Source organism: Pinus tabuliformis, chromosome 7 (genome assembly GCF_031772625.1).
Source record: "Pinus tabuliformis cultivar Carrire ecotype Pingquan chromosome 7, CPIR1, whole genome shotgun sequence".
Lineage (NCBI taxonomy): Eukaryota > Viridiplantae > Streptophyta > Pinopsida > Pinales > Pinaceae > Pinus > Pinus tabuliformis.
In genome coordinates, this window is record NC_142293.1 from 101,753,584 (window position 1) to 101,825,672 (window position 72,089).

Here is a 72,089-nt window from a genome sequence, read left to right on the forward strand (position 1 = left end):
ACTGGTTGGCCGGTTGGTGTTTGGTTGATTCCGGGAATCAACCAGCCACCAACCACAGAATCAACCAGCCACCAGCCGGGTGGCCAGCTGGTGCCTCGTTGATTCCCGGAATCAAACAGCCACCCGTCCGGCTGGTCGCTGATTGATTCCCGGAATCAACGAGCCACCAGCTGGCCGCTGCTGGTGGCTCGTTGATTCCCGGAATCAACCAGCCACCAGTCGGGCGGCCAGCTGGTGCCTCGTTGATTCCCGGAATCAAACAGCCACCCGCCCGGCTGGTCGCTGGTTGATTCTCGGAATCAACCAACCACCAACGAGCACCCAGCTGGCCGCTTGGCTGGTGGCTAGTTGATTCCGGGAATCAACGAACCACCAGCCACCGGTCGGGCGAGCGGCTGGTGGCTCGTTGATTCCCGGAATCAACCAGCCACCAGCCGGGCGGCCAGTTGGTGGCTCGTTGATTCCTGGAATCAACAAGCCACCAGCCGCCCGCCCGGCTGGTGGCTGGGTGATTCCCGGAATCAACCAGCCACCGGCCAGCGGGCGGCTGGTGGCTGGGTGATTCCCAGAATCAACCAGCCACCAGTCGGGCGGGCGGCTGGTGGACCAGCCGGCCGGCCAGCTGGTGGCTGGTTGATTTTCGCAATTAACCAGCCACCAGCCACCCTCCCGGCTGGTGGCTCCACCTGACTGGTGGCTAGTTGATTCCCGGAATCAACTAGGCAACAGCCGGGCAGCCAGTTGGTTGATTCCCGGAATCAACCAGCTACCAACCGGGCTGCTGATTGATTCCACCGCCCGGCTGGTGGCTGGATGATTCCGGGAATCAACCAAGCACCGGGCGGGCGGGCGGCTGGTGGCTGGTTGATTCCGGGAACCGGTGGTTGATTCCCAGAATCATCCAGCCACAGGCCGGGCGGCCACCTGGTGGGTGGTTGATTCCCGAAATCAACCAGCCACCAGCCCGGCTGGTGGCTCTGCCCGGCTGGTGGCTGGTTGCTTCCGGGAATCAACCAGCCACTAGCTGGCTGCCCGGCTAGTGGCAGGTTGATTCCGGGAATCAACCAGCCACCAGCCGGGCGGGCGGATGGTGCTTGTTTGACTGCCGGAATCAACCAGCCACCAGCATCCCACCTGGCTGGTGGCTGGTCGATTTCGTGAATCAACCAACCACCAACCGGGTGGCCAGCCTGTGGCTGGTTGATTGCCGGAATCAACCAGCCACCAGCCGCCTGCCCGGTTGATGGCTGGGTGATTCCGGGAATCAACCAGCCACCAGTTGGCCGCCCGGTGGCTGGTTGATTGCCGGAATCAAGCAGGCACCAGCCACCCTCCCGGCTGGTGGCTCTGCCTGGCTGGTGGTTGGTTGATTCCCGGAATCAGCCAGCAACAACCGGGCGGCTGATTGATTCCCCTGCCCGGCTGGTGGCTCTACCAGTCTGGTGGCTGGTTGATTCTCGGAATCAACCGGCCACGCCGTTGATCGCTGGTTGATTCCGGGAATCAACCAGCCACCAGCTGGCCGCCCGGCTTGTGGCTGGTTGATTCTAGGAATCAACCAGCCACTAGCTGCCCGGCTGGGGGCTCGTTGATTCTCGAAATCACCCAACCACCAGCGGGCGGAGCCACCAACCAGGCGGGCGACTGGTCGCTGGTTGATTCCCGGAATCACCCAGCCACCAGTCGGTTGCCCGGCTGGTGGCTGGGTGATTCCGGAAATCAACCATCCACCAGTCGACCGCCAGGCTGGTGGCTGGGTGATTTCGGGAATCAACCAGCCACCAGTTGGGCGACTAGCTGGTGGCTTCCACCCAACTAGTGGCTGGTTGATTCCCGGAATCAACTAGCCACCAGCTGGCCATCCGGCTGGTGGCTGGGTGATTCCCGGAATCACCCAGCCACCAGCCGGGCGGGGGAATCACCCAGCCACCAACCGTGCGATAAGGCGCTGGTAGAGAGCTATGAAGGTGAAGGACTACCGTGTTTGCTTTCCTGGTGCACAAAAGCTTTGATTCTCCTCTGTTCAGGTGCTTACTCATACTTTCTTTCAATGGCTGGTTATATGAATGAGTTTTCTCTTCAGAAGCCCGAAGACAGAAAGATAGCTCATAAGAATCGATGGTCTTTTATGAATAAGTTTTTAATTAAAACCAGAAATGAAGATGTTATCTATGATGAAAAAGTATTAGTACAAGAATTTGAACCACAGCCTAACTGGACATTGCCAGAGATTGATATTGATAAGCTTTATAAAATGCCTGTTTTCCAGTTTCGAGCTGCTCAGTTATTTAGATTTACATCTGTGAATATTCCTATTTCCACTGGCCAGTCTGTATATCAAATCCCACTAATACAGCCAGAAGATATCAAATGGGGTTTAGAAAATGGTTATAGATATATCCATATAGGTATCGTACAATTTGGAATTAATCCTCTAGTCCGTCCTGGTCTAAATACTTCATGCTTGACATGTGTCCTTAATACAAGAATGAATAGCTTCGATGACGCTTTATTGGGAGGATTCCAAAGTCCCCTCAATAATGGCCCTGTTTGGTCATCAGTTATCCCTAGGTATCAAGTTTCATTGACAGACCCTTATATCAATGAATTCTTGAATGCTTATATTCAGTTTTATGGCTTTAATGTTGCCCCACAGTCACAGATTGCTCAGCTCCATGCTTCTACATGCCTGAGATTTGTCTCCACCTCCATGCCTCCTCTGAATCCAAAGTTAACTGGTAGAGCTTTAAAAGAAGGTTTTATTGTTGGCCCTGGTAACACTGCTCCCCTACAGATTGGTTTTGCAGAATGTACTCTTCTAGATGAATGGAATAGTACTTATATTCCACTTTCACAGAAATATCCTCAACTGCAAACCTCTAAAGTTCCTCCGAAATTGTCTCTCATCCATCATCGTGACGGATCCATTGGTCTTAAATTTACCACTCCTTCACTTACTAGATCTATGTCATCCTTCCCTAGATCTACAATCTTGGGTGGTAGGAATCCACAAATACCCCCTGTTCCCAGAAGTTTATCATCAAGACATTCTGCTCCAAGAGAGGATCATAGAAAATCCACCTCTCATAAACCTGATGATTGTCAGTTCTGTGTTCCATCTTCATCTTCTACATTCTAGACTGATGAATCCCCTAGCTCTGAAGTCTTTATACCTGATATCAAAAGTTTCTCACTTCCTAGAGCTCAGTCAGAAGTTACTGCAAAAATACCAGAAAGATATTTAGAATCTGGAAATTCTAGAAGGACATTTAGCAATGGAACGAAGAAAGCAGATTTCCAATGGTTATCTATGAGAGCAACTTCTGATCCAGATCAGAATGAAAATGAAAAGCTGCATAATTATACAAACTACCAAATAGTTTGTATGCTTCAGAATATTGATGATATAGCCCGAGATGTTTTAGAAATTAAAGAGCACATCAAAAAGATGCATACTGGTTATATTGAGACATTGGGAATCCAAGATGCACACACACAAAAGTTAAATAATATTCAGTCAAACATGGGTATCATCTCCAAGTCTTTGGAACATCTTACAAATGCACTCCCCACTCCTGCTTCTCCACCTCATTATAGAGAAATAGATGTCTTAAGTTCAAAGCTGAAATTCTCCTCCAATTCTGATGAATCAAAGCAGATCTTTTTTAAAGGGATAGAGAATATAGATAAAGCCAGACTTGAGAAGATCAAGAAAGGAATCAATCTAGCTAGAGAAAAGACAGAGTTGATGAAGAATAGACTAGCTGATCTTCCTTCTGTTGAAAGTCTAAGACTACCAAAGAACTATGTTAGCCTTAGCTCTTTGATGAAACAAAATGGCCAACCATCTGCTCCTTCAATAATGGCCATGTCAGGAGTAACTGGTGAGCAAACACAAGGTGAATCAAGTTCTAGAAGAGACAGAAGTGATTCATTTTTCCATTCCAACAAAGGGAAAAGAGGTGCCGGTGATACCAATGCACATGAAGCATCAGCATCCAGCCCGTTCAGCAGATATACTGAAAATCTGCAATCTGTACCTATAAGGCTAGACAATCCTGCTTCCAGAGGATATGGAAATTCATTGTTAGTAAATATTGATTGCCTTGATTATAATGAAGTAATTGCTGTTTTGCATAATGTCCATGCTTGGGCATTACAGAGGAAAGCTGAAGCCAAAGTGTCATGGTCTGATGTAGTTACTCAGATTGTATGGTCTTTTACTGGCATACTAAAGCAATGGTGGGAAAGGCTTGCAGAGGAAGAGAAAGATCAAATAGTTGAACATAGTACTGATCCATTAAGAGCACTTTTTGAAGCTTTAAAACATGAATTTGTTGGATTAGTCCCTGAAGATTCAGCCCATCATTCACAGCTATTTCTCTCCCAGAAGTTATGCGACATTGATTACTTGCAAGAGTATTTTTGTGTTATGCAAAAACTTCTGTATCAGGCTAGTGATCCACATAATGTTGCCTATCTGAGATATTACATCCAGTCTATGCCTGGAAAAATTCCTGATCTAATTAACCAGTACATAGCAGATCATAAAGTAAATTTGGAAGGACAATCATTTGCAGCTATTCACCAATTGATTGTCACAATATTGCAGAAAGAATGTGCAGAGAGCAAAGCCAAGAAGAATTTTTCAAAACAGATGCACTTTAGCACAAAGCTTTGCAATAATTTCAAAGAAACCCATAATTTTGGTTGTCACAAGAAAAGTGAAAGAAAGGTTTCTAAAAAGGCAAAGTTTGATAACTCTTGCTCCTGCAAGGCTGATAAATACTTTCCTAAAAAGAAAAAATACTTTCCTTCCAAAAGATCATTTAAAGGACGAAGGGTAGTATTTAGGAAAAGATCAAAACCTTCTAAAAAAGGTGTGTGTTTTATTTGTGGTAAAGAAGGTCATTATGCTAACACTTGCAGAGAAAGAAAGGATAAAAAGCAGATGAAGATAATGAATATCTTTTCTACAATACATGATCCACAAGATTGGGATCTCATATCCCACTCTGATGGAGAATATTTTGAAGTTTCAAGTTCTTATTCAGAATCTTCGGATAGTGAAATTCCTGAAATCAGGAAATTAACAATTGATTCAGAATCATCTGATTCTGATGAAACATTCATTCCTGATATTAAAATGTTTAGTTTGAATTCCTCAGGAGAGATACAAGCAAAGATTGCAGCAGTCAAAGCTGATCTAGCACAGTTAGATCCAGTTCAGTTTACAGCAAGAAGAAGATTGACTGAAAATCTTGAGAAACAACTGCCATCCAAAAGGAAAGAAAGATTTTCAGAGGAAGAAATAGATGATGATGACTTCATCGAAAAAGAGTTCGATTCAATGTTCAGACCTTTGCAGATTTCAGTATCTCCAGGTATGAATCAAATTGATGCTCTTAAAAAGAAGATCACAGATTTGGAATCTTCAATTCACCATACAAGGTCAGAAATGATACAGTTGTCTTCCAAACTTCAAATACTTATTTCTGATTATGATGATTGTAATTCCAAATTAACCAGCCTACTGATGAAAAATGTGCCAGTTATTGAAGAAATATCCCCAAAGAAAAATGTTGAGCTTTTTAATGTTATGGGCATTGGAGATAGAGTAGTTATTCCAATAAGAATTAAAGTCCCTAGCATTAAACCGTATACTTTGGATGCTCAAATAGATTCTGGTGCTATGAGTAGCTGCTGCAAATATAAAGCTATTCCTCATTATTATTGGCAGCCTACTAAACTCCAATTCAGGGCTATCACTGCTGATTTAATGGAAATAAGTCACATAGCTCCTGAATTTCCTATTTTCTTGAATGATGTCCAGGTTTTTGTCACTTTGTATAGTTTTGATACTGGTGCTGATGTTCTGTTAGGACAAGATTTTCTGAAGAAATATTTGCCAGTCACTTTTGGACAAGATTATGTTATATTCTCCACCACTGCTGGTCCTATCACAGTCCCTGCTTCTAGTGACTATAAAATTAATGTGCAACCTGAAGATCAGGATCCTCTCCAGTATAGTCTGCAAGATCTGACCAAGATTAATAAGATCATAAAAAATGCAGAGTTACATGGTCCCAAAACTTTGCAACAAATTTCTGATAAACTTCGTGCAGATTGTACTTCAAGTAGGCCAGATGCCTTTTGGGCAAGAGAAAAGTATTTTGTTGCACTACCTTACCGAGAAGGATATATTCCTAGGACACAAAAAGCCAGTGCAAATCATATGAGTCCAAAAGAGCAAGAATTATGCAAAGCAGAAATTAAACAATTGTTAGAACAAAAGCTTATTGAATCCTGCAAGAGCCCTTGGGCCTGCCCGGCCTTTTATGTCAATAAGCATAGTGAGCAGAAAAGAGGCAAGAAAAGGCTTGTGATTAATTATAAGGCTTTGAATGATGCTCTTCTTCCTATTCGATATCCTCTGCCTAACAAAGAATTGTTACTTGCCAAGATTGCTAATGCTAATGTGTTTAGCAAGTTTGATCTTAAAAATGGATTTTGGCAGATTGGTATTATTCCTGATGACAGGTATAAAACAGCCTTCACTGTTCCTCATGGCCAATATCAATGGGCTGTGATGCCCTTTGGTTTGAAAAATGCTCCATCTGAATTCCAAAAAAGGATGGAAGACATTTTTGGTGGGGTAGAGTACATTATTGTATATATTGATGATTTGCTTGTATTCAGCAGAGATGTAAATATGCACAAGATCCATTTAGAACAATTCTACCAACTTGTATATAAGCATGGATTAGTACTTTCAGATTCAGAGGAGAAGTTTCAGATTGGAAAAGTCAAGATTGATTACTTGGGTTTACACATAGAAAAAGGACATGTAGAACTTCAGCCACATGTGCTAACCCATCTATTAAAGTTTCCTGATATAATTGCCGATGTAAAGACCCTGCAGAGATTTCTTGGATGTCTGAATTATATAAGAAAATTTTATGCTAAACAATCAGAGGATACGAATATACTGCAGAACAGACTAAAGAAGAAAGGTGTCAGTTGGACAGATGAAATGACAGCAGCAGTAATTAGTATTAAGAGTAAGCTTAATGATTTGCCAAAACTCAAGCTTCCTGATACTAATCTTCCTTTTATACTTGAAACAGATGCTTCTTATCACACTTGGGCTGCAATTTTGCTACAAAAGCATGGAAGAAAAGAATTGGTTTGTGCCTATTCCTCAGGATCTTTTGATGATACAGAGAAAAAGTATCCTTCTTCTCATAAAGAAATACTTGCAGTAAAAAGAGGAATAAAAAGATTTCGCTTGTTCTTGAAAATTGTTAAATTTATTGTCAGAATAGATCTAAAGCATATGAAACAGATGTTGGCAAACAAAAGATTGTTAGAAGAAGGTAGTACCAGAGTACTAAGATGGGCACTATGGCTAGAAGGTTTTGATTTTGATATTGTTTACAAATCTGGTGCAGAAAATTATCTTGCTGACATGCTTACCAGAGAGGGTGCTCAAGAAACCAAGGAGATCAAGATGTTCAGACCACTTAACCAGCACGAAGCTTCCACAAGTCAGTCCAGTCATGTCGAGTCTAGAAGAGTTAAGTATGTTACAGTCTGTAGTAACTGTCATTATGAGTTTTGTCTGGAATGTCTATCAAAACAGGTCTGAGTCTTGCCATTATGCTTAAGACAAATCATTTTTCAAAAATGGTTTGATTCCGAGGAGTCTAGATGGTCATATACAAAAGAGTTACCATATAGGATTAGGCCATGGCGTGTTTATTATGCATTGTCTAGGGAACCAGATCCTGTTTATTTTGGGTGTATTCAAAATACTGACTGGACATGGTCAGACTACTTTTCCATTCACCAAAGAGCTAGGATACATGGTTCGGTTAAGGTCATATTTTATGCTAATGCTATAGATCCCTCTAACAATTGGTGGAGTCCATGGTTTAAGCTATTCATGTTTAGATATTTGCCTAGAGCTAAAAGCATTTTTGATAGGACTTTTGCTGAGTTTGTCAGAATCTTTCATTGGGAAATGCATGTAGTTGTCCAAAATGATTTCGTCTTAGAGTTTGAATTCATCCACAAACACACAATTGTCATTCCTAATGAAGGTAAACCCAAGTAATCAATCTTGACTTTTCCAATCTGAAACTTCTCTTCTGAATCTGAAAGTACTAATCCATGCTTATATACAAGTTGGTAGAATTGTTCTAAATGGATCTTGTGCATATTTACATCTCTGCTGAATACAAGCAAATCATCAATATATACAATAATGTACTCTACCCCACCAAAAATGTCTTCCATCCTTTTTTGGAATTCAGATGGAGCATTTTTCAAACCAAAGGGCATCACAGTCCATTGATATTGGCCATGAGGAACAGTGAAGGCTGTTTTATACCTGTCATCAGGAATAATACCAATCTGCCAAAATCCATTTTTAAGATCAAACTTGCTAAACACATTAGCATTAGCAATCTTGGCAAGTAACAATTCTTTGTTAGGCAGAGGATATCGAATAGGAAGAAGAGCATCATTCAAAGCCTTATAATTAATCACAAGCCTTTTCTTGCCTCTTTTCTGCTCACTATGCTTATTGACATAAAAGGCCGGGCAGGCCCAAGGGCTCTTGCAGGATTCAATAAGCTTTTGTTCTAACAATTGTTCAATTTCTGCTTTGCATAATTCTTGCTCTTTTGGACTCATATGATTTGCACTGGCTTTTTGTGGCCTAGGAATATATCCTTCTCGGTAAGGTAGTGCAACAAAATACTTTTCTCTTGCCCAAAAGGCATCTGGCCTACTTGAAGTACAATCTGCATGAAGTTTATCAGAAATTTGTTGCAAAGTTTTGGGACCATGTAACTCTGCATTTTTTACGATCTTATTAATCTTGGTCAGATCTTGCAGACTATACTGGAGAGGATCCTGATCTTCAGGTTGCACATTAATTTTATAGTCACTAGAAGCAGGGACTGTGATAGGACCAGCAATGGTGGAGAATATAACATAATCTTGTCCAAAAGTGACTGGCAAATATTTCTTCAGAAAATCTTGTCCTAACAGAACATCAGCACCAGTATCAAAACTAGATACAAAGTGACAAAAACCTGGACATCATTCAAGAAAATAGGAAATTCAGGAGCTATGTGACTTATTTCCATTAAATCACCAGTGATAGCCCTGAATTGGAGTTTAGTAGGCTGCCAATAATAATGAGGAATAGCTTTATATTTGCAGCAGCTACTCATAGCACCAGAATCTATTTGAGCATCCAAAGTATACGGTTTAATGCTAGGGACTTTAATTCTTATTGGAATAACTACTCTATCTCCAATGCCCATAACATTAAAAAGCTCAAAATTTTTCTTTGGGGATATTTCTTCAATAACTGGCACATTTTTCATCAGTAGGCTGGTTAATTTGGAATTACAATCATCATAATCAGAAATAAGTATTTGAAGTTTGGAAGACAACTGTATCATTTCTGACCTTGTATGGTGAATTGAAGATTCCAAATCTGTGATCTTCTTTTTAAGAGCATCAATTTGATTCATACCTGGAGATACTGAAATCTGCAAAGGTCTGAACATTGAATCGAACTCTTTTTCGATGAAGTCATCATCATCTATTTCTTCCTCTGAAAATCTTTCTTTCCTTTTGGATGGCAGTTGTTTCTCAAGATTTTCAAGTTTTTCAGTCAATCTTCTTCTTGCTGTAAACTGAACTGGATCTAACTGTGCTAGATCAGCTTTGACTGCTGCAATCTTTGCTTGTATCTCTCCTGAGGAATTCAAACTAAACATTTTAATATCAGGAATGAATGTTTCATCAGAATCAGATGATTCTGAATCAATTGTTAATTTCCTGATTTCAGGAATTTCACTATCCGAAGATTCTGAAGAAGAACTTGAAACTTCAAAATATTCTCCATCAGAGTGGGATATGAGATCCCAATCTTGTGGATCATGTATTGTAGAAAAGATATTCATTATCTTCATCTGCTTTTTATCCTTTCTTTCTCTGCAAGTGTTAGCATAATGACCTTCTTTACCACAAATAAAACACACACCTTTTTTAGAAGGTTTTGATCTTTTCCTAAATACTACCCTTCGTCCTTTAAATGATCTTTTGGAAGGAAAGTATTTTTTCTTTTTAGGAAAGTATTTATCAAACTTACAGGAGCAAGAGTTATCAAACTTTGCCTTTTTAGAAACCTTTCTTTCACTTTTCTTGTGACAACCAAAATTATAGGTTTCTTTGAAATTATTGCAAAGCTTTGTGCTAAAGTGCATCTGTTTTGAAAAATTCTTCTTGGCTTTGCTCTCTGCACATTCTTTCTGCAATATTGTGACAATCAATTGGTGAATAGCTGCAAATGATTGTCCTTCCAAATTTACTTTATGATCTGCTATGTACTGGTTAATTAGATCAGGAATTTTTCCAGGCATAGACTGGATGTAATATCTCAGATAGGCAACATTATGTGGATCACTAGCCTGATACAGAAGTTTTTGCATAACACAAAAATACTCTTGCAAGTAATCAATGTCGCATAACTTCTGGGAGAGAAATAGCTGTGAATGATGGGCTGAATCTTCAGGGACTAATCCAACAAATTCATGTTTTAAAGCTTCAAAAAGTGCTCTTAATGGATCAGTACTATGTTCAACTATTTGATCTTTCTCTTCCTCTGCAAGCCTTTCCCACCATTGCTTTAGTATGCCAGTAAAAGACCATACAATCTGAGTAACTATATCAGACCATGACACTTTGGCTTCAGCTTTCCTCTGTAATGCCCAAGCATGGACATTATGCAAAACAACAATTACTTCATTATAATCAAGGCAATCAATATTTACTAACAATGAATTTCCATATCCTCTGGAAGTAGGATTGTCTAGCTTTATAGGTACAGATTGCAGATTTTCAGTTTATCTGCTGAACGGGCTGGATGCTGATGCTTCATGTGCATTGGTATCAACCAGCCACCAACCGGGTGGCCAGCTGGTGGCTGGTTGATTCCTGGAATCAACCAGCCACCAACCAGTCGTCCGGTTGGTGGCTGGTTGATTCCGGGAATCAACCAGCCACCTGTCGGGCAGTGATTCCAGGAATCAACCAACCACCAGCCGAGCGGGCGCCCACCAGCCGCGCGGGCGGCTGGTGGCTAGTTGATTCTCGGAATCACCCAACCACCAGCCGGGCGGGCGCCTGGTAGCTGGTTGATTCCCGGAATCAACCACCACCAGCCGGGCGACCACCTGGTGGCTGGTTGATTCCCGGAATCAACTAGCCACCAACCGCGCACCCGACTGGTGGCTCTGCCCGTCTGGTGGCTGGTTGATTCCCGAAATCAACCAGCCACCAACCGGGTGGCCGGCTAGTGGCTGGTTGATTCCGGGAATCAACCAGCCGGGCAGTGATTCCAGGAATCAACCAGCCACCAGCCGGGCGGACGGCTGGTGGCTAGTTGATTCCCGGAATCACCCAGCCACCAGGCGAGCAGGCGGCTGGTGGTTGGTTGATTCCCAGAATCAACCAGCCCCTAACCGGGTGGCTGGTTGGTGGCTGGTTGATTCCCGGAATCAACCAGCCACCAACCGGGTGGCCTGTTGATGGCCGGTTTATTCCGGGAATCAACCAGCCACTAGCCGGGCGGGTGGCTGGTTGATTTCGGGAATCAACGAGCCACCAGCTAGTCGCCCGGCTGGTGGTTGGCTGATTTCGGGAATCAACGAGCCACGAGCCGCCCGCCCAGCCGGTGGCTGGTTGATTCCCGGAATCAACCAGCCACCAACCACCCTCCCGGCTAGTGGCTCCGCCCGGCTGTTGGCTGGTTGATTCCCGGAATCAACTAGGCACCAGCCGGGCGGCCACTTGGTGCTTGGTTGATTCTCGGAATCAACCAGCGACCAACCGGGCGGCTGATTGATTCCCCCACCCGGTTGGTGGCTAGATGATTCCAGGAATCAATGAGCCACCGGCCGGGCGTGCAACTGGTGGCTCGATGATTCCGGGAATCAACCAGCCACCATCTGGGTGGCCATCTGGTGGCTGGTTGATTCCACCACCTGCCCGCTCGGCTGGTGGCTCCGCCCGGCAGGTGGCTGGTTGATTCCCAGAATCAACTTTCCACTAGCCGGGCGACCAACTTGGGCTATGGGATTTGTGATTGCGATGGCCCGAGGGTTACATAGTAGTGACGTAATGATGATGTCATACAACAATGTGGGGGATGACATGGAGGGTGATGTGGCAAGTGACGTGGAGGGTAACGTAGAAGTTGACAGGGCATATAACAGATGACGTGACAAATGATGTGGAATTTGACGTAGAGGATGGCATCATAGGTGACGTGGCAGAGGAAAGGATGTCGTCGGGGCTTCTATTACAGATCACAATCGACGGTGTGGAGGGGTTTGGACTCAAGCCCACAGATGATGGATGCGATATTTTATGTATTATTGTTGATATTCCCATCGGGTTCAAGCTAGATCACAAATCATAATAACAAAGGCAAAGGAATATGGGATCAAGCCGCCAGTTTATGCGATGCGATGGACGTGATGATTTATAAAATGGAGTTTAAGATATCATCGAGTCTGGCCTGATTGTTAAATCATAATAAGGTCAAGGCTGGCACTTAAGTCCGTGGACGTTGTGATCTTCAGGACGCGATAGATTATGAAATGGCATTAATATTGTCGTCAGGTCCAGCCTTGAATATCACAATCGCAATGGGCTAGCGGAGGGGAATTTAACCATGATATGTTGTGATGCGGGGAGTGAGATTTTAGATAAGCCTAAGCTTCATTAAAACTCCAATCATTTTGATTTTAATTTAAACTCAAATAACTCTGTTTATTATTATTTATTTTTTTATTAAATAACCCATGTTTAATACTTAGGGCTTTAAAATCCTAAGTATGAGTTTTGGTCTGCTGGGGCTATTTGATTTTTTATTTTTATGAAATAAAATCAAATGTTTTTTAAAACAAAAAACGCTTTATTATTTTTTATGAAAAAATAAAAATTATTTTATTCAAAACAAAAATGTTTTTATTTTCTTTTTTGTGTTTTTTTAAAACTTAAAAAGGGTCCCCTATTTTTTTATAATTAATTTCATAGGAAATTTTATATAAAAAATTGGGGGTTGTTGAACAATACAACAATTGACGATTCACTGGAAGAACCATGTACCTCTGATAAATGATAACGAAATTTAAAAAATTCAGTACAAATAATTTAGGAAGAGGAAACTACTTTTTGAAACATTTAGATAAACAAAATTACTCTGATCATAAAAAAGTCATTAAATTGCAATCTCTTAAAAACCTTTCATAGATAAAAATACCTATTTATCCATATAAGTCATTAATTGGTTATAAAGATAAAGTAGGGGGCCTTTTACAACTTAGCCTTTGATGTACTCATTATGTGTTATTTTAGCCTTTGATGGGAATATCATTATGTGTTATTTTATTTCTTACTTAATGAATTCATGATATCTATGCTAATTAAGACCTATTATCTCTTATGAACACCACACTATAGTGACAACCCTAAGCCATCACAAAAATATTGCTATCTTGCTACTTTATGTCTTTGTCGTTGTTACCCTTTTGATCCTTTGACCTAGTTACCTGGTTTTCATCCCTTGTTCAGCATCAAAACCCTAAATTTTCAAAACCTACCTGAGCCTAGCATATCTAGCCTAAAATCCTTTTACATTCCAGTCAATTCTTTGGCTGTGATCACATACAGAGAGGCCTCTTTGGTTTGGTAGAGCTAGATACCAAACTAAAATCTTGGTCTGTGGTTACCTCCGTCGATTCCTCTCAGCCTGGGACATTGTGGGGGATAACATTTTTGGCGTTGTTTTCGAGGAAACGAAAGATCATATCTTCCCTTTGAAAGAAAGACGAGGATCAAATCTGATTGCCGATGGTGGATAGTGATCAGACACAAGAAAGGTTGTGCATATTTCACCTGGAAACTCTAGTGTCAAAGAATCCAAAGGTTTAGAATTTTCATGGTGATTCCATTGTTCAAAAACTGATAGTTTGAAGAACTTCTTGGTGAATTAACTGTTTTCAAGATGGATACAACTACTCGAAGGTATGCTCCTACAAATCAAGCTCATATTCCTGGTTTTCTGAATTGAATTCCTTGCATAGATTAACAAACTAATTTTCCCAAATTCATAGATGGAAATGAGGATGAGGCTATTTTGCATCTAATAAAATTTCACTGGCATATACATAAGCTTGGAATTAGTTTTCATGAGGATTGTTTGGTGAAAATGTTTATGGATACCCTGGAAGGGAAAGCATGATCATGGTATGAAGGACTGAAGCCATGTAGCTTATTCTCTCTTAAAGAATTCCACACAAAATTCTTTGATTTTTATGGAAAATCTCATCATTCATTCTTGTTGTTTGAAGATTGTTGTGAACACTGTGAAAACTTCTTCAATATCTTGAAGAAACTTTTGGTGATGAAGAATGTATAGATTATGAGATCATAGAGGCCCTTTATGACTATTATTCCCAACATAAAATAATAGAGATTAGCTACTTTGATACAAAGGATCATTCACAACACACATCAAATCCTTCTTTGCTTGAAGATGAAACGATCTGCGTCCTAACAGTCAAGAAGAAATTGGTCCAAGTCAGAATTCTAAATTGCATGTACAAAAAACTTAAGCAGCTAACCATTTTATGACAATGATCATCTACTTTTGCAAGGAAATATTGAATAAGAAGTTGTTTTCCTTGATTCTTGTGATAGTCAAATTGATATTTTTCCTGTTGAAGCACACGAGGAATCAAATATACTTGAAGTGGTTGTTGCATTTAAAGTTTTCCATGAGCATCCAAAACCATGTCTTTTGGATGAGAGGTATGAAAATAGTCACTCACTTATTTTTTCAAATTGTCCTTTCTCTGAGTTTTTATTTCAATCAGGTTTGTGAAGACCAAGATGAGGTTTCTGATGGAATGTATGAACAAGGATCTCTAGACATTCACTACTCATATGTCTCTCCAACTCATCCATTTTCTGAAGCACTATTTCAAGGGAAGATTCGTGCAAATAATAATTTTGAATTCGCATATGTGAAGTTTTTAGACAATGTAATTATGGCAGAGAATAATCATCAAACATTGCAAGCAGATTATGAAGAGGAGAGCAACGATAAAGAATAGGTAATTTTAGAGCCTCTTGCACATGATGTTCTTCCTTCATATTCAGAAATGGAAGAGTGTGCTTGTATTTCTTCTAACTTTCAAGATATGGTAGTGTTCAAGATTATTATAGACCCTATTTCCAATTTGTTGCAGCCATATGGGAAGATGAATTTTCTTGTATTTATGGATCATGAGCACATGTTCAATGGACACTTGGAGTGGCCAATCTTTTGTTTTTTTTGCCTTCTAAAGGGAAGTACGAGCATGATTCAAATAAGTAGCCATTTGTTGGATTGGTTACACTGGAGGGATCATTACACATGATTGTATATACATCTTTAGCATGTGGGAGGTTATCATCAGGATTTGAAGCCCGGGGTGAAGGCCCTAAGATCTCAATGTTCTGCTGCCATAAGTAAGTTTAGTCAGTGTGTTTTTTATAATAAAGTCAATAGTTAGTCAGTTTTCAGTTTTGAGTTTAGTCTTTTCATTTTGACTCCATTCCAATGAATAAGGCTACCTAGTCTATAGTGTTCTTAACACCTCCAAGGAGATACCATCCCCATATGGAGCCAATGTTAGTGCCTGCTAGTCATGTGAATCGCTGGTGATCAAATATGCTTTTACAAGGTTTGTTAGGGTATTGAGGTCAAATTTTATCATTTCATTAGGTTTCAAAATAAAATTTGGTCAATGGATGTTGTGTCTAGGTCACTGTTGATCCCTTCACTTACTCATGGTCTTCATCACTCATCATGGTCATTGTCCTATTCGACGTATCATATCTTCATTTAAGTGTATTGGGTCACGAAATGGTTAAATTCCTCATTTTAGGCCAGGTTCTAGAGTTTCACTCCATGTATCATCATGATACCATATGTCAAAACAAAAACATGTTCATCATGTGAGTCAATCGGTAAAGGGAGTTAGCAACTTAGGGAAAGAAAAATAAATGTAAAGGTAATGTTTTATTTCAAATAAGGCAATGTTGGAGTACACTACCTCATCTCATCATTTCTCAAAGGGACATATGATGTCATGCCACTACCAAAGAAAAAATCAACTTTCAAGCTACAAAGGACCATCCAAAGCATCAAAAGGGTTTCATCTCAGCATTCACATGTTTAAGCATATCCGTGGTAAGTAAGTAAACATCTGGCATCTTTTATGCATCCTTCATTTTGAATATCTCAGTGAAAATCCCTCTCCTAGGGTTCCGCTGTGCTTTTGGTCTCCAAATGATTTTGCTTCATTGCAGTGCGAAAAATCATAGTTTTTATGTTCCATAACCCATAAAAATACCATATATACCTCTCCCAATCATTTTCCATATCCATTCTTTTCATTTCACCTCATTTTCCCTAAACCCTAGCTCAATGTTGCATTTTTGCAAATTTCTAGGTTAGGACTGTGTTTTGTAATTTTTCACACATTTCCCTCACTCTTTTCAATAAATTCCACCTCCATACACTCCCTAAAATATATCCCTACCAAAAACAATTTCCCTAAGAATTTAGACAACCCTTAACCCCTTCATTCCACTCCATCTACAAGGCTGTCCCAAATCCCCTCTTTTTCCCTACAACTAAAACCCTAATTTCTCTCCCATAGAGCTAGGTTTTGCCATGGAGTTTGAATCATATAAACAAAAGAGGCACAAAGGAGGTCAGATCAGTAGATATGAGCCAAATTCAACACAAGAGATAATGTCTTCACCATTTCTCAAGAAATCATTCCAAGAGACAAATCATTTGCTGCACATAGGGACAATTTTGCTTCAAAGTATGTTTCTGACCAAATGGAGATGAATTTTACAAAAGTGAAATAGGTTTTTGTCAATAATATACCAAGAAACAAAAACCTCCTTAATTTTATACACATGTATTACGATATTGGAGAAATTCCCAAAATATAATTTCTACAGGAGAGTTGCTCCACATCTGGGAGTAGTCTTGGGAAAACGCAGTTTTCTCTATCATTGAATGTCCAAATGACTTGTTAGATGAGTAAAATGATAACTAGACATCCACAAATTTCTAATGTGTTGTCAAGAGATGAATGTGAAGTAGGGGAAGGCCCTCAACATTCCTCTCATATCTAGGTGCTACACATATCCCTAATGGTGCTATGCTTTTGCAATTTTAAGCGACCAAATTCAAAGTTGATTCTGAACAAATGGGGAACTAGTTTTGAAAATGTGAGGGGTTTTTCTTCCTAACTTACCAAGAACAAAAACCTCTCTCAAGCTTCCAAAAATTCTTATGGTTAGAGTGATATTACTTCATCTTTGAGCCCTATTTTTTGCACAAAACTCAGAAGTTTTGGTGACTTTTAGCTTGTTTTAAAACTCAGAAACAACTATAGGCGCAGTGTCTAGGTGTTAGGCTTTTTCCTCAAAGCTCCTTTTGCCAAAAAATCACCCCCATTGAATATATAATGGCCTAAGAATATTATCTATCCACTTTTTCAAACTTGCCAGCAGACAAATTGAGAGAAAAAATTTGTCAAAAAAGGGGTCAAAAAGTCACTTTTTGCCACTATTTTGAAGCAGGCGCTACACATATCGGAGTAGTCCTGGGAAAATAATTTTTTCTCCCTATTGGAGTGTCCAAATCACCTTCTTGAAGAGTCAAATGAAAACTAGAAATCCATATCTTTCCAACGAGCTATGAAGCTTTGAATTTGGATCATGGGAAGGCCTCCAAAATCCTTGTGCAAGCTTGGTGCTACGCATATGTCTGAAGGTGCTACGCATATCCTTGATGGTGCTGCGCATATATCTGTGACAACTTCTATTTAGCATTTATTCAATATATTTTGACTTAATGATGTAATTTTACTATTTCGATGTCTTGATGATTATGGGTAAAGTAGCTTAGTAAGTTTCTTTTATGTTAACTTAGGCCTCATTAATGAAGAAAAACTCAAACCAAAGTCTAAAAGAAGAGTTTGTATTCAACCTTCTCACTCTCACTTGTTGGTTGAGACACTCTTGGAAACTGTTCCACTGCTCATGGATTTGATCCCTGAAGGTGGGGAAACTATTGAATTTGGTCTATATGTATCATTTTCTCAGTCATAGAAAGAGGTTGGACATCTGAGGAGAAAACTCTTGTAGCTTTGTGCTTGAGAATTTTCTGTTGGCATTATGGCATTATGAACATATGTTGAACTTGATGGCAACCCTCTCTTAGACGGTCATTTCTATGTTGAACTTGATGGCAACCCTCTCTTAGACGGTCATTTCTCTTATATACACCATGATGGGGACAAGAAGAGCCAAGAGGAGAGAAGAAAGGCCATATACTCATGTATTAGAGAAGAAAGGCCATATACGCATGTATTAATGTTATCGGAGGTGTTTGGGTGCTTAAAACCCATATATGTATTTATTATCACTATCAAGAGCTATCGGGCTTACTAAAACCCATATATGCATGCATTTATATTATCGGGAGTTGGTTGGGTGCGTAAAACCCATATATATGCATTATATCCCCTTTCGGCGGTTACATGAATAATATAATTGCGGCATCGAAGTTTCGGCATATCGCATATCAATTATATGTTTTGGCATATCGGTGCAATGGTGTTTTGGCTGTGTGACCCGGAAGCATATCGCAATGGACCCGATGGTGGCATTAACTTTGGTTTATATTAATATCGCATCCATGCGCGTCGGGGGTCCGGCTAAGTGACTTCGTTGAAACCTCCGATTGGGAGCGGACCCGATGAAGGCATTAATCATGGTTTATAAAAATATCGCGTCCGTAGTATATCGGAATACATAAAGGGTCACCCACCCCAATCATCCGATTGCGAGCGGACTCGATGGTGGCATCAAACATGGCTTATAATAATATCGCATCCGGCTATGTGACTTTGGTGAAATCCTCTGATTGCGAGCGGACCCGATGGTGACATCAAACATGGCTCATAATAATATCACATCCGGCTATGTGTCTTTGGTGAAATCCTCCAATTGCGATAAGAGGGGACGGACCCGATGAAGGAATTAAAAGCATTTCATATTAAATCGCATCCGCGGTGTTCGCCCATAAGCCTCCCACTTCAAATCGCCGATAGTGATGAAAGGAGCGAACCCGATATATTAATAAAGGCTGGTTAATGGGGCATATCGCATCCGATCCATCGGATCGGACATCGGGCATGTATTGTTAGCTATGAGGAGCGGACCCGATATATAAATAAAGGCTGGTTAATGGGGCATGTCGCATCTGATCCATCGGATCGGACATGAGATGGGCAGGCGCCGATAGCAATAAGGATTGGACCCAATATATTATTAGTTTGGATGCATTAAGTTAAAAGCCCGCCTTTTGTGGTTTTGGACCACTATCACAGTTTTCCCGCTTAAGCCTTCTCTTAAGAGAATTGGTCAAAACAGTTGCGCCTCAGGTTTCGGATCCTCTGGTTTCGATTCATGGTATTATCAAAAGCATGGCTATATAAAGAAAAAGGGGATCCGGTGGCAAGATTGAGAATGAATTGAAGATCTTAAGGGAGAATAGATCGGCATTCTTATGATCTGTCAAGGAGCAATCTACTGAACCGAATTCAAGAAGAATGCGCGCAGGACGGCAGATCCGCATCGCTTCGGGGGTATTGCAGTTCAGTTGAGAGCAGCCAACCGCAGGGAAGTAGCAGTCATTCCTTAACTCTGATATAGCGTCTTCTGTTGATTCGCTAAAGGTCTCTGGGTCCGGATATTGGGTTTGTCTTGTGTCTAGCCTCTGGGTGCTCTATAACATGTATGACCTCTGCATTATGGTATGATTCAGGCATATACAACCTCTGATTAAAAGGTGACCAAATCAGATATTTATTTATAGCTAGTGCATGGGTTGGCGCGTGGGTGATCTGTTGTATAAAGAAAACATGTATTGATCTAAAGTTTGGGTATTTCTCAAGAATCATTTATACTTTATGATCATTTGATCTTCTTGGATCTAGTTTGAAAATTTATGAAAAGTGGTCCTTGAAAGAAGTAAGGGGGTTGTAGCTCCCTTCCAGGAGAGACTGGAAAACGAGAGAGAGTTGTAGCTCTCTGCAGGTTGCAGCCTGCGTACTGGTAAAGGATTGCACCAGTACAAAATCATTGTAAAAGGAGTTTCTAATTGAAAGAAGATAGAGACTTGCAGCAGGTGGTTTTCTCCCACATTGGGTTTCCACCTTATATCATGGTGTTCATGTGTGTGACTTATGTGTGATGATCTGTTCTATTTTACTGCACCAGTTTACTGTTAATATGGTTGATAATGTTCTAATGCACTCATTAAGGATCAACTAACTGAATCATAAGAAGTTGTGGAAGTAGCATATATGAATCTGAATATGGAAATGAAAAAGTTTTATTAATGTGATAATACTGATTCACCCCCCCCCCCCCTCTCAGTATTATTTCCAACAATTGGTATCAGAGCAGGTCCTTCAGAGAAGCTTGATCGCTTGAAGGAAGATCGTTCATTATGAGCAACTACGAGAGGGAAGCATCAATCAGGCCACCGATTTTTGATGGGACAAACTTCAATTATTGGAAGGTAAGAGTTACTGCCTATCTTCAATCTCTTGGTACGGAAGTTTGGGATATCATAGAGACAGGCTACACTTTTCCTTCAGCTACTCCTACAGATCCGGCCGAGAAAAAGAAATATGAAACAAATGCTAAAGCAGTCAATACTCTGTTGGGATGCTTATCTCAATCAGAATTCGTAAAGGTTATGCAATATAAATCCGCAAAAGAAATATGGGACAAGATTGTCTTGAGCTACGAAGGAGATGAACAGGTAAAGCGTGCTAAACTTCAAACCCTCAGGATTCAGTATGAGAATCTCAGAATGTATAATGATGAAAGTGTGGCTAACTATTTCCTTAGGGTAGATGAGATTGTTAACTGCATGAAAAACTTGGGTGAAGAAATAAAAGAGGCTATTGTGGTTGAGAAAGTTCTAAGATCCTTGTCCACCAAGTTTGAATCTAAAGTGTCCGCCATAGAAGAAAAGGAGAATCTACGAACTCTCACCATGTCACAGCTGCATGGAATTCTAACCGCTCATGAAATGAGAAAAGGAGGTCCTTCAGATAGGAGAGAAGTTGCCTTCAAGGCTTCAGGCAAAGGAGAGTACCTTGAATCAATTCATGTGTCAGAAGAAGAAGAAGAATCAAATTTTGTCAGAAATCTTCAACGAGGTACTGGCAGATTCAGAGGTAAGTTACCCTTCAAATGTTTTGCTTGTGGAAGAGTAGGTCACTATGCTGCCAAATGTCCTCATAAGGATAAGATTGACAAGGGAAAGGAACCTGTTAGATGGAACAAGAAATAGAATGCAAATAAGAAGAGATATTACACCCATGAAGATAGTGATGGTCTATCAAACAACGATGAAGATGAATGAGGTAATCCCTATAAACTTTTAATGGCTTTTGAAGATGATGATTACATGGATGCTCTAGATATAGATAGCTATTATGAGGAGATGTCTAGACTCAAGACATGCTTAGAAGAAAAGAATGTGATCATTGAGACTCTGCAAATCCAACTTGATGAAAAGAAACAATCTCTTGAAAAGTTAGAATGTGAAATTGTTGGGCTTCGAAAAGAAATTGAGAAAACAAAGGCTCTCAATCTTAAATTTTTTAAAGGATCTGAAACTCTGGATGAGATCATCAATGTACAGCGCTCTCCTCTAATTAAGAGAGGTCTGGGGTATAATGGAGAAACATCTCAAGCATCCTCCTCGAAGAGTTATCTCGATGCTGCAAGAAGATATGAGCAAAAGCCAAACAGAGATCACCAGGTAAAACAGGGACAAATTTCATCAAGAATAAACAAATACTACTAGACAAATCAGGGACAATTCACCTTAAGGATGAACAAAAGCTACAATCAGCCAAGATCCTCTCAATTTACCTCAAGAATGGATGAAAATAGAAATCACAATCATATGACTGGTAAATTTGATAATCGCAGAAGTTTCTTCAATGGCCAATGTTTCTCTTGCCATAACTTCGGTCACAAAGCAGCTCAATGTGTTGCATACAAAACAATCATGACTAGAGAAGCCCAAAAGCAAAGAAGTATGACTGGGATTACAAAAGGGACCTATAACAACTTCTCGGCTCTTGAAAATGAAATTGAATGCTCTATCTGTAATAACTTTGGTCATGAAGACTCTGAATGCAGGAGTAGGTTTCGGCAAACAAAGGAACAAGATTCAAGCACCAGAACATGGAGAATAAAGGAACCTCGACCAGAAAGATGTGGGATAGCATTTTATGCAGAAGGACAGGAAAATCAATGGTACATCGACAGCGGATGTTCGAAGCATATGACAGGTGATAAAGAAAAACTTGAATCATACACTGCTTTAGAAAAAGGAAAGAAAGTTTCATTTGGGAATGATACTCCTGCTGCCATAAAAGGAAAAGGTATTGCTCAATTGAAAGAAAAGGTCAAAGCAGGAAATGTTTTGTACGTTGATGGATTGAAACATAATCTTCTAAGTGTCAGTCAGATGTGCGATCAAGGAACCGAGGTAATATTTAGATCAAATGGATGTCGTGTTCGTGATCTTGATACAGGTGAAATAGTTATCAAAGGCAAAAGAACTCCAAACAATCTATACATATTTGAAGAAGGACAACAACAACGCTATATGAGCAAGGATGATGAGCACTGGTTATGGCACTGGAGGTTGGGGCATCTAAGTTTTTCACAAATAAGAAAAGCATGCAAGTATCAGGCAGTTCGTGATCTTCCAGATATCAAAATTCCAGAGAATACAATATGCAAATCATGTCAGTTTGGTAAACAAACCAAGACTAACTTCCCTGAGAAGGAAGGATCAGCTAGCAAACCTCTCGAACTTATTCATACAGATGTATGTGGTCCATTTAGGACAAGGACACCTCGAGGAGAGGAATACCTTATATTATTCATTGACGACTTCTCCAGGTTTGTTTGGTTAGGACTTATGAAACACAAAGACGAAGCATTTGAAAAATTCAAATCCTTCAAAGCCTTGGTCGAAAATGAATCAGATCACAAAATTAAGTGTCTCAGGTCTGACAGAGGTGGGGAATTTACCTCAAATTAATTTTTCGATTTCTGTGAAGAGCATGGAATAAAAATGGAATTCTCTACAGCAAGGACTCCTCAGCAAAATGGAGTGGTGGAAAGGATGAACAGAACAGTCCAACAAATGGCCCGCGCCATGCTTGATGAATCTGGAACTCCTGCAACCTTCTGGGGTGAAGCTGCATATGCCGCGGTTGTTATTCTCAACAAAACAAATGTCCGAGTAAACAACACTCAAACTCCTCATGAGCTCTGGTATGGTAAGACTCCTTCAGTAAAGCATTTTAAAATTTTTGGAAGCAAATGCTATATTAAGAATACTGATGAACAGCTTGGCAAACTTGAGCCTAGAGTAGATGAAGGCATTCTCCTTGGTTATTCGCCTTATAGTAAAGCATATAAGTGTTACAATAAAAGACTTGGAAGAATTGTTGACACCATTCATGTAGTGGTTGATTAAAAAGGATACATTCCTAGGCAAGTAAATCATGAAAATATCGAAGAAGATGAAGACTACCCTTCAAATCAGACTGATAATGAAGAAGAAGAACCTCAAGAGGATCCAGAGGAACAGATAAGGATAGAAGAAAAGACTCCATCCAGGCATGTTCAAAAGAATCATCCAGAATCTCAGATTTTGGGGCAGAAAGAGGCAGGTGTACAAATAAGAAGAACAATAGCAGAAGCCTCAAGCTACTTGGCATTGCTCTCCTCCACTGAGCCACAAAATGTAAAAGAAGCATGCAGAGATGAATGTTGGGTCAAGGCTATGGAAGAAGAACTTGAGCAGATCAAAAAGAATGACACTTGGGAATTAGTTCCTAGACCAAAAGATAAGAATGTCATAGGGACAAAATGGATCTTCAAAAATAAGTTGAATGAAAATGGGGAAGTAGTTAGAAACAAGGCAAGACTGGTTTGTAAGGGATATGCTCAGCAAGAAGGAATAGACTTTGAAGAAACTTTTGCTCCTGTTGCTAGACTTGAAGCTATCCGAATGTTCCTTGCTCTCTCAAGCTTTCAAAAATTCAAAGTATTTCAAATGGATGTGAAATCAGCTTTTCTGAATGGAGATTTAGAAGAAGAAGTATACATTGAGCAGCCAGATGGGTTCATTCTTGGGAATGATCCAAACCTTGTATGTAGACTAAAAAAGGCTCTCTATGGTCTTAAACAAGCTCCAAGGGCTTGGTACTACCGTTTGGACAAATATCTTCATCAACAAGGTTTTTCAAAAGGATCAGCAGATAGCAATCTTTATATAAAAATTGAAAATGACAAGTTGCTAATACTTGTTGTGTATGTAGATGATATTATTTTTGGCAGCAATGAAGAAACTATGAGTCAAAACTTTGCCTCAGTAATGCAAAAAGAATTTGAAATGTCCCTGTTAGGTGAACTGACATACTTTCTTGGATTGCAAATCCAACAAAATAAAGACGGTATATTCTTGTCTCAAACCAAGTACCTCAAGCAGATTTTGAAGAAGTATGGCATGGAAGATTCAAAACCAGTATGTACTCCCATGGTTACAGGATGTAGTCTTAGTGCGAATGATGAATCGGCTGTAGTTCATCAACCAACATACAGATCTATGATTGGAAGTCTACTTTATTTGACAGGTACCCGACCAGACATCATGCATGCAGTTGGAATAGTTGGAAGATTTCAGGCAAACCCAAAGGAAACTCATCTTCAGGCAGTAAAGAGAATCTTCAAATATCTTCAAGGAACTCAAAACTTTGGCTTATGGTATCCTAGAGATACAGATCTCACACTTCATGCTTACACAGATGCAGATTGGGCTGGAAGTGTGGATGACAGGAAAAGCACAAGTGGTGGTGCTTCCTTTATGGGTTCCAGATTAGTATCTTGGTTCAACAAGAAACAAAGTTCGATTGCTTTATCTACAGCTGAAGTAGAATATGTGGCTGCTGCATCTTGTTGCACCCAACTTCTTTGGATGATGCAGACTTTACAGGATTTCCAAATCACTTGTACTCCACCTATCCCCATCTTATGTGATAATACAAGTGCAATCAGCATTTCAAAGAACCCAGTCATGCATTCAAAAACCAAGCACATACCAATCAAGTATCATTTTCTCAGAGAACAAGTGCTTGAACAAAAGGTCAAGTTGGAATACATTTCTTCTAAGGAACAAGTGGCTGATATATTTACCAAACCATTGCCCAGGGAGACTTTTGAATACCTCAGGCAGAAGCTGGGGGTTGTCGACGCATCATCCTGCTGTTAATTCTCAGATTGGTGCTTGTACGCGAGGTTTTGATGGGGTATACGTGTACAAGGTTCAGGGGGAGCATAATTCATTGTTGGCATTATCGTATTACAGAAGGAGGAACATGTTGGGTAAATGAACTGTATCTATCTGGCAATAAAGATGTTGAATTATGTTATATGTAGGCAGTATAGCGCGGTTCCTATTTTATATATAGCCAGAATAGCTCGACTTTCTGTCCTAAAATCAAAGGGGCAAAATCAGGAGGAGCAAGCTCTCAGGGGGAGAAATAGTTAGGAGAAGCAGATATCTGCTCTTTGCCCTTGATGTCAAAGGGGGAGAGTGCTTTTTGGATGGTGTTGTTGCCATCAAGTCCAAAGGGGGAGATTGTTGGCATTATGTCATTATGAACATATGTTGAACTTGATGGCAACCCTCTCTTAGACGGTCATTTCTATGTTGAACTTGATGGCAACCCTCTCTTAGATGGTCATTTCTATGTTGAACTTGATGGCAACCCTCTCTTAGACGGTCATTTCTCTTATATACACCATGATGGGGACAAGAAGAGCCAAGAGGAGAGAAGAAAGGCCATATACTCATGTATTAGAGAAGAAAGGCCATATACGCATGTATTAATGTTATCGGAGGTGTTTGGGTGCTTAAAAACCATATATGTATTTATTATCACTATCGGGAGCTATCGGGCTTACTAAAACCCATATATGCATGCATTTATATTATCGGGAGTTGGTTGGGTGCGTAAAACCCATATATATGCATTATATCCCCTTTTGGCGGTTACATGAATAATATAATTGCGGCATCGAAGTTTCGGCATATCGCATATCAATTATATGTTTCGGCATATCGGCTCAATGGTGTTTCGGCTGCGTGACCCGGAAGCATATCGCAATGGACCCGATGGTGGCATTAACTTTGGTTTATATTAATATCGCATCCATGCGCGTCGGGGATCCGGCTAAGTGACTTCGTTGAAACCTCTGATTGGGAGCGGACCCGATGAAGGCATTAATCATGGTTTATAAAAATATCGCGTTCGCAGTATATCGGAATACATAAAGGGTCACCCACCCCAATCCTCCGATTGCGAGTGGACCCGATGGTGGCATCAAACATGGCTTATAATAATATCGCATCCGGCTATGTGACTTTGGTGAAATCCTCCGATTGCGAGCGGACCCGATGGTGGCATCAAACATGGCTCATAATAATATCGCATCCGGCTATGTGTCTTTGGTGAAATCCTCTGATTGCGATAAGAGGGGTCGGACCCGATGAAGGAATTAAAAGCATTTCATATTAAATCGCATCCGCGGTGTTCGCCCATAAGCCTCCCACTTCAAATCGCCGATAGCGATGAAAGGAGCGGACGTGATATATTAATAAAGGCTGGTTAATGGGGCATATCGCATCCGATCCATCGGATCGGACGTCGGGCATGTATTGTTAGCGATGAGGAGCGGACCTGATATATAAATAAAGGCTGGTTAATGGGGCATGTCGCATCCTATCCATTGGATTAGACATGAGATGGGCAGGCGCCGATAGCAATAAGGATTGGACCCAATATATTATTAGTTTGGATGCATTAAGTTAAAAGCCCGCCTTTTGTGGTTTTGGACCGATATCATAGTTTTCCCGCTTAAGCCTTCTCTTAAGAGAATTGGTCAAAACAATTGCGCCTCAGGTTTTGGATCCTCTGGTTTCGATTCATGGTATTATCAAAAGCATGGCTATATAAAGAAAAAGGGGATCCGGTGGCAAGATTGATAATGAATTGAAGATCTTAAGGGAGAATAGATCGGCATTCTTATGATCTATCAAGGAGCAATCTACTGAACCGAATTCAAGAAGAATGCGCGCAGGACGGTAGATCCGCATCACTTTGGGGGTATTGCAGTTCAGTTGAGAACAGTCAACCACAGGGAAGTAGCAGTCATTCCTTAACTCTGATATAGCGTCTTCTGTTGATTCGCTAAAGGTCTCTGGGTCCGGATATTGGGTTTATCTTGTGTCTAGCCTCTGGGTGCTCTATAGCATGTATGACCTCTGCATTATGGTATGATTCAGGCATATACAACCTCTGATTAAAAGGTGACCAGATCAGATATTTATTTATAGCTAGTGCATGGGTTGGCGCGTGGGTGATCTGCTGTATAAAGAAAACATGTATTGATCTGAGGTTTGGGTATTTCTCAAGAATCACTTATACTTTATGATCATTTGATCTTCTTGGATCCAGTTTGAAAATTTATGAAAAGCGGTCCTTGAAAGAAGTAAGGGGGTTGTAGCTCCCTTCTAGGAGAGACTGGAAAACGAGAGAGAGTTGTAGCTCTCTGCAGGTTGCAGCCTGCATACTGGTAAAGGACTGCACCAGTACAAAATCATTGTAAAAGGAGCTTCTAATTGAAAGAAGATAGAGACTTGCAGCAGGTGGTTTTCTCCCACATTGGGTTTCCACCTTATATCATGGTGTTCATGTGTGTGACTTATGTGTGATGATCTGTTCTATTTTACTGCACCAGTTTACTGTTAATATGGTTGATAATGTTCTAATGCACTCATTAAGGATCAACTAACTGAATCATAAGAAGTTGTGGAAGTAGCATATATGAATCTGAATATGGAAATGAAAATTTTTTATTAATGTGATAATACTGATTCACCCCCCCTCTCAGTATTATTTCCAACATTTTCAAGAAATAAAAAGAACAGTTGCAGCTATTATCTAGGAATTCAAATGCAGTGAGTTTGTGATCTTGTATTTTCTCTGTTATAGTTTCATATGAAATATATTCATCTTCTCTTTCCATTCATCAGTTCTTCAGTGGTTTTTCTTTAAGTTTATAAGCATAATTCTTTTCAATAAGATCTATTTTGATTGGAATACCATAATGTATTATTTTCTTTCTTGCTTAATGAATTCATGATATATATGTTCATTAAGACCTATTATTTCTTCTTAACACCACACTACACTGACAACCCTACGCCATCACAAAACTATTGCTACCTTGCTCCTTTATATGTTTGTTGTTGTTACCCTTTTGATCCTTTGACCTAGTTACCTGGTTTTCATCCCTTGTTTAGCATCAAAACCCTAAATTTTCAACACCTACCTGAGCCTAACATATCTAGCCTAAAATCCTTTTATATTCCAGTAAATTATTTGGCTTTGATCTCATATAGAGAGCCCTCTCTGGTTTGGTAGGGATAGATACCAAACTGAAAGCTTGGTCTACGGTTACCTCTGTTGTTTCCTCTCAGCGTGGGACACTGTGGGGGATAACAGTCTCGATCATGAATGTGGATTTTGTGTCCTTCCCCAAGGTGCATCCTTTGGACACATCCTACTACTCAAGTTATCCTTTGGGGAGGCCAATGGTTATTTGTTGCATAATCTTCAAGGAACAATGGTATAAATGGCCAAGTATTATGTTCCAAAGTTCACCGACATAGTGACCCTGCACTTTCTTCGCTTTAGTGCTTAATGTAACACAATCCTCCACATATAGCTTTTACATGTTTTTCACATGAACCCCGATTCGCTTCATCTTTCCCACGGTTGTGTGTTTCAAGAATGCTTTTCCTTTGCAAAATATCACATCATAACCATGGTCTTCCAAAATTGCAATAGAGATGAGATTTTTCTTTAGGCTTGGAACGAACATGACATCTTTGAGTTTGAGAGGGGATCCCAACTCCTTTTGAAAGGTGACTATACCAATCTCGATCACATTGTACCTTTTTTCATACCCCATCTCGATGGGCATCTGGATATCTTTCTCGTCCATGTCACTGAAAAAATCTCTACACTCTGTCATGTGGAACGAGGCACCAGATTCCAAGGACCACATGCTGCCCATCAATGTGCTCACCATGCATGTGATAAGGGTTGTTAGGATATTCCGACACATAGGAAATAATTAAGTATAACTTTTTCTAGTGTATAGTTAGGTAAAGTGTGTTTCTTTAGTATGTACATTTTGTAACTTACAATCTGACGGTCATGATATTTTCTAGACATGAAGTGATCCAACAATTCATTCTCTCCTCGGTATTATCGACACTTGATTCGTGGATTAACACCCAATTGGTCCATGATATCTATTTAAAGAGCATGAAGGGTCTTTTGTTAGGTGATCGTTCATGAGAGAAGCTTATCTAAATTTTAATTCTTTGACATTAATAAATTTTCTAAAGTGGCCATGTTGGCTCAGGCCATGGATTGTTTCCCTCTTTGAGGGTTTTAACCACGTCAAGAATATTGGTGTACTGATCTGTGATCTATTTTTGAGCGGTTTCCTTTGGTGTTATATTTAATGAACTTACCTTGTAAATTCCTACATGGTATCAAAGCTATTCGAGGGCCACATGCGTTGGTGATCCAAATTTGAAGTCGGTACAATTGCAACTGATTGTTGTTTCCTAGATCTATTGTTTTTTACTGCTTTTGAGTTGAGAGGACTCCTCTATTGTGTTAGGAACATCTGTTCCAGTGAGGAACCCCTTTAGTTTCACGCGAAAAGTTTTTTGGTAGCCCTAGGTACGTCATTTTTAAGATCTGGAGGTATACAATCTTTATTTGGATTTATAATTATTTACTTCTCTATTTATTTTGGTTTATAGTCCTACATATATATATATATATATATATATATATATATATATATATATATATATATATATATATATATATCTGTGAGTGGATCTATACCTTTCATTTCTGTGTATGCTCTTTCACTCACAACTCTATGCGATCTGGGCAAACGAGAAACAGAAAGAAAGGATTTTTTGGATGCGTATGATCTTTTTCACCGCGCCTTAGTGTGATCTCAGAAAATTAGAAACGTTCATGAAAATATTTAGTTTCCGGCCAAATCTAACTTCAACCCGTAAGGCTTGGATACTTTTGCTTGTTCTTTTGGTTTGTGTAGTTTTTTTTTGTAGGAAAAAATTAGTTTTTCAAGTAAGCATGCACCCCAAATCTTCAATGAGCAAAAAAAAATGTCTTCTTCCTTTCCAACAATTATTAACCTTTTAAGCTAGCTCACTTGGTCTAAAGTTACTTTATGAGAATAGAGGTCGTGGGTTCAAGTATTTCTTTTCGTTGGGTTACTTTTTCAAAAAACACATGTAACTTATTTTTTTAAGTTACTTTATGTAAAAGTGTTTTCACCCATTATAAAAAGTGAGTCACTTATAATTCTAAAGTCACTTTATATTTTATTTAAGTTACAATGTATTGGATAGTTCATAAAGTACCATTGTAAAAGTGAGTTTCACTTATTTATAAAAGTGCGTCACATAAAGTAATATCTTTTTAAAGTGAGATAATTAGATTAAGTTTGGAAAGGGGGGATTTTTTTTAAATATAACATTATCATCAACTTCCCAACATTCATGTGGTTCGTTAGCATCTTCAACAACTTTTCTTCAAAAAGCCATAACTTCTTCATCCGAAAACCGTTTTCAGAGCCATTTTTTTTAATTAGCTTAATTTTTCGAGATATTTCCACTAGAACACTTAGTTTCAGCATATACACCTTTAGTGTATTTTAAAATGGAAATTCCATGCCTAGTTATTCTTGACAACACCAACTACTTCCATTGGCTATCCTACATGGTGGATTTACTTAGAAGTAAAGGTCTTTGTAGAATAGCCTCAAGCCAAGAGTCTAAACTTCAAGATGAATATAATTAAGCCAAATGGGAAAATAAGCAATATCAAGCACGTGGGTTGATAGGGATGTCTATTTCTCCATACCTTAGATTCCATATTGCAAAAATTGATACCCCCGATGAAGCAATGAAAATCTCAATAAATTTTTTGGAATTAAAAATGAAATTAGAGTCCATCAACTCGAAAATGAGTTGTTTATGTTGGAACCCAATATTTTTTCTTCCATTGAAGATTTTTTTTTCCAAGTTCAAGACCCTTAGACTTCTCTTGGAAGGTGTTAAGGTTAAGAAAAAAGATGGTAGCCTTATCTATTCCATCCTTAATAAGTTAGGACAAGCCTACTCTGTGTTTGTTTCCACCTTCCATTCTGCTAGAGAATCCTTTATTTCTCAAGGACAAGACTGCAAGTCCCCCTCTTTTGATGCCGTTTGTGATTCTTTCATAAGAGAATAAGAAAAAATCTTACATCTTGGTCTTCTTAATACTGGACACTCTTCTAAGAAATCCTTAGCAGCCCAACAGCAATGAAGTTCAAAGAATCCTAAGAAGAAGCATCCTAGAAAGAATGGTCCTAAACCAAACAAGAGTCCTAATCCATTTCAGTCTCAAAATGAAAAATCAACTCAACAAAATGATAAGGCAACTAAAAACAAAGGGAAGAAGACTGATAGACATTTCAACTTTTGTGATCGTGATGGCCACTTAGAATCCAAATGCTTTAAGCAGGTGGAAGCCTTGGAAGCAGCAATGAAGAAGCATAGCATCCATTTGGAGCACTCTTCAACTTCAACTTTAGGAATAACACTTTCTGCATGTGGTTGTGTTGATGCCTCGAAATTCGGTGCACCAACATGGGGGAAACCACCCGGTCCAAAACTTAAAGCATATCATTTTCCATTTGGGGTAGTGGCTCTCACTGGTTAAATTAGGTCTAGTTACCTTTTCCCAATCACTATCAGCTTTAAGTATGTCTTTAATTGCTAATAGCTAGGGACATCGGATAGATTCTTCTAGTTGACCAGGCAAGAAGAATGAACCTAAGTTGTTTTTGTGGAACAACCAAACCAATATAAAACTTTGTCTTGAAGTGAGAACTTCTAAGATAACACATACATTATTTAACTAGTATGCAATTTATCTATCCTATATTGATTGAAGGAAAGAAAAATCATTCTTCCAATCAAGAGTTGATTTACTTAAAAGAAAAAATTAAGGAATTGAAGTGAAACTGAAGGAATTAGATCAAGGAGATAACTCTCAAGATCTGATTCCTTATTGATCTAAATGCTAACAATCAGGCACTTAGTAAGTAGTTACAAAGTGTTTGATTGAAGTATATCCAATTCCTAAGGTATATGCATATAAAATCTATTTATTTCCCGAGTTTACTTGTTATTTAAATATGATCTAAAATGCTTGTCTTTAGTAAATGGTAATAAAAATTAATCATATACTAAGAGAAATGAAAGCATTAAATATTAATTTTTTAATTAAATAGTTAATTAAAAGAATTGTTACAGCTCATATCACAATCAAAATAAATCAACAATTTGTTGATACAAATATTAAAAATTACAACGCTAACATATTTTGAAATGATATGATGTTGAATTGTATTAAAAATATACATATAAAAAACAAATTGAAATATGGAATGACTGCAAATTATACAAAACAAAAGATTAAAACATTGATAAAAATACACGATGTATCATGCTCGTTTTGTAAAATCCGTAGTCTCGATCCTTTTTCTTCATCCCAAAGCTCTCAAAAAGTACAAGAATGCAACTAACTGAAGCTTCTTTAAGTAAAAGAAAAAGAATTCATATCTTATCATTCTATTAGAAAGACTAAGAGGTACAATAATGCAAGCCTCAAAGGCTTTCTTTTTCGAATTCTTGACCTGGCCCAATCTATTAAGAGAGTCTTGCAGATACAAAATGCAAGCCCCAAAGGATTTCTTTCTCAAATTCGAGACCCGACCCACTCTATTAAGACAGACTTAGAGATACAAAAATGCAAGCCCCAACGAATTTCTTTCTCAGATTATGGACCCTTTGAATCGATCCATCATGTCTGCTTAAATAATAATACAAATGATTAAAAATAGGTTTTCACATAGCTCTGAAAAATTAAATGAAGTTCCTCGAATCATGAAAAATAAAAAAAGTTTTCCATTTCTGGCTTATTATCCTTAACTTTCGATCTAAATATCCCCGCTTTCTGCAGATTCTAAGGAACGAATCTACCTTTTCCTCTATGTAGCTATGCCCTCCTCAATGTTGAGATCTTTGTATACCTAGAAGGATAAGCCATGGGTAAGTAAATTGTGAATTGAGATTGTGTTTTCATAAAAGATAAGACCAATGAAAATAGGCGGGCTGTTTAATTAAATCACAATCAGTTATTAATTGGGAACATGACTCATTTTATCGCAATCGCATACTATCAGAGAGTTATAATTAAAATAAAAAAGGGGGGTGTTTCTATTCAATAATTAAAACAAATCACAATCACATTTTAATCGGGACAGAGTTCAGCATAATCGCAATCAATTGAGCGAGATTGAGCTATATCGCAATGGCAATTAAGTTGGGAGTATCCTTATCGGAATGGAGAAGAGAAAAATCACAGTCGGAATGGATGGGGGCAGAAATGGCGTGAGGCCCATGAAATTCGTGATTGCATTATCACAATCGCAGAAGGACGAGGATAGGACCGATCGCATCACAATTTACGTCTTGATCGTATACACAGTTAATAGGGGCCATTGGAACGGGGGCAGAATAGATAATAGAACAGAGATACCCATGGATGCGGGGATTTTATGAATTAAGGTTAATGACCTCGTCAGGTGCGGATGGTCGCAATCGCAAAAGGGAAAGGATACAAAACTTGGGCTATGGGATTTGTGATTGCGATGGCCCGAGGGTTACATAGCAGTGACGTAATGATGATGTCATACAACAATGTGGGGGATGACATGGAGGGTGATGTGGCAAGTGACGTGGAGGGTAACGTAGAAGTTGACAGGGCATATAACAGATGACGTGACAAATGATGTGGAATTTGACGTAGAGGATGGCATCATAGGTGACGTGGCAGAGGAAAGGATGTCGTCGGGGCTTCTATTACAGATCACAATCGACGGTGCGGAGGGGTTTGGACTCAAGCCCACAGATGATGGATGCGATATTTTATGTATTATTGTTGATATTCCCATCGGGTTCAAGCTAGATCACAAATCATAATAACAAAGGCAAAGGAATATGGGATCAAGCCGCCAGTTTATGCGATGCGATGGACGTGATGATTTATAAAATGGAGTTTAAGATATCATCGAGTCTGGCCTGATTGTTAAATCGTAATAAGGTCAAGGCTGGCACTTAGGTCCGTGGATGTTGTGATCTTCAGGACGCGATAGATTATGAAATGGCATTAATATTGTCGTCAGGTCCAGCCTTGAATATCACAATCGCAATGGGCAAGCGGAGGGGAATTTAACCATGATATGTTGTGATGCGGGGAGTGAGATTTTAGATAAGCCTAAGCTTCATTAAAACTCCAATCATTTTGATTTTAATTTAAACTCAAATAACTCTGTTTATTATTATTTATTTTTTTATTAAATAACCCATGTTTAATACTTAGGGCTTTAAAATCCTAAGTATGAGTTTTGGTCTGCTGGGGCTATTTGATTTTTTATTTTTATGAAATAAAATCAAATGTTTTTTAAAACAAAAAACGCTTTATTATTTTTTATGAAAAAATAAAAATTATTTTATTCAAAACAAAAATGTTTTTATTTTCTTTTTTGTGTTTTTTTAAAACTTAAAAAGGGTCCCCTATTTTTTTATAATTAATTTTATAGGAAATTTTATATAAAAAATTGGGGGTTGTTGAACAATACAACAATTGACGATTCACTGGAAGAACCATGTACCTCTGATAAATGATAACGGAATTTAAAAAATTCAGTACAAATAATTTAGGAAGAGGAAACTACTTTTTGAAACATTTAGATAAACAAAATTACTCTGATCATAAAAAAGTCATTAAATTGCAATCTCTTAAAAACCTTTCATAGATAAAAATACCTATTTATCCATATAAGTCATTAATTGGTTATAAAGATAAAGTAGGGGGCCTTTTACAACTTAGCCTTTGATGTACTCATTATGTGTTATTTTAGCCTTTGATGGGAATATCATTATGTGTTATTTTATTTCTTACTTAATGAATTCATGATATCTATGCTAATTAAGACCTATTATCTCTTATGAACACCACACTATAGTGACAACCCTAAGCCATCACAAAAATATTGCTATATTGCTACTTTATATCTTTGTCGTTGTTACCCTTTTGATCCTTTGACCTAGTTACCTGGTTTTCATCCCTTGTTCAGCATCAAAACCCTAAATTTTCAAAACCTACCTGAGCCTAGCATATCTAGCCTAAAATCCTTTTACATTCCAGTCAATTCTTTGGCTGTGATCACATACAGAGAGGCCTCTTTGGTTTGGTAGAGCTAGATACCAAACTAAAATCTTGGTTTGTGGTTACCTCCGTCGATTCCTCTCAGCCTGGGACATTGTGGGGGATAACATTTTTGGCGTTGTTTTCGAGGAAACGAAAGATCATATCTTCCCTTTGAAAGAAAGACGAGGATCAAATCTGATTGCCGATGGTGGATAGTGATCAGACACAAGAAAGGTTGTGCATATTTCACCTGGAAACTCTAGTGTCAAAGAATCCAAAGGTTTAGAATTTTCATGGTGACTCCATTGTTCAAAATTTGATAGTTTGAAGAACTTCTTGGTGAATTAACTGTTTTCAAGATGGATACAACTACTCGAAGGTATGCTCCTACAAATCAAGCTCATATTCCTGGTTTTTTGAATTGAATTCCTTGCATAGATTAACAAACTAATTTTCCCAAATTCATAGATGGAAATGAGGATGAGGCTATTTTGCATCTAATAAAATTTTACTGGCATATACATAAGCTTGGAATTAGTTTTCATGAGGATTGTTTGGTGAAAATGTTTATGGATACCCTGGAAGGGAAAGCATGATCATGGTATGAAGGACTGAAGCCACGTAGCTTATTCTCTCTTAAAGAATTCCACACAAAATTCTTTGATTTTTATGGAAAATCTCATCATTCATTCTTGTTGTTTGAAGATTGTTGTGAACACTGTGAAAACTTCTTCAATATCTTGAAGAAACTTTTGGTGATGAAGAATGTATAGATTATGAGATCATAGAGGCCCTTTATGACTATTATTCCCAACATAAAATAATAGAGATTAGCTACTTTGATACAAAGGATCATTCACAACACACATCAAATCCTTCTTTGCTTGAAGATGAAACGATCTGCGTCCTAACAGTCAAGAAGAAATTGGTCCAAGTCAGAATTCTAAATTGCATGTACAAAAAACTTAAGCAGCTAACCATTTTATGACAATGATCATCTACTTTTGCAAGGAAATATTGAATAAGAAGTTGTTTTCCTTGATTATTGTGATAGTCAAATTGATATTTTTCCTGTTGAAGCACACGAGGAATCAAATATACTTGAAGTGGTTGTTGCATTTAAAGTTTTCCATGAGCATCCAAAACCCTGTCTTTTGGATGAGAGGTATGAAAATAGTCACTCACTTATTTTTTCAAATTGTCCTTTCTCTGAGTTTTTATTTCAATCAGGTTTGTGAAGACCAAGATGAGGTTTTTGATGGAATGTATGAACAAGGATCTCTAGACATTCACTACTCATATGTCTCTCCAACTCATCCATTTTCTGAAGCACTATTTCAAGGGAAGATTCGTGCAAATAATAATTTTGAATTCGCATATGTGAAGTTTTTAGACAATGTAATTATGGCAGAGAATAATCATCAAACATTGCAAGCAGATTATGAAGAGGAGAGCAACGATAAAGAATAGGTAATTTTAGAGCCTCTTGCACATGATGTTCTTCCTTCATATTCAGAAATGGAAGAGTGTGCTTGTATTTCTTCTAACTTTCAAGATATGGTAGTGTTCAAGATTATTATAGACCCTATTTCCAATTTGTTGCAGCCATATGGGAAGATGAATTTTCTTGTATTTATGGATCATGAGCACATGTTCAATGGACACTTGGAGTGGCCAATCTTTTGTTTTTTTTGCCTTCTAAAGGGAAGTACGAGCATGATTCAAATAAGTAGCCATTTGTTGGATTGGTTACACTGGAGGGATCATTACACATGATTGTATATACATCTTTAGCATGTGGGAGGTTATCATCAGGATTTGAAGCCCGAGGTGAAGGCCCTAAGATCTCAATGTTCTGCTGCCATAAGTAAGTTCAGTCAGTGTGTTTTTATAATAAAGTCAATAGTTAGTCAATTTTCAGTTTTGAGTTTAGTCTTTTCATTTTGACTCCATTCCAATGAATAAGGCTACCTAGTCTATAGTGTTCTTAACACCTCCAAGGAGATACCATCCCCATATGGAGCCAATGTTAGTGCCTGCTAGTCATGTGAATCGCTGGTGATCAAATATGCTTTTACAAGGTTTGTTAGGGTATTGAGGTCAAATTTTATCATTTCATTAGGTTTCAAAATAAAATTTGGTCAATGGATGTTGTGTCTAGGTCACTGCTGATCCCTTCACTTACTCATGGTCTTCATCACTCATCATGGTCATTGTCCTATTCGACGTATCATATCTTCATTTAAGTGTATTGGGTCACGAAATGGTTAAATTCCTCATTTTAGGCCAGGTTCTAGAGTTTCACTCCATGTATCATCATGATACCATATGTCAAAACAAAAACATGTTCATCATGTGAGTCAATCGGTAAAGGGAGTTAGCAACTTAGGGAAAGAAAAATAAATGTAAAGGTAATGTTTTATTTCAAATAAGGCAATGTTGGAGTACACTACCTCATCTCATCATTTCTCAAAGGGAAATATGATGTCATGCCACTACCAAAGAAAAATTCAACTTTCAAGCTACAAAGGACCATCCAAAGCATCAAAAGGGTTTCATCTCAGCATTCACATGTTTAAGCATATCCGTGGTAAGTAAGTAAACATCTTGCATCTTTTATGCATCCTTCATTTTGAATATCCCAGTGAAAATCCCTCTCCTAGGGTTCCGCTGTGCTTTTGGTCTCCAAATGATTTTGCTTCATTGCAGTGCGAAAAATCATAGTTGTTATGTTCCATAATCCCTAAACATACCATATATACCTCTCCCAATCATTTTCCATATCCATTCTTTTCATTTCACCTCATTTTCCCTAAACCCTAGCTCAATGTTGCGTTTTTGCAAATTTCTAGGTTAGGACTGTGTTTTGTAATTTTTCACACATTTCCCTCACTCTTTTCAATAAATTCCACCTCCATACACTCCCTAAAATATATCCCTACCAAAAACAATTTCCCTAAGAATTTAGACAACCCTTAACCCCTTCATTCCACTCCATCTACAAGGCTGTCCCAAATCCCCTCTTTTTCCCTACAACTAAAACCCTAATTTCTGTCCCATAGAGCTAGGTTTTGGCATGGAGTTTGAATCATATAAACAAAAGAGGCACAAAGGAGGTCATATCAGTAGATATGAGACAAATTCAACACAAGAGATAATGTCTTCACCATTTCTCAAGAAATCATTCCAAGAGACAAATCATTTGCTGCACATAGGGACATTTTTGCTTCAAAGTATGTTTCTGACCAAAAGGAGATGCATTTTACAAAAGTGAAATAGGTTTTTGTCAATAATATACCAAGACACAAAAACCTCCTTAATTTTATACACATGTATTACGATATTGGAGAAATTCCCAAAATATAATTTCTACAGGAGAGTTGCTCCACATCTGGGAGTAGTCTTGGGAAAACGCAGTTTTCTCTATCATTGAATGTCCAAATGACTTGTTAGATGAGTAAAATGATAACTAGACATCCACAAATTTCTAATGAGCTGTCAAGAGATGAATGTGAAGTAGGGGAAGGCCCTCAACATTCCTCTCATATCTAGGTGCTACACATATCCCTAATGGTGCTATGCTTTTGCAATTTTAAGCGACCAAATTCAAAGTTGATTATGAACAAATGGGGAACTAGTTTTGAAAATGTGAGGGGTTTTTCTTCCTAACTTACCAAGAACAAAAACCTCTCTCAAGCTTCCAAAAATTCTTATGGTTAGAGTGATATTACTTCATCTTTGAGCCCTATTTTTTGCACAAAACTCAGAAGTTTTGGTGACTTTTAGCTTGTTTTAAAACTCAGAAACAACTATAGGCGCAGTGTCTAGGTGTTGCACTTTTTCCTCAAAGCTCCTTTTGCCAAAAAATCACCCCCATTGAATATATAATGGCCTAAGAATATTATCTATCCACTTTTTCAAACTTGCCAGCAGACAAATTGAGAGAAAAAATTTGTCAAAAAAGGGGTCAAAAAGTCACTTTTTGCCACTATTTTGAAGCAGGCGCTACACATATCGGAGTAGTCCTGGGAAAATAATTTTTTCTCCCTATTGGAGTGTCCAAATCACCTTCTTGAAGAGTCAAATGAAAACTAGAAATCCATATCTTTCCAACGAGCTATGAAGCTTTGAATTTGGATCATGGGAAGGCCTCCAAAATCCTTGTGCAAGCTTGGTGCTACGCATATGTCTGAAGGTGCTACGCATATCCTTGATGGTGCTGCACATATATCTGTGACAACTTTTATTTAGCATTTATTCAATAGATTTTGACTTAATGATGTAATTTTACTATTTCGATGTCTTGATGATTATGGGTAAAGTAGCTTAGTAAGTTTCTTTTATGTTAACTTAGGCCTCATTAATGAAGAAAAACTCAAACCAAAGTCTAAAAGAAGAGTTTGTATTCAACCTTCTCACTCTCACTTGTTGGTTGAGACACTCTTGGAAACTGTTCCACCGCTCATGGATTTGACCCCTGAAGGTGGGGAAACTATTGAATTTGGTCTATATGTATCATTTTCTCAGTCATAGAAAGAGGTTGGACATCTGAGGAGAAAACTCTTGTAGCTTTGTGCTTGAGCATTTTCTGTTGGCATTATGGCATTATGAACATATGTTGAACTTGATGGCAACCCTCTAATAGATGGTCATTTCTATGTTGAACTTGATGGCAACCCTCTCTTAGACGGTCATTTCTCTTATATACACCATGATGGGGACAAGAAGAGCCAAGAGGAGAGAAGAAAGGCCATATACTCATGTATTAGAGAAGAAAGGCCATATACGCATGTATTAATGTTATCGGAGGTGTTTGGGTGCTTAAAACCCATATATGTATTTATTATCACTATCAAGAGCTATCGGGCTTACTAAAACCCATATATGCATGCATTTATATTATCGGGAGTTGGTTGGGTGCGTAAAACCCATATATATGCATTATATCCCCTTTCGGCGGTTACATGAATAATATAATTGCGGCATCGAAGTTTCGGCATATCGCATATCAATTATATGTTTCGGCATATCGGTGCAATGGTGTTTTGGCTGTGTGACCCGGAAACATATCGCAATGGACCCGATGGTGGCATTAACTTTGGTTTATATTAATATCGCATCCATGCGCGTCGGGGGTCCGGCTAAGTGACTTCGTTGAAACCTCCGATTGGGAGCGGACCCGATGAAGGCATTAATCATGGTTTATAAAAATATCGCGTCCGTAGTATATCGGAATACATAAAGGGTCACCCACCCCAATCCTCCGATTGCGAGCGGACTCGATGGTGGCATCAAACATGGCTTATAATAATATCGCATCCGACTATGTGACTTTGGTGAAATCCTCTGATTGCGAGCGGACCCGATGGTGGCATCAAACATGGCTCATAATAATATCGCATACGGCTATGTGTCTTTGGTGAAATCCTCCAATTGCGATAAGAGGGGTCGGACCCGATGAAGGAATTAAGAGCATTTCATATTAAATCGCATCCGCGATGTTCGCCCATAAGCCTCCCACTTCAAATCGCCGATAGTGATGAAAGGAGCGAACCCGATATATTAATAAAGGCTGGTTAATGGGGCATATCGCATCCGATCCATCGGATCGGACATCGGGCATGTATTGTTAGCGATGAGGAGCGGACCCGATATATAAATAAAGGCTGGTTAATGGGGCATGTCACATCCGATCCATCGGATCGGACATGAGATGGGCAGGCGCCGATAGCAATAAGGATTGGACCCAATATATTATTAGTTTGGATGCATTAAGTTAAAAGCCCGCCTTTTGTGGTTTTGGACCACTATCACAGTTTTCTCGCTTAAGCCTTCTCTTAAGAGAATTGGTCAAAACAGTTGCGCCTCAGGTTTCGGATCCTCTGGTTTCAATTCATGGTATTATCAAAAGCATGGCTATATAAAGAAAAAGGGCATCTGGTGGCAAGATTGAGAATGAATTGAAGATCTTAAGGGAGAATAGATCGGCATTCTTATGATCTGTCAAGGAGCAATCTACTGAACCGAATTCAAGAAGAATGCGCGCAGGACGGCAGATCCGCATCACTTCGGGGGTATTGCAGTTCAGTTGAGAGCAGCCAACCGCAGGGAAGTAGCAGTCATTCCTTAACTCTGATATAGCGTCTTCTGTTGATTCGCTAAAGGTCTCTGGGTTCGGATATTGGGTTTGTCTTGTGTCTAGCCTCTGGGTGCTCTATAACATGTATGACCTCTACATTATGGTATGATTCAGGCATATACAACCTCTGATTAAAAGGTGACCAAATCAGATATTTATTTATAGCTAGTGCATGGGTTGGCACGTGGGTGATCTACTGTATAAAGAAAACATGTATTGATCTAAAGTTTGGGTATTTCTCAAGAATCATTTATACTTTATGATCATTTGATCTTCTTGGATCCAGTTTGAAAATTTATGAAAAGTGGTCCTTGAAAGAAGTAAGGGGGTTGTAGCTCCCTTCCAGGAGAGACTGGAAAACGAGAGAGAGTTGTAGCTCTCTGCAGGTTGCAGCCTGCGTACTGGTAAAGGACTGCACCAGTACAAAATCATTGTAAAAGGAGTTTCTAATTGAAAGAAGATAGAGACTTGCAGCAGGTGGTTTTCTCCCACATTGGGTTTCCACCTTATATCATGGTGTTCATGTGTGTGACTTATGTGTGATGATCTGTTCTATTTTACTGCACCAGTTTACTGTTAATATGGTTGATAATGTTCTAATGCACTCATTAAGGATCAACTAACTGAATCATAAGAAGTTGTGGAAGTAGCATATATGAATCTGAATATGGAAATGAAAAAGTTTTATTAATGTGATAATACTGATTCACCCCCCCCCCCCTCTCAGTATTATGTCCAACAATTGGTATCAGAGCAGGTCCTTCAGAGAAGCTTGATCGCTTGAAGGAAGATCGTTCATTATGAGCAACTACGAGAGGGAAGCATCAATCAGGCCACCGATTTTGATGGGACAAACTTCAATTATTGGAAGGTAAGAGTTACTGCCTATCTTCAATCTCTTGGTACGGAAGTTTGGGATATCATAGAGACAGGCTACACTTTTCCTTCAGCTACTCCTACAGATCCGGCCGAGAAAAAGAAATATGAAACAAATGCTAAAGCAGTCAATACTCTGTTGGGATGCTTATCTCAATCAGAATTCGTAAAGGTTATGCAATATAAATCCGCAAAAGAAATATGGGACAAGATTGTCTTGAGCTACGAAGGAGATGAACAGGTAAAGCGTGCTAAACTTCAAACCCTCAGGATTCAGTATGAGAATCTCAGAATGTATAATGATGAAAGTGTGGCTAACTATTTCCTTAGGGTAGATGAGATTGTTAACTGCATGAAAAACTTGGGTGAAGAAATAAAAGAGGCTATTGTGGTTGAGAAAGTTCTAAGATCCTTGTCCACCAAGTTTGAATCTAAAGTGTTCGCCATAGAAGAAAAGGAGAATCTACGAACTCTCACCATGTCACAGCTGCATGGAATTCTAACCGCTTATGAAATGAGAAAAGGAGGTCCTTCAGATAGGAGAGAAGCTGCCTTCAAGGCTTCAGGCAAAGGAGAGTACCTTGAATCAATTCATGTGTCAGAAGAAGAAGAAGAATCAAATTTTGTCAGAAATCTTCAACGAGGTACTGGCAGATTCAGAGGTAAGTTACCCTTAAAATGTTTTGCTTGTGGAAGAGTAGGTCACTATGCTGCCAAATGTCCTCATAAGGATAAGATTGACAAGGGAAAGGAACCTGTTAGATGGAACAAGAAATAGAATGCAAATAAGAAGAGATATTACACCCATGAAGATAGTGATGGTCTATCAAACAACGATGAAGATGAACGAGGTAATCCCTATAAACTTTTAATGGCTTTTGAAGATGATGATTACATGGATGCTCTAGATATAGATAGCTATTATGAGGAGATGTCTAGACTCAAGACATGCTTAGAAGAAAAGAATGTGATCATTGAGGCTCTGCAAATCCAACTTGATGAAAAGAAACAATCTCTTGAAAAGTTAGAATGTGAAATTGTTGGGCTTCGAAAAGAAATTGAGAAAACAAAGGCTCTCAATCTTAAATTTGTTAAAGGATCTGAAACTCTGGATGAGATCATCAATGTACAGCGCTCTCCTCTAATTAAGACAGGTCTGGGGTATAATGGAGAAACATCTCAAGCATCCACCTTGAAGAGTTATCTCGATGCTGCAAGAAGATATGAGCAAAAGCCAAACAGAGATCACCAGGTAAAACAGGGACAAATTTCATCAAGAATAAACAAAGACTACCAGACAAATCAGGGACAATTCACCTTAAGGATGAACAAAAGCTACAATCAGCCAAGATCCTCTCAATTTACCTCAAGAATGGATGAAAATAGAAATCACAATCATATGACTGGTAAATTTGATAATCGCAGAAGTTTCTTCAATGGCCAATGTTTCTCTTGCCATAACTTCGGTCACAAAGCAGCTCAATGTGTTGCATACAAAACAATCATGACTAGAGAAGCCCAAAAGCAAAGAAGTATGACTAGGATTACAAAAGGGACCTATAACAACTTCTCGGCTCTTGAAAATGAAATTGAATGCTCTATCTGTAATAACTTTGGTCATGAAGACTCTGAATGCAGGAGTAGGTTTCGGCAAACAAAGGAACAAGATTCAAGCACCAGAACATGGAGAATAAAGGAACCTCGACCAGAAAGATGTGGGATAGCATTTTATGCAGAAGGACAAGAAAATCAATGGTACATCGACAGCGGATGTTCGAAGCATATGACAGGTGATAAAGAAAAAGTTGAATCATACACTGCTTTAGAAAAAGGAAAGAAAGTTTCATTTGGGAATGATACTCCTGCTGCCATAAAAGGAAAAGGTATTGCTCAATTGAAAGAAAAGGTCAAAGCAGGAAATGTTTTGTACGTTGATGGATTGAAACATAATCTTCTAAGTGTCAGTCAGATGTGCGATCAAGGAACCGAGGTAATATTTAGATCAAATGGATGTCGTGTTCGTGATCTTGATACAGGTGAAATAGTTATCAAAGGCAAAAGAACTCCAAAAAATCTATACATATTTGAAGAAGGACAACAACAACGCTATATGAGCAAGGATGATGAGCACTGGTTATGGCACTGGAGGTTGGGGCATCTAAGTTTTTCACAAATAAGGAAAGCATGCAAGTATCAGGCAGTTCGTGATCTTCCAGATATCAAAATTCCAGAGAATACAATATGCAAATCATGTCAGTTTGGTAAACAAACCAAGACTAACTTCCCTGAGAAGGAAGGATCAGCTAGCAAACCTCTCGAACTTATTCATACAGATGTATGTGGTCCATTTAGGACAAGGACACCTCGAGGAGAGGAATACCTTATATTATTCATTGACGACTTCTCCAGGTTTGTTTGGTTAGGACTTATGAAACACAAAGACGAAGCATTTGAAAAATTCAAATCCTTCAAAGCCTTGGTCGAAAATGAATCAGATCACAAAATTAAGTGTCTCAGGTCTGACAGAGGTGGGGAATTTACCTCAAATTAATTTTTCGATTTCTGTGAAGAGCATGGAATAAAAATGGAATTCTCTACAGCAAGGACTCCTCAGCAAAATGGAGTGGTGGAAAGGATGAACAGAACAGTCCAACAAATGGCCCGCGCCATGCTTGATGAATCTGGAACTCCTGCAACCTTCTGGGGTGAAGATGCATATGCCGCGGTTGTTATTCTCAACAAAACAAATGTCCGAGTAAACAACACTCAAACTCCTCATGAGCTCTGGTATGGTAAGACTCCTTCAGTAAAGCATTGTAAAATTTTTGGAAGCAAATGCTATATTAAGAATACTGATGAACAGCTTGGCAAACTTGAGCCTAGAGCAGATGAAGGCATTCTCCTTGGTTATTCGCCTTATAGTAAAGCATATAAGTGTTACAATAAAAGACTTGGAAGAATTGTTGACAGCATTGATGTAGTGGTTGATGAAAAAGGATACATTCCTAGGCAAGTAAATCATGAAAATATCGAAGAAGATGAAGACTACCCTTCAAATCAGACTGATAATGAAGAAGAAGAACCTCAAGAGGATCCAGAGGAACAGATAAGGATAGAAGAAAAGACTCCATCCAGGCATGTTCAAAAGAATCATCCAGAATCTCAGATTTTGGGGCAGAAAGAGGCAGGTGTACAAATAAGAAGAACAATAGCAGAAGCCTCAAGCTACTTGGCATTGCTCTCCTCCACTGAGCCACAAAATGTAAAAGAAGCATGCAGAGATGAATGTTGGGTCAAGGCTATGGAAGAAGAACTTGAGCAGATCGAAAAGAACGACACTTGGGAATTAGTTCCTAGACCAAAAGATAAGAATGTCATAGGGACAAAATGGATCTTCAAAAATAAGTTGAATGAAAATGGGGAAGTAGTTAGAAACAAGGCAAGACTAGTTTGTAAGGGATATGCTCAGCAAGAAGGAATAGACTTTGAAGAAACTTTTGCTCCTGTTTCTAGACTTGAAGCTATCCGAATGTTCCTTGCTCTCTCAAGCTTTCAAAAATTCAAAGTATTTCAAATGGATGTGAAATCAGCTTTTCTGAATGGAGATTTAGAAGAAGAAGTATACATTGAGCAGCCAGATGGGTTCATTTTTGGGAATGATCCAAACCTTGTATGTAGACTAAAAAAGGCTCTCTATGGTCTTAAACAAGCTCCAAGGGCTTGGTACTACCGTTTGGACAAATATCTTCATCAACAAGGTTTTTCAAAAGGATCAGCAGATAGCAATCTTTATATAAAAATTGAAAATGACAAGTTGCTAATACTTGTTGTGTATGTAGATGATATTATTTTTGGCAGCAATGAAGAAACTATGAGTCAAAACTTTGCCTCAGTAATGCAAAAAGAATTTGAAATGTCCCTATTAGGTGAACTGACATACTTTCTTGGATTGCAAATCCAACAAAATAAAGACGGTATCTTCTTGTCTCAAACCAAGTACCTCAAGCAGATTTTGAAGAAGTATGGCATGGAAGATTCAAAACCAGTATGTACTCCCATGGTTACAGGATGTAGTCTTAGTGCGAATGATGAATCGGCTGCAGTTCATCAACCAACATACAGATCTATGATTGGAAGTCTACTTTATTTGACAGGTACCCGACCAGACATCATGCATGCAGTTGGAATAGTTGGAAGATTTCAGGCAAACCCAAAGGAAACTCATCTTCAGGCAGTAAAGAGAATCTTCAAATATCTTCAAGGAACTCAAAACTTTGGCTTATGGTATCCTAGAGATACAGATCTCACACTTCATGCTTACACAGATGCAGATTGGGCTGGAAGTGTGGATGAAAGGAAAAGCACAAGTGGTGGTGCTTCCTTTATGGGTTCCAGATTAGTATCTTGGTTCAACAAGAAACAAAGTTCGATTGCTTTATCTACAGCTGAAGTAGAATATGTGGCTGCTGCATCTTGTTGCACCCAACTTCTTTGGATGATGCAGACTTTACAGGATTTCCAAATCACTTGTACTCCACCTATCCCCATCTTATGTGATAATACAAGTGCAATCAACATTTCAAAGAACCCAGTCATGCATTCAAAAACCAAGCACATACCGATCAAGTATCATTTTCTCAGAGAACAAGTGCTTGAACAAAAGGTCAAGTTGGAATACATTTCTTCTAAGGAACAAGTGGCTGATATATTTACCAAACCATTGCCCAGGGAGACTTTTGAATACCTCAGGCAGAAGCTGGGGGTTGTCGACGCATCATCCTGCTGTTAATTCTCAGATTGGTGCTTGTACGCGAGGTTTTGATGGGGTATACGTGTACAAGGTTCAGGGGGAGCATAATTCGTTGTTGGCATTATCGTATTACAGAAGGAGCAACATGTTGGGTAAATGAACTGTATCTATCCATGGCAATAAAGATGTTGAATTATGTTATATGTAGGCAGTATAGTGCGGTTCCTATTTTATATATAGCCAGAATAGCTCGACTTTCTGTCCTAAAGTCAAAGGGGCAAAATCAGGAGGAGCAAGCTCTCAGGGGGAGAAATAGTTAGGAGAAGCAGATATCTTCCCTTTGCCCTTGATGTCAAAGGGGGAGAGTGCTTTTTGGATGGTGTTGTTGCCATCAAGTCCAAAGGGGGAGATTGTTGGCATTATGGCATTATGAACATATGTTGAACTTGATGGCAACCCTCTCTTAGACGGTCATTTCTATGTTGAACTTGATGGCAACCCTCTCTTAGATGGTCATTTCTATGTTGAACTTGATGGCAACCCTCTCTTAGACGGTCATTTCTCTTATATACACCATGATGGGGACAAGAAGAGCCAAGAGGAGAGAAGAAAGGCCATATACTCATGTATTAGAGAAGAAAGGCCATATACGCATGTATTAATGTTATCGGAGGTGTTTGGGTGCTTAAAACCCATATATGTATTTATTATCACTATCGGGAGCTATCGGGCTTACTAAAACCCATATATGCATGCATTTATATTATCGGGAGTTGGTTGGGTGCGTAAAACCCATATATATGCATTATATCCCCTTTCGGCGGTTACATGAATAATATAATTGCGGCATCGAAGTTTCGGCATATCGCATATCAATTATATGTTTCGGCATATCGGCGCAATGGTGTTTCGGCTGCGTGACCCGGAAGCATATCGCAATGGACCCGATGGTGGCATTAACTTTGGTTTATATTAATATCGCATCCATGCGCGTCGGGGATCCGGCTAAGTGACTTCGTTGAAACCTCCGATTGGGAGCGGACCCGATGAAGGCATTAATCATGGTTTATAAAAATATCGCGTTCGCAGTATATCGGAATACATAAAGGGTCACCCACCCCAATCCTCCGATTGCGAGCGGACCCGATGGTGGCATCAAACATGGCTTATAATAATATCGCATTCGGCTATGTGACTTTGGTGAAATCCTCCGATTGCGAGCGGACCCGATGGTGGCATCAAACATGGCTCATAATAATATCGCATCCGGCTATGTGTCTTTGGTGAAATCCTCCGATTGCGATAAGAGGGGTCGGACCTGATGAAGGAATTAAAAGCATTTCATATTAAATCGCATCCGCGGTGTTCGCCCATAAGCCTCCCACTTCAAATCGCCGATAGCGATGAAAGGAGCGGACCCGATATATTAATAAAGGCTGGTTAATGGGGCATATCGCATCCGATCCATCGGATCGGACGTCGGGCATGTATTGTTAGCGATGAGGAGCGGACCTGATATATAAATAAAGGCTGGTTAATGGGGCATGTCGCATCCGATCCATTGGATCGGACATGAGATGGGCAGGCGCCGATAGCAATAAGGATTGGACCCAATATATTATTAGTTTGGATGCATTAAGTTAAAAGCCCGCCTTTTGTGGTTTTGGACCGATATCATAGTTTTCCCGCTTAAGCCTTCTCTTAAGAGATTTGGTCAAAACAGTTGCGCCTCAGGTTTTGGATCCTCTGGTTTCGATTCATGGTATTATCAAAAGCATGGCTATATAAAGAAAAAGGGGATCCGGTGGCAAGATTGATAATGAATTGAAGATCTTAAGGGAGAATAGATCGGCATTCTTATGATCTATCAAGGAGCAATCTACTGAACCGAATTCAAGAAGAATGCGCGCAGGACGGCAGATCCGCATCACTTTGGGGGTATTGCAGTTCAGTTGAGAACAGTCAACCACAGGGAAGTAGCAGTCATTCCTTAACTCTGATATAGCGTCTTCTGTTGATTCGCTAAAGGTCTCTGGGTCCGGATATTGGGTTTCTCTTGTGTCTAGCCTCTGGGTGCTCTATAGCATGTATGACCTCTGCATTATGGTATGATTCAGGCATATACAACCTCTGATTAAAAGGTGACCAGATCAGATATTTATTTATAGCTAGTGCATGGGTTGGCGCGTGGGTGATCTGCTGTATAAAGAAAACATGTATTGATCTGAGGTTTGGGTATTTCTCAAGAATCATTTATACTTTATGATCATTTGATCTTCTTGGATCCAGTTTGAAAATTTATGAAAAGCGGTCCTTGAAAGAAGTAAGGGGGTTGTAGCTCCCTTCCAGGAGAGACTGGAAAACGAGAGAGAGTTGTAGCTCTCTGCAGGTTGCAGCCTGCGTACTGGTAAAGGACTGCACCAGTACAAAATCATTGTAAAAGGAGCTTCTAATTGAAAGAAGATAGAGACTTGCAGCAGGTGGTTTTCTCCCACATTGGGTTTCCACCTTATATCATGGTGTTCATGTGTGTGACTTATGTGTGATGATCTGTTCTATTTTACTGCACCAGTTTACTGTTAATATGGTTGATAATGTTCTAATGCACTCATTAAGGATCAACTAACTGAATCATAAGAAGTTGTGGAAGTAGCATATATGAATCTGAATATGGAAATGAAATTTTTTTATTAATGTGATAATACTGATTCACCCCCCCTCTCAGTATTATTTCCAACATTTTCAAGAAATAAAAAGAACAGTTGCAGCTATTATCGAGGAATTCAAATGCAGTGAGTTTGTGATCTTGTATTTTCTCTGTTATAGTTTCATATGAAATATATTCATCTTCTCTTTCCATTCATCAGTTCTTCAGTGGTTTTTCTTTAAGTTTATAAGCATAATTCTTTTCAATAAGATCTATTTTGATTGGAATACCATAATGTGTTATTTTCTTTCTTGCTTAATGAATTCATGATATATATGTTCATTAAGACCTATTATTTCTTCTTAACACCACACTACACTGACAACCCTACGCCATCACAAAACTATTGCTACCTTGCTCCTTTATATGTTTGTTGTTGTTACCCTTTTGATCCTTTGACCTAGTTACCTGGTTTTCATCCCTTGTTTAGCATCAAAACCCTAAATTTTCAACACCTACCTGAGCCTAACATATCTAGCCTAAAATCCTTTTATATTCCAGTAAATTATTTGGCTTTGATCTCATATAGAGAGCCCTCTCTGGTTTGGTAGGGATAGCTACCAAACTGAAAGCTTGGTCTACGGTTACCTCTGTTGTTTCCTCTCAGCGTGGGACACTGTGGGGGATAACAGTCTCGATCATGAATGTGGATTTTGTGTCCTTCCCCAAGGTGCATCCTTTGGACACATCCTACTACTCAAGTTATCCTTTGGGGAGGCCAATGGTTATTTGTTGCATAATCTTCAAGGAACAATGGTATAAATGGCCAAGTATTATGTTCCAAAGTTCACCGACATAGTGACCCTGCACTTTCTTCGCTTTAGTGCTTAATGTAACACAATCCTCCACATATAGCTTTTACATGTTTTTCACATGAACCCCAATTCGCTTCATCTTTCCCATGGTTGTGTGTTTCAAGAATGCTTTTCCTTTGCAAAATATCACATCATAACCATGGTCTTCCAAAATTGCAATAGAGATGAGATTTTTCTTTAGGCTTGGAACGAACATGACATCTTTGAGTTTGAGAGGGGATCCCAACTCCTTTTGAAAGGTGACTATACCAATCCCGATCACATTGTACCTTTTTTCATACCCCATCTCGATGGGCATCTGGATATCTTTCTCGTCCATGTCACTGAAAAAATCTCTACACTCTGTCATGTGGAACGAGGCACCAGATTCCAAGGACCACATGTTGCCCATCAATGTGCTCACCATGCATGTGATAAGGGTTGTTAGGATATTCCGACACATAGGAAATAATTAAGTATAACTTTTTCTAGTGTATAGTTAGGTAAAGTGTGTTTCTTTAGTATGTACATTTTGTAACTTACAATCTAACGGTCATGATATTTTCTAGACATGAAGTGATCCAACAATTCATTCTCTCCTCGGTATTATCGACACTTGATTCGTGGATTAACACCCAATTGGTCCATGATATCTATTTAAAGAGCATGAAGGGTCTTTTGTTAGGTGATCGTTCATGAGAGAAGCTTATCTAAATTTTAATTCTTTGACATTAATAAATTTTCTAAAGTGGCCATGTTGGCTCAGGCCATGGATTGTTTCCCTCTTTGAGGGTTTTAACCACGTCAAGAATATTGGTGTACTGATCTGTGATCTATTTTTGAGCGGTTTCCTTTGGTGTTATATTTAATGAACTTACCTTGTAAATTCCTACATGGTATCAAAGCTATTGAGGGCCACATGCGTTGGTGATCCAAATTTGAAGTCGGTACAATTGCAACTGATTGTTGTTTCCTAGATCTATTGTTTTTTACTGCTTTTGAGTTGAGAGGACTCCTCTATTGTGTTAGGAACATCTGTTCCAGTGAGGAACCCCTTTAGTTTCACGCGAAAAGTTTTTTGGTAGCCCTAGGTACGTCATTTTTAAGATCTGGAGGTATACAATCTTTATTTGCAGTTATAATTATTTACTTCTCTATTTATTTTGGTTTATAGTCCTACATATATATATATATATATATATATATATATATATATATATATATATATATATCTGTGAGTGGATCTATATCTTTCATTTCTGTGTATGCTCTTTCACTCACAACTCTATGCGATCTGGGCAAACGAGAAACAGAAAGAAAGGATTTTTTGGATGCGTATGATCTTTTTCACCGCGCCTTAGTGTGATCTCAGAAAATTAGAAACGTTCATGAAAATATTTAGTTTCCGGCCAAATCTAACTTCAACCCGTAAGGCTTGGATACTTTTGCTTGTTCTTTTGGTTTGTGTAGTTTTTTTTTGTAGGAAAAAATTAGTTTTTCAAGTAAACATGCACCCCAAATCTTCAATGAGCAAAAAAAAATGTCTTCTTCCTTTCCAACAATTATTAACCTTTTAAGCTAGCTCACTTGGTCTAAAGTTACTTTATGAGAATAGAGGTCGTGGGTTCAAGTATTTCTTTTCGTTGGGTTACTTTTTCAAAAAACACATGTAACTTATTTTTTTAAGTTACTTTATGTAAAAGTGTTTTCACCCATTATAAAAAGTGAGTCACTTATAATTCTAAAGTCACTTTATATTTTATTTAAGTTACAATGTATTGGATAGTTCATAAAGTACCATTGTAAAAGTGAGTTTCACTTATTTATAAAAGTGCGTCACATAAAGTAATATCTTTTTAAAGTGAGATAATTAGATTAAGTTTGGAAAGGGGGGATTTTTTTTAAATATAACATTATCATCAACTTCCCAACATTCATGTGGTTCGTTAGCATCTTCAACAACTTTTCTTCAAAAAGCCATAACTTTTTCATCCGAAAACCGTTTTCAGAGCCATTTTTTTTAATTAGCTTAATTTTTCGAGATATTTCCACTAGAACACTTAGTTTCAGCATATACACCTTTAGTGTATTTTAAAATGGAAATTCCATGCCTAGTTATTCTTGACAACACCAACTACTTCCATTGGCTATCCTACATGGTGGATTTACTTAGAAGTAAAGGTCTTTGTAGAATAGCCTCAAGCCAAGAGTCTAAACTTCAAGATGAATATAATTAAGCCAAATGGGAAAATAAGCAATATCAAGCACGTGGGTTGATAGGGATGTCTATTTCTCCATACCTTAGATTCCATATTGCAAAAATTGATACCCCCGATGAAGCAATGAAAATCTCAATAAATTTTTTGGAATTAAAAATGAAATTATAGTCCATCAACTCGAAAATGAGTTGTTTATGTTGGAACCCAATATTTTTTCTTCCATTGAAGATTTTTTTTTCCAAGTTCAAGACCCTTAGACTTCTCTTGGAAGGTGTTAAGGTTAAGAAAAAAGATGGTAGCCTTATCTATTCCATCCTTAATAAGTTAGGACAAGCCTACTCTGTGTTTGTTTCCACCTTCCATTCTGCTAGAGAATCCTTTATTTCTCAAGGACAAGACTGCAAGTCCCCCTCTTTTGATGCCGTTTGTGATTCTTTCATAAGAGAACAAGAAAAAATCTTACATCTTGGTCTTCTTAATACTGGAAACTCTTCTAAGAAAGCCTTAGCAGCCCAACAGCAATGAAGTTCAAAGAATCCTAAGAAGAAGCATCCTAGAAAGAATGGTCCTAAACCAAACAAGAGTCCTAATCCATTTCAGTCTCAAAATGAAAAATCAACTCAACAAAATGATAAGGCAACTAAAAACAAAGGGAAGAAGACTGATAGACATTTCAACTTTTGTGATCGTGATGGCCACTTAGAATCCAAATGCTTTAAGCAGGTGGAAGCCTTGGAAGCAGCAATGAAGAAGCATAGCATCCATTTGGAGCACTCTTCAACTTCAACTTTAGGAATAACACTTTCTGCATGTGGTTGTGTTGATGCCTCGAAATTCGGTGCACCAACATGGGGGAAACCACCTGGTCCAAAACTTAAATCATATCATTTTCCATTTGGGGTAGTGGCTCTCACTGGTTAAATTAGGTCTAGTTACCTTTTCCCAATCACTATCAGCTTTAAGTATGTCTTTAATTGCTAATAGCTAGGGACATCGGATAGATTCTTCTAGTTGACCAGGCAAGAAGAATGAACCTAAGTTGTTTTTGTGGAACAACCAAACCAATATAAAACTTTGTCTTGAAGTGAGAACTTCTAAGATAACACATACATTATTTAACTAGTATGCAATTTATCTATCCTATATTGATTGAAGGAAAGAAAAATCATTCTTCCAATCAAGAGTTGATTTACTTAAAAGAAAACATTAAGGAATTGAAGTGAAACTGAAGGAATTAGATCAAGGAGATAACTCTCAAGATCTGATTCCTTATTGATCTAAATGCTAACAATCAGGCACTTAGTAAGTAGTTACAAAGTGTTTGATTGAAGTATATCCAATTCCTAAGGTATATGCATATAAAATCTATTTATTTCCCGAGTTTACTTGTTATTTAAATATGATCTAAAATGCTTGTCTTTAGTAAATGGTAATAAAAATTAATCATATACTAAGAGAAATGAAAGCATTAAATATTAATTCTTTTAATTAAATAGTTAATTAAAAGAATTGTTACAGCTCATATCACAATCAAAATAAATCAACAATTTGTTGATACAAATATTAAAAATTACAACGCTAACATATTTTGAAATGATATGATGTTGAATTGTATTAAAAATATACATATAACAAACAAATTGAAATATGGAATGACTGCAAATTATACAAAACAAAAGATTAAAACATTGATAAAAATACACGATGTATCATGCTCCTTTTGTAAAATCCGTAGTCTCGATCCTTTTTCTTCATCCCAAAGCTCTCAAAAAGTACAAGAATGCAACTAACTGAAGCTTCTTTAAGTAAAAGAAAAAGAATTTGTATCTTATCATTCTATTAGAAAGACTAAGAGGTACAATAATGCAAGCCTCAAAGGCTTTCTTTTTCGAATTCTTGACCTGGCCCAATCTATTAAGAGAGTCTTGCAGATACAAAACGCAAGCCCCAAAGGATTTCTTTCTCAAATTCGAGACCCGACCCACTCTATTAAGACAGACTTAGAGATACAAAAATGCAAGCCCCAACGAATTTCTTTCTCAGATTATGGACCCTTTGAATCGATCCATCATGTCTGCTTAAATAATAATACAAATGATTAAAAATAGGTTTTCACATAGCTCTGAAAAATTAAATGAAGTTCCTCGAATCATGAAAAATAAAAAAAGTTTTCCATTTCTGGCTTATTATCCTTAACTTTCGATCTAAATATCCCCGCTTTCTGCAGATTCTAAGGAACGAATCTACCTTTTCCTCTATGTAGCTATCCCCTCCTCAATGTTGAGATCTGTGTATACCTAGAAGGATAAGCCATGGGTAAGTAAATTGTGAATTGAGATTGTGTTTTCATAAAAGATAAGACCAATGAAAACAGGCGGGCTGTTTAATTAAATCACAATCAGTTATTAATTGGGAACATGACTCATTTTATCGCAATCGCATACTATCAGAGAGTTATAATTAAAATAAAAAAGGGGGGCGTTTCAATTCAATAATGAAATCAAATCACAATCGCATTTTAATCGGGATAGAGTTCAGCATAATCGCAATCAATTGGAGCGAGATTGAGCTATATCGCAATGGCAATTAAGTTGGGAGTATCCTTATCGGAATGGAGAAGAGAAAAATCACAGTCGGAACGGATGGGGGCAGAAATGGCGTGAGGCCCATGAATTTCGTGATTGTGTTATCACAATCGCAGAAGGACGAGGATAGGACTGATCGCATCACAATTTACGTCTTGATCGTATACACAGTTAATAGGGGCCATTGGAACAGGCGGAATAGATAATAGAACAGAGATATCCATGGATGCGGGGATTTTATGAATTAAGGTTAATGACCTCGTCAGGTGCGGATGGTCGCAATCGCAAAAGGGAAAGGATACAAAACTTGGGCTATGGGATTTGTGATTGCGATGGCCCGAGGGTTACATAGCAGTGACGTAATGATGATGTCATACAACAATGTGGGGGATGACATGGAGGGTGATGTGGCAAGTGACGTGGAGGGTAACGTAGAAGTTGACAGGGCATATAACAGATGACGTGACAAATGATGTGGAATTTGACGTAGAGGATGGCATCATAGGTGACGTGGCAGAGGAAAGGATGTCGTCGGGGCTTCTATTACAGATCACAATCGACGGTGCGGAGGGGTTTGGACTCAAGCCCACAGATGATGGATGCGATATTTTATGTGTTATTGTTGATATTCCCATCGGGTTCAAGCTAGATCACAAATCATAATAACAAAGGCAAAGGAATATGGGATCAAGCCGCCAGTTTATGCGATGCGATGGACGTGATGATTTATAAAATGGAGTTTAAGATATCATCGAGTCTGGCCTGATTGTTAAATCGTAATAAGGTCAAGGCTGGCACTTAAGTCCGTGGATGTTGTGATCTTCAGGACGCGATAGATTATGAAATGGCATTAATATTGTTGTCAGGTCCAGCCTTGAATATCACAATCGCAATGGGCTAGCGGAGGGGAATTTAACCATGATATGTTGTGATGCGGGGAGTGAGATTTTAGATAAGCCTAAGCTTCATTAAAACTCCAATCATTTTGATTTTAATTTAAACTCAAATAACTCTGTTTATTATTATTTATTTTTTTATTAAATAACCCATGTTTAATACTTAGGGCTTTAAAATCCTAAGTATGAGTTTTGGTCTGCTGGGGCTATTTGATTTTTTATTTTTATGAAATAAAATCAAATGTTTTTTAAAACAAAAAAACGCTTTATTATTTTTTATGAAAAAATAAAAATTATTTTATTCAAAACAAAAATGTTTTTATTTTCTTTTTTGTGTTTTTTTAAAACTTAAAAAGGGTCCCCTATTTTTTTATAATTAATTTCATAGGAAATTTTATATAAAAAATTGGGGGTTGTTGAACAATACAACAATTGACGATTCACTGGAAGAACCATGTACCTCTGATAAATGATAACGAAATTTAAAAAATTCAGTACAAATAATTTAGGAAGAGGAAACTACTTTTTGAAACATTTAGATAAACAAAATTACTCTGATCATAAAAAAGTCATTAAATTGCAATCTCTTAAAAACCTTTCATAGATAAAAATACCTATTTATCCATATAAGTCATTAATTGGTTATAAAGATAAAGTAGGGGGCCTTTTACAACTTAGCCTTTGATGTACTCATTTGTTATGGGTAGAGCCATTGCTTCCAGCAAGCGTTCATAGCTTCGACATGGTTACCTTTTAACCACCAATGATTCAGTATCCCATCCATTTAAGAGCGCAGTAGTTAGAGATAAAGTCAATTTTTATTTTTCTTTGCTCTTTTATTTTTTCTTTTTTAAACTAGTGCCTAAAAGTCATTGTTTTAATTTGGTGGGCAGATAGTGACAATGCCATCCATTGGTAGTAATCAAACTGAACAAGCTGGCTCGTGATGAGACCCCTTGTCTTATAATTGAAACAATCATAAGCCATTACCCTGATTTGGTGTTCAATATTGGTAATGTCAGTTTTATTATTTCCCTATGATCATGGTAAGCAGGCTCGTGATGAGACCTCTTATCTTTTAGATTTATTATATTTTTGAATTACACTCTAAAAATTACGTTTTAATGGATGGGGAGAATCATTGACTCCTTAAGAGTTTTGGATGACAATTAGAGTTGAATATGCTTAGTCATAAGACAATCTTTACTTTTTAAAGATAACCTTTCTTAACTGATAATAGATTAAAAATCACTTTATATTTTTTTGAAGTTTAAAAGATTTCACAACTTAACGAAAAAAATTACAGATTTATATATTTTTTATCTATTTTTTTCGATTTTTGCAACCACTTTCTTAAAAATTTCTAGTTTCAAATTGAAAAAATCATAAAATGGTTTCAAGAGATGTTTGTGAAAAGCCAAAGGTATGTTATTAACATTATTTTCTAAAATAAAATGTAAATGTGATATGATAACATAATTTTCTCAAGATATGACCATTCACAAGTATGATGGTAAAATCACCAGAACCAAATCTTAAAAGGAAAAATCCACAAGATTGTTTATATAAATTTCTTAACAAAAAAAAAAAAAGATAATCAAGTAAACGTTCTTTCTTATGTTAAAATTTAGATAAATTTTAACTTGTAAAGTTTTAAGCATTTAGTAAAAATAAAGTTCATTTAAAATGAGGAAATTTTTGTTTGCTATGGATTTTATTTTTGAAAAGCAAAACTTGAAAAAAGATTTTAACCATTTTCTAATCAAAGTAATGCTTTTAAAGAGAAATATAAGGTTTAGAAATTCCCTATTTTGGTTAATTCAGTGAAACTTGTTACTGATTCCTTTAAAAACTTAAAGCAAATAAGGAAAATGAGCTCAAAGTTTGATCTAGTGGAGGTGTAAAAATGTTTGTGAAAAGCTGAAAAAGAGAGTTATATATCAGCAAAAACTAAAAACAAAACTAAATCTAAAAAATAAAGAAATGAATGAAAGTGAGTATGTGAGACTTACCATTGAATAAGTTCATTTAATCTTACCTAAAAGATATGACTTTCTCCAATTCAAGGTAACTAACTCAAATCATTATTTATTAAATCTAAAATGCTAAGTAATGAATTTTAGGATTATATTCACCTCGATCTCACATAGGATGACAATATTAGTGATTATAACCTTCTCATACGTACTTGTAAATCAAATATTTCCAAAACATAGCAATTCTCCATACATGTTTTCTAAGAGCTCTATTTTCAGTGTGATGGAGTTTTGCAAAATAAAGGCAATCATGCGATTTAAAAGTCTTTGATATGTTTTAAATCACTTTATCATAAAATGAAAAATAGATATTGAAAATATTAAATTCATTACTTGCTTATTGAAATCTGCGATGAAAACAGAAAAGAATCTAATCTAAATTAATCTACTCCTAATTACTAATTGAATGTAGGAAAACATGACTAGGTATAGTCATACTTCCGATGTAACCATTCTCTCATTTTATTACCTACATGTATGTACAATTTAAATGTTAGTAAAAATATGATACAAATAATCAAAATAAAACAAAATTTATTATTTACATCTAATTTGAAATTATGTACAAGAATAAATTTATTTAAAATTAACTTGTTAGTAATGATCTATTTTGGAAAGAATTCTTTAAACAAATATCTATGGGAACATCAAATAATGGATGAATATTTGTTAGAGTGTGAAAATTTTCCAAAAGGATATGATGGCAAGACATGTTGTGAAGGAACACCCTCAATATTTAGATTAGACTGATGATGAAATGATTGGAATGAATTTCTGAATATCAAATTAAATTGGAAACAAAAAGATTTTTGATATTCAGGATTATGAGTAACCATTTCAGCATTTTCATTTAATAAATCTTGAGGATATTTAATATTACAAGATTGAACATTCTGCAAAAGGAAAAAAAAAAAAAGGAAAGAATGTAAAAACAAACAAATCATTATGGAAACTAAAATTACAAAATAATTTTATAAGGCAATTCTGGAACTCATTTTGGATTTCAATCAATGAATTGCCACTAAAAGGACATTCCCTCGAAAACTTATAAACATAAGTTTATAAAGGAGAATCATAATGAAATACGTCAGAAACTTGCAAAGCTAAATCATCAAAATTCTCAAAATTAAGTTTGTGTTCAAAAGAAGGAAACAAAATTAAGGCGTGTGAATCTTCACAAGATAGATTAGTTTTCAAAATTGGTGCACTTTGTACAATATGTGATTTTTTATCCTCATTGTCAGGATAATCATCATAAATTACCTTCTCCTTATGAAAATTAAATGGCTGATTTGAACCAACAGAATCAGAAAATACAAAAGAAGAGGGTTTTGCAACTAAATAATTATCATCCAAATGAGTAATAGATGCAGAATTTTCAGAACAAGGATTAGGAAAATTATCACTTGAAAGATTAAAATTATCATCATTGACTATATTCTGGTTTGAAAACACATCAGGATAAAGAAAATAATGCATGCCAGAAAATAATGATGGCTTAAATGATTCATCTATACAACTTGTCATATTATAATCTAGGTTTAAGGAAGTTCTTTCAATTAGAGAAACATGTTCTGAATTTTTTGAATTTTTCTTGAAAGAAGATAAATTGATATGTTCATTATCCAAGTTTTGTTGTAAATTAGATTTTATTGGAACTATTGATTGATCACATGTATCATTAAAAGTTGTTGCAATAACATTTTCAAATTCTGTATTTATAATGGAAACATTTGTTTCAAAACTGAGAAAATGAAAATTACAATTTTCTAAGAATAGTAGTTGTGATTTAATTACAGGTTTGGGTTCCATAAAATCTTTTAATAATTCAAGACTAGTTAATGAGTTAGATGTGTCTTGTTCTTCATTAATTAATTTATTATTTTCAAGATTAGAAGAAACAAGAGCAACAAAATATTCAATTTAAATCTTCAGTTAAAGGAAAATCATCTAAGTTAAATCTATAACAAAGCGATCAAAATATATTATAAAAATCATCTAAAGATTCATTATCATTCATGTAAAGATTGTCTAACTCTAAACACAAACTATTGTAATTGTAATTATGATGTGCTTTTAGAAATACCAAGCATAAATGCTTCCATGAATGAATTGACTTTGGAGGAAGCACCAGGAACCATTTGTGGATTCGTCCTCTAAACGTAAGAGTGAAAAGCATGCAAATCTCATTATCAATGATTATATTAAAAGACTTACATCTATTAACAAAATCAGAAATATGATTTAATGCAGAAATATTACTCTCACCATTGTACTTTAACTTTGATAAGGACTCAATCTGCTTCATGGGCATGCCTTGTGTAGACTTGGGTGAATTGATCACATGACCAAGTGTAGGAATGCATATGGGAGCCATGATTAGTTAAAAACTGATATAATAAAATTTAAATAAATAACTAATTCAAGGCCCTCCTAGCACCAAAATCTTGATGCCTCGAAATTCGCTGCACCAACATGGGGGAAAACCACCTGATCTAAACCTTAACGTAACTCCTTTTCTGTTTGGGGTAGTGGCTTCGACTGGTTAAATTAGGTCCAATTACCTTTTCCCAATCACTGTCATCTTTAAGTATGTCTTTAATTTCTAATAGCTAGGGACATCGGATCAATTCTTCTAGCTGATCAGGGAAGAAGAATGACCCTTAAGTTGTTTTTGTGGAACAACCAAACCAATCTAAAACTTTTCCTCGAAGGAAGGACTTCATAACATATACATAATTTTACTAGTATGAAATTTATCTATCCTATCTTGACTGAAGGAAAGAAAAATCCTTCTCCCAATCAAGAGTTGATTTACTTAAAATAAAACATTAAGGAATTGAAGTAAAAATGAAGGAATTAGATCAAGGAGATAGCTCTTGATATCTGATTCTTTATTGATCTAAATACTAACAATCAGACACTTAGTAAGTAGTTACATAAGTGTTTGACTGAAGCATATCCAATTCCTAAGGTATATGCATATAAAATCTATTTATTTACCGGGATTACTTTTTATTTGAATACGATCTAAAATGGTTGTCTTTAGTACATGGTAATAAAAATTAATCATATACTAAAAGAAATGAAAACATTAAAGATTAATTCTTTTAATTAAATATTTAATTAAAAGAATTGTTACAACTCATATTGCAATCAAAATAAATTAACAATTTGCTGATACATATATTAAAAATTACAGCACTAGCATATTCAGAGAAGATATGATGTTTGAACTGTATTAAAAATATACATATAACAGACAAATTGAAATATGGAATGACTACAAATTATACAAAACATAACATTAAAACATTCATAAAAATACCTGATGTATCATGTTCCTTTTGTAAAATTCACAGTATTCATCCCAAAGCTCTCCAAAAGTATATAAATTCAACTAGCTGAAGCTTATTTAAGTAAAAGACAAAGAATCCAGATCCTATCATTCTATTAAAAATACTAAGAGGTACAATAATGAAAACCTCAAAGGCTTTCTTTTTCTAATTCTGGACCCGACCCAGTCTATTAAGACAGACTTGGAGATACAAAAATGCAAGCGCCAAAGGTTTTCTTTCTTAGATTCCGGACCCGACCCAATCTATTAAGACAGACTTGGAGATACAAAAATGCAAGCCCCAAAGGTTTTCTTTCTCAGATTCCATACCCTTTGAATCTATCCATCATGTTTTCTTAAATAATAATACAAATGATTAAAAATAGCAAGTTTGCGCATAACACTGAAAAATTAAATGAAGTTCCTCGAATCATGAAAAATGAAAATAGTTTCCATTTCTGGCTTATTATCCTTGACTTTCAATCTAAATATTCTTGCTTTTTGCAAATTCTAAGGAACAAATATGTATTTTCCTCTATGTAGCTATCTCTTCCTCATTGTTGAGCTCTGTGTATACCTAGAAGGATAAGCCATGGGTAAGTAAATCGTGAATCGAGACTATGTTTTCATAAAATATAAGACCAATGAAGACATGCAACCTATTTAATTAAATTGTAATCACTTATTAATTGGGAACATGACTCATTTTATCGCAATTGCATACAATCAGGGAGTTATAATTAAAATAAAAAAAGGGGGGCATTTCAATTCAATAATGAAATCAAATTGCAATTGCATTTTAATTGGGGATAGATTTCGGCATAATTGAAATCAATTGGAGCGGGATTGAGCTATATCACAATTGCATTTTAATCGGGGACAAAGTTGAGCATAATCGCAGTCAATTGGAGTGGGATTTATCTATATCGCAATCGCAATTAAGCTGGGAGTGTCCTTATTGAAAGGGACGAGAGAAAAATCACAATCATAATGGATCGGGGCAGAAATGGTGTGAGGCCCATGAATTTCATGATTGCGATATCACAAGAGTGGAAGGTCGGGGATAGGACTAATCGCATTGGAACCCGATCTGTTTATGGTACCAATTGACATGTATTCCTCCCAGAGTGTGGTTCTTCCATCTAGTGAAGACCTCTTAGGAGCCATGTTCTCGTATGGTCCATGATCAGAGATGAGCATAGTTCCTTGTATTGTGTCCAACTTGTTAAAAATTGAATCAAGGAGTACAAGGATAGTTATTTTTTTATGTCAACCTCACTAAAAAATGAAACAGCGGGTGAGCATTGTTCCTTGTCTTGTGTCAAGCTCATTAAAAAATGAAACAAGGATCGTGAGCATAGTTCTTTGTGTTGTGTCAAGCTCGTTAAAAAATGAAACAAGGGTCTCGAGGATAGTTCTTTTACTGTGTCAACCTTGTTAAAAAATGAAACACCCCCCTTTTCCAAATCGAGTCTTTGATTAATATCTCGTAAAATCTCAATCGAGTCTTTCCTAGATCTCGAAAGTGAACATTCATTCCATCCACCTAGTTGATTGAAATGAAGCTTGGGGGGCACGTACCTCGATTGAGTCATTATGTTGGGAGCATGCAAACTAATAGGAAGCATAGTTTTTCATTTCAAGCTTGTGTAAACATGAAACCGAATCCAAGCAGAGCTCTTCATGCTTCACGCTTGTGTAAAAATGAACCCATACCCAATTACATCTCGTGATTGCCATTTTTATCAACTAAATGAGCCTTGGTTGTTTCATTCCATTGTCACCATCTCTTTGGCCGATCATATGCTTTCACTTGGTTGTTTTTCCTTTCCTAAGGAACCGCAACGATGAGTGGTTTTATTAGCCAGCCTCTTGACCATTACATGTTTTGAGCAGTTCCTCCATTGCTGGAACCAGTTGTTGCCCTTTATATCACTCGTTCCTCCAGGATGAGTCACGTTTCAGCTCTTTTCTCGACTTGTTAAACTCATATGAAAATATTGCCAAGTATTTTTTCCCTTTTTGACTCGTTAAAGAGAATAAAAATGGGGGGTTTGCTTTCAGCTCTTTTCTGACCCTTTAAAAGCGAAAATATGGCCGAGCCCTTGTCATTTCGAACTCGTTAATGGATGTGAAACATCATGCACCCAGTATAATTTTACCCCTTTTTCGGGCTAGGAGGCACTATTTACGAAAAAGGTACTCCTTGACTGAAATGGTCAAACGGTTCTCTCAAGTATTGTTTTCTACCTTTTTGGGCTCGAGAGACACAAATGTACGAAAAGGGACCATATGGAGTTTTCTTTATGTGTCTTTTTCAAACTCTCTAAACGTGAAAAAGATATCGACTTACACTGTTGTCGGACTCATTAAACTATTAAACGACATTGGATTCGTCATCATGACGGACATGAGATTCTCCTTCCTAGGGCTCGTTAAACTTACTAGGTTGGATTTGTCCAAAGGATGAACTTACAGTGCAAGCATATGATATCCCCTTCAAGCTTGCAATTAAAAAATAATTGGGGTACTTGCAAGAAATGGTGGGGGAAAATTGGAAATCTACCAGTCGTGTCGGCAGCTTACTCTTGAACATGACACTCTTTGCTTCGTGTCGGGTTGGGACATCCTCCTCTGCATCGTTGACCTTCCTGGGTTTGGGCCGTTCATTTTTTCCTTCCATTTTATCTCTACCACATCATCATGACCACCAATCCTATGGATCCAAAAGTTGCCAAACTTCCAATTGTGTCGCCAATGTGTTCAAGAGTTGTCCTTCTGTAGTTACACTTACCTCTGATGCTCTGTATCATCCAAAATCATTTTGCATCCTCCCGTCTCGCATCAATGATGTGGGATTCATTATGGCCCCCCTTCAACACGATCGCTTTTCGTCGACTTCAGCCCATTATCCAGGAAGTTTATTGTCAGAAAATTATATATTACAGATCAATGGAACACATAGAATATTGCATAAATATAAACACAGAAAACGCATAAAACCAGAGAGACACAGATATACGTGGTTAACCCAGTTTGTGCTATGTCCACCCCGAACAGCCAGTCCTTCCTTTCTATTATCCAGCAAAATGAAGAGACAACCTACAACAGATCCGTTGTAATATCTTATGTTTTCTCTCACAATCTCACCTCTCTGTTTCTCGCTCAGAGAATACACATCTATTACACAGCCTCAATACAATGCCCTCATACAAAGAGAGGGGTTGCCTTCTAGGGCAAAAAACCCTAAACTAAACATAAGTTCTACCATCAGATCATCCGCCTAATGAATGGCCCAGATTGACTAGAAATTACTATACTTTTACAAGGCAATTTTACATCTGTTTTTAGCTTCGGGGGCGCTGCCCCCGAAACCCCCGCTAGGGGACCACTGGCCCCCGAACCCCCTAGCCGGGGGGGGGATCAACCCCTCCCCGAACCCCGACGGGGGGGACAAGTCCCCCCTGCACCCCCCCACGTGGAGGGGTGTACAAACTTCCTGGGGTATACATCCGGCTGAAACAAAAACCTCTAAATAATCATGCTCCACACCCAACAATATCCCACTTGGAGAATGATTGTAGCAACTCCACCGCTGCTTCATTTGCTGGACCTTGACTCCTCTTTGGACTTGGCTATTTCTCATCTTCATCGTCATCCTTGAAGACCAATTGAAACTGAGCATATTCTCAGTTTCTCCTTGGTTACAACTTTTGTTGGCATATCTGCAAGATTCTGGGTCGTGTGTATCTTTTCTAGCTTCAACTCTCCATCTTCCAACACTAATCATATGAAATGGTACTTGAGCTGTATGTGTTTAGTCCTGGAATGAGATGTTGAGTTCTTTGCAAGATAAATGGCACTTTGGCTATCACTATATAGCATGCCCATATCATGCTTCTTACCCAATTCACCCATAAACCTTTATAACTAAATCATTTCTTTACTAGCCTCTGTAGTAGCAACATACTCTTCTTCTGTTGTTGAAAGTGCAACAATACTTTGGATTTTTGAAACCCAACTGACAGTTGTTCCACCTACAGTAAATACATATCCTGTAGTGCTCCTCCTATTATCTTTGTCACCTGCCATGTCTGCATCAACATATCCCTGTAGAGAAATGTTTGAACCACCAAAGCATAATGCTTGATTTGTGGTACCTTTCAAATATTTGAGAATCCATTTCACTACCATCCAATGTTCCTTTCCTGGATTGTTCATGTACCTGCTTACAACTCCTACTGCATGTACAATATCAAGCCTTGTGCAGACCATTGCATACATTAAGCTTCCAACTGCTGATGCATATGGAACTTTAGACATATAATCCATGTCTTCTTGGGTCTTTGGGCACATTTCCTTACTAAGTTTGAAATGGCTAGCAAAAGGTGTACTAACTGGTTTTGCATTGTAAATATTAAATCTTTTCAACACCTTTTGTATGTACTCATTCTGAGACAATGTTAATTTGCGAATTTTCTTGTCTCTAGTTATTCTCATACCAAGGATTTGTTTTGCAGCTCCCAAATCCTTCATTGCAAATGAATTTGCCAATTTTCTTTTGAGCACATTTATTTTCTGCATGTTAGACACTACAACAAGCATGTCATCTACATACAATAACAATATAATATAACTGCCATCATTTTGCTTTTTCAGATAAACACAATGATCAGAGTGACATCTAGTATAACCTTGTTCAAACATAAACTTGTCAAATTTTAGATACCACTGCCTTGGAGCCTGTTTTAAGCCATACAAGCTCTTTTTCAACCTGCACACTAGTTTATCCTTCCCTTTTACCTCATATCCTTGTGACTGCTGCATATATATCTCTTCCTCCAAATCCCCATGGAGAAAGGTTGTCTTTACATCTAACTGCTCAAGATGCAAATCTTCAACTGCCACTAGACTTAAAATAGTTCTGATTGAAGTCATTTTAACAACAAGAGAAAATATTTTATCAAAATCAATACCTTTCTTCTGTGCAAACCCCTTCACCACAAGTCTAGCTTTGTACCTTTGTTTTCCTCCATCTTCTTCCTTCAGCCTGTAAAACCATTTATTCTTCAATGTAGTTTTTCCTGCAAGAAACCTGACTAAGTCCCAAGTCTGGCTATGCATTAAGGAGTCCATCTCTTCTTCCATGGCTAGCTCCCATTTCTTCCTACTTTCAACCTGCATTGCTTCTTCATAACATTCGGGTTCACCAGAATCAATCAACAATAAATAATATAATAAAGGAGAGTATCGTTCATGGGGTATACTTATCCTGGTAGATCTTCTAACACCACTTTCAGGTGTTTGGGGTGCATGTTGCTGTTGTGGTGGTTGCTATTGTTGTGGTTGTTGATTATTATTATTTTCAGGCACCTTTACTTTTTCAGTGATTTCATCAAGAACTCTGTATTCCTTGTTTTCTTTTTCCTGTTTCTTTTCCTGCAACTGATTCTTATACAAGACCTTTTCATTGAATATTACATCTATGCTCCTAATTATTTTATGATTTTCATAATCATATAAGCAATAACCAAAATCATTAACACCATATCCAATAAAGGTACATTTCTTTGACTTTGCCTCAAGCTTTGTTCTATTTTCTTTATTAATATGGACAAAGGCCTCACAACCAAAAGGATTTAAAAAAGAGTAGTTTACCTTTTTATCCATCCATGCTTCCTCTGGAACACCACCATCCAAGGAACTTGAAGGCCCTCTGTTAATTAGATAAACAGTAGTATCTACAGCATCTGCCCAAAATTGTAAAGGCAATCCTGCATGCAATCTCATGCACCTTGCACACTCCATGATTGTTCTGTTCATCCTTTCTGACACACCATTTTCTTATGGTGTTCTTGGGATTGTCTTCCCTCTACGAATTCCATGCTCTAAACAGTACCTATCAAACTCTTTGCTGCAATATTCACCTCCATTGTCTGATCTAAGACACTTCAATTTCTTTCCTGTCTCAATCTCAACCAAAGCTTTCCATTTCTTGAAAGTATCAAATACATCAGATTTATTCTTAATACAATAAATCCAAGTTTTTCTAGTTGCATCATCAATAAAAGTAACATAATAATGAGAGCCACCGAGAGATGATACCTAAGTAGGTCCCCATACATCTATATGCACAAGCTCTAATTTTTCGCTCTTCTTTTCTTTCCCAACTCTAAGAAATCTGACTCTCTTCTGCTTTCCATAAATGCAATTCTCACATAAGTCCAAATCAACATTCTTCAAATCCGGCAACAAATTCCTTGAGTGAAGAAACTTCATCCCCTTTTCACTCATGTGTTCGAGCCTATGATGCCATAATGTTGCATCTGCTCCTTTTGAAGTTAAAGCATTAACAGAGTTAGAAATACCATTGCATAAATACAATGTACCAACATTTTCTCCTTTTGCTATTACCAGGGCTCCTTTGGTGACCTTCCAAGCTTTATCTGTGAAAGTTGTCACACAACCTTCACCGCCTAACTGCCCTGTTGAAATCAGATTTTTCTCTCACAATCTCACCTCTCTGTTTCTCGCTCGGAGAATACACATCTATTACACAGCCTCAAAAATACAATGCCCTCATACAAAGAGAGGGGTTGCCTTCTAGGGCAAAAACCCTAAACTAAACATAATTTCTACTGTCAGATCATATGCCTAATGAATGGCCTAGATTGACTAGAAATTACTATACTTTTACAAGGCAATTTTACATCTATTTTTAGCTTCGGGGGCACTGCCCCCAAAACCCTCGTTGGGGGACTGCTGGCCCCCGAAACCCCCTAGCCGGGGGGGATCAGCCCCCCCGAACCCCCGTGGGGGGGACAAGTCCCCCCCACACCCCCCCGCGTGGAGGGGTTTACAAACTTCCTGGGGTATACATCCGACTGAAATAAAGACCTTTAAATAATCATGCTCCACACACAACATTTACCGAGAGACTTCCTTCCAGCATCTTATAGCTTGCATGCCCTAATAGCAAGTTCTTCGCACTCGATGACAAGTTCACATCATTGGCTTTCGATCAAGTGATTTCACAGGTTTTCAACTTCAGTTCCTGTATTCACATTCCGTGAATTGTGCTGATAGTACATTGAGGACCATTGTCATTATTGGTGTTTCCTCTCATGCTTGTTAACAGTTTACATCATTGACTGTTAATCAAGCGACTTTCTAGCATGCTCAACGTCAACACATCTATTCGCATGTTAGGATCTGTACTTTGATCAGGTCGTGTTGGAGCGCAAGACCCTAGACTCAGATCACAAAAGTCCAGGTTGCGAAGTGGTGTGACATGGTTGTGATGATATGAATGTCTCTTTCAGATGGTTGGTTGTGACTACACCATGAGTTATCATATGTGATCCTTCTCATTATTGGATGGGTGCGACCATACCTTGGTTTCGTTATGATCCTCTTTTATGGATGGTTGCGCCCATACCTGGATCTATTTACATAATCATTTTCTGGATGGTTGCGTCCATGCCACAATTCATGTATCATTTGACAGAGATCTCAGTTTATGTATATGTATATGTACTTGCTTGCAAGTTTTCTGACAGCCAACCGGTTCCCCGCACTGATTTATAAAGCATTTCATCCTTCACTCCAGCTCGGCCTTCACGCTTTAGCAGGCATCTATTACACATCATTTTGTCACTGTCCCTGTACTCTCCGTTCCTTGATCCTAGAGGACCTCTACAGTGAACCTCGCATGCTTTGCCTTCATGAAGAAACTCCCATTGTGTCCCTCTTCATGAGCAAATCATTTCCCTTTTGCACCATTTCCCCTGAAACTCTTGTTTTTCTCAGTTTACAAGACCAGTGCTAATGGCCTTTGTCTTCCCCACGCTGATGTGTAGAGATTAGCACTACTCCTCGTGCCGACCGGAGCGATTGAGCTATGTTTCAGTCGCATCGGTCCTGTTATGGAAAGTTTTTTAAATTAGAGCAAAAGCTTCCAGCTCTAGAAGCTTCGTAACGCAATTCTGGTAAATGGTTTGGACAGATGGGGTCAAGGTTGACAGTTTGGGATCCTTTCCCCTATAATGCTGGAACTACCTCAAGGGATAAGTACCTCTCCCATGAGAAGAGGATCCATCTCCCTTACATATTTCCTATATAAACCTCCCTTCTTCCCATGCACAAACTAGTTGCTAGTTGTAGTCATAGTTTTTGGTTGAGTGTTGATACTATTTTGGTTTGGAGTAAACAAGAAAGCTATTACTAGTTGTAGCTATCTAGTTGTGTGAGGGAGAAGTGTGTTTTGGTTTGGAGTGAAGCCTAAAGGGAAGAGCTTTTAAAACTATTGTTGTTTGGAGCCATTGTGGAATGTTATAGCAGAAGTATGTGGGAACCTGGTCTTGTTAGAGGAAAACTGCAACGTCAAGACGAATGTTTGTAAACTTGGTTTGATATTAATATATGCAACTATAAATTGATTTCCTACATGTTTTGTAATATTACATATTCATGGCTTAATGTTTCTTAACTTGTTAAGTAGGTTGAATTACAATTTGTCTATTATTATGTTTTTTGTCTATTGTGGTTTACTTGTTTTAGGAGCTTGACGAAGGAAGCGAGAGATAGTTGGAGCGAGTGAGCGAGGACATCATCAAACAGGATAAGCGACCAAGAGGTAGGCCCTCTTAATTGATTCTAACCTAAGAAAATCTTCCATAGAATGTATCTATTGTGGCTAGACCTGTTAGCTCTGATACAAACTTCAACGTTTGAGGGTCAAATTCGGATCTGGTGGTGGGTTTATGACGAAAAGGAGCTTGCAGCAGTCATTCCCCTTCTTCTCCTTCAGTTTCTTCATACCCCATAGCCCCGCCTTCTCTTTTTCTTTTTCTCTGAAACCTCTTTTTTCCCTGTTCAAACATTCTATTCGACCTTTACTTCGTTGCGAAAGCCTATGTTATTTCGGCCCTGAGCACTAATTCTGAATCGCCATATGACTCGGTGCTTTTGTATAACCCTCCGCCTTAATCCCCGTTCGATCGATCGCACATTACCTGATCCGACGGTCTCCGTTGTTTTTACCGCACGTTAAACCTCGTGCACTTTCCTTGCCATCCGACCGTTCGTCGCTCGATCGAACGGTAGTCGCAAGCCCTGCTCGCACGACCTGTCAACTCGTTAATGCGCGATCGCGGTGGTTTCCCTTCGGTCCCATCTGCCACATGTCACACATAGACTGGATCGCGCCCCCGCATACAGAAAGCACCTACCCTCCCGAGGCGGTGCGGGGAATACCGCCCGCCCCCGAAACCACCTTTCCCCGCCCATTATCGTCCGCGTGTTTTTCGCACCCGATCGCCGTTGGATCTGTCTGCCCGCGATCCGACAGCCTACACTGGTTTGACCCTATTTGTTCCCACTTCTCTCCCGCTGATAGATCTCTATCGTCCGTGCACTAGATCCGACGGCTCACAGCTTTCTTCTGCCTCGCCTCTCGATACTCCTCATCAAGCGATCTTCATCGTTGATCTCTTCCATCCGAAGATCCGTCTCGTTTCTCTATTTACTCTGTCCACCTCCCATGAAGTATTTACTCTTTTGACTATCTTGAGCTCCCGAAGGACGAAGCCATCAGCTACCAAGTAATCTGCACAGTTAATACTTCAACTACCTGCATTCAAATAACAGAGTGGCCGAGGAGGGAGAGTACAGAGCTCGGGCAAATAAACATAGTTATTAGTTATGGAGCTTGTATCAGTCAGTACTCTGCCTGCTCAGAGAAGGATAGCAGAATATCTAAAAAAGGCCAATTTGTTCATTAAAGCACACAGTTTTGCAGCAGAGACCCATATTAGATTCTAAATGTGGTTGGTGGTCCATTATGACCCCTCCACGCATAGCATAGTAGAGTGTTTTTGTAATCAACCTCTATATATATCCAGAAGACAGAATGTAATAGTTGATGGTTGATGAATGTTATTTTGATGTAAAGTTCAACTTCTGGAGACTGTAACTACTGTGATACCTGCAGTGTCTGGTCTTCATTTTCAGCTAATGCAAGCTTCTTTTGTTGTTAATT